The sequence below is a fragment of the Monodon monoceros genome, unplaced genomic scaffold, assembly GCF_005190385.1.
Source record: "Monodon monoceros isolate NGI ecotype Baffin Bay Population unplaced genomic scaffold, NGI_Narwhal_1 Super_Scaffold_21, whole genome shotgun sequence".
Lineage (NCBI taxonomy): Eukaryota > Metazoa > Chordata > Mammalia > Artiodactyla > Monodontidae > Monodon > Monodon monoceros.
Window position 1 is genome coordinate 128,668,297 of NW_021703778.1, and position 72,089 is coordinate 128,740,385.

General features: G+C 40.6%; 1 protein-coding gene across 3 annotated transcripts; it reads right to left on the reverse strand.

Moving 5' to 3' along the window:
- Positions 1 to 5,840: 5,840 nt before the first annotated feature.
- On the reverse strand, positions 5,841 to 57,737 carry GCH1 (GTP cyclohydrolase 1). Of its 3 annotated transcripts, none has more exons than XM_029238305.1 (6): positions 57,296 to 57,737; positions 31,726 to 31,835; positions 21,098 to 21,153; positions 9,917 to 9,948; positions 8,775 to 8,859; positions 5,841 to 7,737 (listed from the first exon to the last, which is right to left on the reverse strand). In XM_029238305.1, exons 1-6 carry the CDS (start codon positions 57,633 to 57,635, stop codon positions 7,716 to 7,718), a joined length of 645 nt encoding a protein of 214 aa, XP_029094138.1. In that variant the 5' UTR covers positions 57,636 to 57,737; the 3' UTR covers positions 5,841 to 7,715. The 3 variants fall into 3 exon arrangements, with proteins under 3 accessions (XP_029094138.1, XP_029094136.1, XP_029094137.1); XM_029238303.1 differs by having other exon boundaries at positions 5,841 to 7,994; XM_029238304.1 differs by lacking the exon at positions 8,775 to 8,859 and having other exon boundaries at positions 5,841 to 6,904; positions 57,296 to 57,635.
- Between the last annotated feature and the right edge of the window lie 14,352 nt (positions 57,738 to 72,089).

The window sequence follows — 72,089 nt, forward strand, 5'->3', positions numbered from 1 at the left end:
CTGCAACAAAGATCCCACATGCCACAACTAAGACCCAACACAGCCAAATAAACAAATTAATTAATTAATTATTTTTTAAAGGCTTTGAAAACACATCAACCAATGAACAATCTACAGAGGAAATTAACCTCTCACAGTATACACAACAAAAAGTGGCATTTTTGACATCTATATGAATGGCAACTGCAAATGAATGTCCTTGAATTTGCTATGAATAAATAGCAAATTAATAGCAGTTAACTCATAAAAAAATAAAAAATAAAGAGGAAATTAAGAAAATACTTTCATTTACAATAGCATCAGCAAGAATAAAATAGGTGATGATTGCGGAACATGAATGATTTTTAGGGCAGTGAAACTACTTTGTATGACACTATAATGGTGGATACATATCCACCATGATATGTATCCAAATGGTGGATACATATCATTATACATTTGTCTGAATCCACAGAATGGATTCACCAAGAGAATTCACCAAGAGTGAAACCTAATGTAAACTGTGGACTTTGATTATGATATGTCAGTGTAGGTTCATCAGTTGTAACAAATGTATCACTGTGGTGTGGAATGTTGATACCGGGAGGCTGGGCATGTGGGGGGGGGGGGCAGGAGGTATATGGGAAATCTCTGTACCTTCCACTCAATTCTACTGTGAATCTAAAACTGCTTCAGAAAATAAAGTCTGCTAATAAAAAAGAATAGAATACTTAGGAATAAATTAACTAAGGAGGTAAAAGACTTGTACACTGAAAAACTATAAAACATTGATAAAAGAAATTAAAGAAGACATTAATAAATTGAAAGATACCCCATGTTCATGAATCGAAAGACTTAATATTGCTAAAATGTCCAGCAAGCTACAGATTTACCGCAATCCGTATCAAAACTCCAATAGCATTTTTTTTTTGCAGAAATAGAAAAAAAATCCTAAAATTCATATGAAATCTCTGAGACCCCAAACAGCCAAAACAATCTTGAGAAAGAAAAACAAAGCTGGAGGTCTCAATTGGTTTCCAAACATATTATAAAGCTACAGTAATCAGGGCTTCCCTGGTGGCGCAGTGGTCGAGAGTCCGCCTGCCGATGCAGGGGACACAGGTTTGTGCCCTGGTCCGGGAGGATCCTGCATGCCGTGGAACGGCTGGGCCCATGAGCCATGGCCGCTGGGCCTGTGCTCCGCGGCGGGAGAGGCCACAGCAGTGAGAGGCCCGCGTACCGCAAAAAAAAAAAAAAAAAAAACTATATAAACCAATGGAACAGAATCAAACAGTCCAGAACAAATCCTCAAGTGTATGATCAAATGACCTTTGACAAAGGTACAAGTGCTACACAATGGGGGAAAGACAGTCTGTTCAACAAATGTGCTGGGAAAACTGGACAGCTACATACAAAAGAATGAAGTTGGACCCTTACCTTACATCATATGCAAAAATTAACTAAAAATGGATTAAAAACCTAAACCTAAGAACTGAAACTATAAAATTCCCAGGAGAAAACAGAGGCGGAAACTTCATGACATTGGAATGGGCAATGATTTCTTGGATATGACACCAAAAGTATAGGCAAAAAGACAAATGGGACTACACCAAACCTAAAAACTTCTGTGCAGCAAAGGAAACAATCAACATAGTAAAAAGGAAACCTACAAAATTGGAGAAAATATTTGCAAACTATTTATCTGATAAGGGATTAATATATAAAGAACTCCTACAACTCAACAACAAAAACATCATATAACCTGATTTATAAAAAGTACTTGAATAGACATTTCTCCAAAGAAGATACACAAATAGTCATACGCACATGAAAAGATGCTGAACATCACTAATCATCAGGGAAATGCAAATCAAAACCACAATGAAATACTACTTCACACCCATTCCGATGGCCATCACAAAACTGGAAAATAACAAGTTTTGGCAAGAAGGTGGAGAAATTGGAACTCTCGTGCATTGTTGGTGGGAATGTAAAATGGTACAGCAGCTATGGAAAACAGTATGGCGTTACCTCAAAAAAATTTTAAAGAATTACTATATGATCTAGCAATTCCACTTCTGGGGTATATATCCAAAATAATTGAAAACAGGATATTGAGATATTTGCATAGTTATGTTCATTGCAGTATTATTCACAATAGCCAAGAGGTGGAGACAATCTAAATGTCCATCAGCAAATGAATGGATAAAGAAAATATAGTATATATGTATATAGTGGAATATTATTCAATTTTTAAAAAGAAGGAAATTCTTAAAAAAAAAAAAAAAAGGAAATCCTTATACTACAAAATGGATGACTCTTGAGGACATTATGCTAACTGAAATAAACCTGTCACAAAAAAGACAAATACTGCTAATTCTACTTATATGAGGAATCTGAAGCAAACTCTTAGAAAGTAGAATAACAGTTACCAGGGTCTGGAGGAGGGAAAAAATGGGGGAGTTGTTCAATGGGTAGAGGGTTTCAATTTTGCAACATGAAAAATTCTAGAGATCTATTGTACAATGTGCATATAGTTACTACTGTACCATACACTTAAAAATGGTTAAGATGGTAAATTTTATGTTTTTAACCACAGTTTAAAAAACCCAGATCAAGCAATTGCAGTGTATAGACCTCATTTGTACTTTGATTCAAATAACTATTTTTAAAAATTATGGGACAATAGAGAAAAATTGAATGTCAACTGAATATTTTATATTAAAGCATTGTTTTGTGTGATAATGAATGGTATTTGGGTTATGTGACTCCTCTTCTTTTAGTTAATTAATTAATTAATTAAAATATTTATTTATTTATTTAGGCTGCTCCGGGTCTTAGTTATGCCACACGGGATCTTCATTGCGGCACGTGGGACCTTTTAGTTGTGGTGTGCAGGCTTCTTAGTTGCAGCATGCAAACTCTTAGTTGTGGCATGCATGCGGGATCTAGTTCCCAACCAGGAATCAAACCCGGGCCCCCTGCATTGGGAGCACGGGGTCTTACCCACTGAAACACCAGGGAAGCCTCTCCTCTTTTTTTAGTTAATCTGAAATATTTATGCGTGAAAGGATGTCTGTGATTTGTTTTGAAATCCAGATGGAGGAATCATGATGACCATGAGTTGAGACTTACTGAAGCTGGATGATGGGTACGCGAGGCTCATGTACTCATGTACTGTCTACTGTTGTACGTTTTTTTCCATAATAAAGACTAAAACACAAAGCAAGTGCCCCTGGAAGGGTTGGGGCTGTCAGGCATTTACACTGTGCCCTTGAGCTCATCTACTGAGACTTTCCTCTTCACCATCAGCAGGACCAGGCCCATCATGGTGAATCTTGGTGTTCTGTGTTGATGGACCACCTTCTCTAAAACCTTTGGTGTCTGCAACTGCTTTTCCATTAAGTGATAAAACAAGGAACTCACCCAATTTAATCTTTAAAAAAATTTTTTTTATTGTAGTTGATTTACAATATTGTGTTAGTTTCAGGTGTACAGCAAAGTGATCCATATATATATATTTCAGATTCTTTTCCATTATAGTTTATTACAAGATATTGAATATAGTTCCCTGTGCTATACAGTAAATCCTTGTTATTTTATATATAGTAGTGTGTATATGTTAATCCTAAACTCCTAATTTATCTCTCCCTCCTCCTTTCCCATTTGGTAACCATAAGTTGGTTTTCTATGTCTGTGAGTCTATTTCTGTTTTGTAAATAAGTTCATCTGTATCATTTTTTTTAGATTCCACATATAAGTGATATATATTTGTCTTTGTCTGACTTACTTCACTTTGTATAATAATCTCTACGTCCATTCATGTTGTTGCAAATGGCATCATCTCATTCTTTTTTATGGCTTAGTAATATTCATATATATATATACCACATCTTCTTTATCCATTCATCTGTCCATGGACATTTAGGTTGTTTCCATGTCTTGGCTATTGTAAATAGTGCTGCTATGAACATAGGAGTGCATGTATCTTTTTGAATTAGAGTTTTCATATTTTCTGGATATATATGCCCAGAAGTGTGATTGCTGGATTACATGGTAACTCTATTTTTATTTTTTGAGGAACTTCCATATTGTTCTCCATAGTGGTTACACCAATTTACATTGCCACCAACAGTGTAAGAGGGTTCCCTTTTCCCCACACCCTCTCCAGAATTTATCATTTGCAGAGTTTTTGATGATGGCCATTCTGACTGGTGTGAGGTGATACCTCATTGCGGTTTTGATTTGCATTTTTCTAATAATTATCGATATTGAGCATCTTTTCATATGTCTGTTGGCCATCTGTATGTCTTTTGGAAAAATGTCTATTTAGGTCTTCTGCCCAGTTTTTTATTTTTTTGATATTGAGCTGTATGAGCTGCTTGTATATTTTAGAAATTAATCCCTTTTCAGTTGCATGGTTTGCAAGTATTTTCTCCCATTCCATAGGTTGTCTTTTCATGTTGTTTATAGTTTCCTTTGCCGTGCAAAAGCTTTTAAGTTAATTAGGTCCCATTTGTTCATTTTTGCTTTTACTTCTATTACTCTAGGAGACAGATCCAAAAAAAATATGCTGCGATTTATGTCAAAGAGTGTTCTGCCTATGTTTTCCTCTAGGAGTTTTATAGTATCCAGTCTTACATTTAGGTCTTTAATCCATTTTGAGTTTATTTTTGTGTATGGTGTTACAGAATGGTCTAATTTCATTCTTTTACATGTAGCTGTCCAGTTTTCCCAGCACCACTTATTGAACAGATTGTCTTTTCTCTACTGTATATTCTTGCCTCCTTTGTCATAAATTAATTGAACATGAGTGCATGGGTTTATTTCTGGGCTCTCTATTCTGTTCCACTGATCTATTTCTGTTTTTGTGCCAGTAACATACTGTTTTGATTACTGTAGCTTAGTCCAAAGTCAGGGAGTGTGATTTCTCCAGCTCTGTTCTTCTTTCAGCCAATTCAATCTTTAGTGAAAAAACTCAGGAGCAGCAACTTGGGCTTATTGAGCAGCTCATTGTTTTATTGACACGTGTGAGTTGTGGTTTCAGGAATGTTTTAGGAATTCCCTGGTGGTCCAGTGGCTAGGACTCTGCACTTTCACTGCTGAAAGCATGGGTTCGATCCCTGGTTGAGGAACTAAGATCCCACAAGCTGTGTGGTGGGGCAAAAAAAAAAAAAAAAAAAAAAAAGGAATGTTTCTTGCATTCCTAGTTTAGGTGATTAGGTTCACTACCTACAGGCTACGGGGTCCTTCAAAGAGCAGCAGGCCACTCCACTGGCCCCAGCACCCGGACAGGCTGACAATCAGTGACGGCTGGGGCCTCTGCCTAGGTGGAGCAGGGAATGGGAAGTCCACCCAATAGAGGGAATGATGTGGTCACCAGGTATGGACAGAAAAGAGGCAGCAAAACCTTTGCTCCTACTTGGAAGTTTTGCCCAGGCAGGCTCTTCCCTATAAAAGGGAGGGAAACTCTTCCACTCCCTGCATTGCCCAGCTCCCTGCCCCAGCCAGCTCTTCCCTCCTCAGCTGCTCCCACACAGAAAGCAGTGGAGTTCTCAGGAGCTGCAGTTATGCAAAGTTAGGCTTAGAACAAGGACATGTGGGCCATTCAGATTCCTTACTCTTAACCCAGATCTGTTCTTCCCATTACTGCAATAGGATGAGGACAGTAATACCCAAACTGAATACCAAAGGGAAACAGAGAGCCTGGGGTAAATTTATGTCTGGGATTTATATTCTAATAGCTTGATGGCTGAGAGAAGCCCTTACGAAGGGTATCTTTGCTGAAACAGAATGCAGTAAAAATAATTGAATTTATTGATTTATCTATAGCAGTGGTTCAAAAAGAAACTACTTTCACAAGAACAGTCATAACACTTTAATAATTTGAATAAAACCAACTTCAGGAACAATATACATACAATTTGAACAATTAAACTGAACAGTGTATTTAAAAGCATCGAATTCTTAAAAATCCCCCAAATGAGTTCAAGCCCACGGATATGAAAAAGTAATTTTGAAGTACTACAGACCAGAGTAAAACAGACAAGGTAATTACTTTGCATTTATCAATACTCTAGACCAATACTGTGGATACTGTAGACCTTTATGAGAACACTTCTAAGGAATGTTAGAATAAACAGTCATTAAAAAGGAATACAATTGATCTCAGAAAGATGAATTAACAGCTAACAATTTCTTTGGTCCTCCAAGTCACAGGTGTAAAAACTTTAAAATACCAAACGTGAGCTGAATGTTTAATTCTATCTCTAAATGTTAAGCAGGATAATGTTTATATCAGGTTAGATTTTAAAAGGAACTCAGAATCAACCACCACTCTACTTTAGAAACTCCAAGTGAAAAATATATATATATAGGAACTAGAAGTAGGGAAGATTTAAAATTAAAAGAACAAACAAAAAAAGTGCCATCTGGCCCTAGCATAAGCCAAATGGCATCAGAGTGGCAGAGACAGGACTACCAGAGTTACAGCAAGCATTGTAGTTAATCCTTGTTGGTAACAGGATAAATTTGAAGAGCACAGTGTCAACCAAATAAGAGACTTCTCCATGGAATAACTGTGTTTGTTTTTGCAGAGAGTTGGGGTTTTTTTCGTTTGTTTGTTTTAATTTGGCCCACACTGCCCCAGTGGAGGAAATTTTAAGATAATCATTAATAAGGCAGCAGCTTCCTGGACTAAAAGACCTATCCCACTTGAACAGTTACACAGAAGACAAGATCCACGTGAATCACAAGGGAAACCAGAACACTGGCTTCCAGTAGCTTCCAATCACTCCAGATAATGACGGTGCATTTTTACAGACACCAACAATACAGCTTCCATTAGACATGGGACATAGTTCAAAGCAGTCCACAGTGCAATTCTGCATTCTCTCATATTCACGGAAGCTATGGTTCTGCAGACCTGAAAATGATGGACACTTTCAAAAGTTTCTGTAAATACTTAGAAAAATATTTGATAAGTTAAAAAAAAAAAGTTTTGAGGCATCTACAAGGAACTCACAAAGTAAGCTCCCAAGAAACGTATAAAGGTAGAACTGTGAGAGCTAGTTATTTGCAAGGTCAGTACTAAGTCTTATAAAATAATGGCTTTTAAAAAAAAGGCAAAGGTATCTACACTCTAAATGGTGTGATATTCTCATCAAGGCACAGAGAGTTAAATGTCTAAATCCCTGTATATTGACATGAGAATACACTCGTAAACAACTCCAGGAACTAATTCCCTGTACTTGAATTTTAAAAAGAATAGAAGGTAGAAATTGCTTTTTTAACTCACAGTGAAATTAAAAAACATAGATATTCCACCACCTTCCCTTGGTGACATATGTTACAACTGGATAGTTAAAAAATAAATATATAAAAAATAAAGTATCACTGGCAGTTAAATAAACATGATTAAAATGGAGCTGTTGGACTTTGAATTTGCAGAGCAATGCCGCACAGTGTACATAAATTATTTTAAGCACTACGCCATTTTTGTTTGGGGAGGATAAAATAAATATATTGGTCATAGTTTTCTCCCATTCCCAACACACCTGTGCTTCTGAATCAAATTACCATACTCTGAACAAAACACATGAATTCTTCTCCCTTCCCAGCACCCTCAGGTTACCTGAAAGGCAGTGGTTTTATGCAAGTAACTTACACTATTGGCAGTTGGCTTGAATGTTGCCACTAAAAGGTGGCAAGAAGAAAGTAGATTAATTACCCCTTTGTTAATTATCTTTATTTGACTTGCTTTAAATAATTATTAAATACAATTAGTGACAAGGGATAAGCAACAACTGGAAATGGAATGTACAAACAATTAAGACCAAATGATGCTACTAGCTGCACAAGCTATAAACCATGTGACACGTGCTGAGGCTCAGCTCTTAATGAGAGTCAGAAACTCTTCCCGGGTCTTCGGGTCCTCGCGGAACACCCCCAACATCGTGCTGGTCACGGTTCTGCTGTTCATTTTCTGTACCCCTCGCATTACCATACACATGTGTCTACAAAACAAGGCAACAAATGTGGCTTCAAGGAGTAGACAGTTGCTGGTTTGGTTTTTAAAATAAAAGCAGCCCGAAAGATTAAATCTGATTCAACTGAGTTCACAGTTACCAAGTATATCAAAATGTCGCTTCTTAGACAAATTTGGTCTAAAACTTTTTTTTTTTTTTTTTTTAAGTTCCTAAGCCTTACAGCTCTTATTCTTATCAGTGGTTGAGTCCTTAAGGCATCCAGTCGGAGGGGGAAAAATAGGATTTTCTTCCTGGGTGAAACTAATACAAAGTGTCTACAGAGATACACAACTTCTAGATAAAAAGAAATTCAGGATTCTCACCTGATCCATCTTCAGGACCGAGACAGCACTAAGCTAGCTTAGGTGTTCCGAGAAATACTGAGGCACGGTGGTCTCACCAGGCAGAATCCAGAGAACAGTGACCACAGTGGGTGAAGCTGGATGGCACCCACAGTGCACAGTTCACGCCATGACAAAAGGATGGGTGAAAACTGCCCACAAGATGTTCGCAATTCTCATAATTCATTCTAACTTAAAGAAGTGTCTTCAGTTGCCCTTTGTACCTATTCTTAAGTACAACTCTATTTTTCAATTGTGTCGCAAAATACTGGGAAAACTCTGCTCTTAGCAACAAAGAGCTAAAGAAGAAATCAAGAGAAGACTGATTTGCACTGTTGTGCAAATTCACTACACCTAAGTCTATGACTCTCTACACCTCCAGCCCAAAACACCACTGGGACATTATTAAAAGCAAACATGGACTTACGTCGCTTCAACCACTACCCCCACTCCAGCAGGTCGCAAGGCCTCTGTGATTGCTACAGCAATTTGTTTCGTAAGGCGCTCTTGAACTGTGGATGTGACAAGGAGCTCAGTTTAAGAGTCTGACACGAACAGAGACCTGGAAGCTTTTGTTGTCTCTAGAATACTTGAAATCTTAAAAAGCAAGACTTTGGTGAGGTTTAAGAGCCAAGACACACCACCTTTTACCAGTTTGCTTGCTCTGCTGTCCGGGCCACAGGATGCCCCTGTTCAGTCCCCTCACCTGCAGTACAGGTGCCAAGGGGAACTAAGGAACCCCCAGTGCCCACCAGCACCACTGGAGGGAACAGATCAGAATGACGACTGTCTCTTTAGGTGTGCAGAAAGACTGACCAGATATTGATAACAAGCACCCCCGTGGAGGCAGAGTAAAGTAAATGAATAAATAGCTTGAAGCAGGGTTAACAAAGGACCTACAGTCCAATTATTGAATTGTACTTAGAGCAATGTTGAAAATCAACGATTTAACCTAAATAACGTAGTTCCTGTGCTGAATAAACAACATCTTTGAAAACATTAAGTGTTCAGCACTGCCTCTATTTGAAAACCGACAAAATCTCCAAATACCAGAGCAGGAACTGGTTAAATCAAGCCACAGCGTAGCTGTACAATGGAATGCTGAACAGCCAGCAAAATGAATGAGATGGTTACATGTATGTGAAAAAATGTTTAAGATTTGGTAAGTGAAAAAGTAGGGGAAAAAGAAGGTGGCACCAATTTTCAAATACTATAATAAAAGTAGATTGATTTTTTAAATGTTGGTATATGCAATAAAATGTGAAGGAATGTGCAAATACAATGATTTGTTCTGGAGACTTGAAACACGGCAGACTTTCTGTTTTATATTCCTATAAAGTTTTCTTTTTTTTTTTTGGTCACACCACATGGCTTGGGGGAATCTTAGTTCCCTGAACAGGTATTGAACCCTGGCCACCGCAGCGAATGCACCGAGTCCTAACCACTGGACCGCCAGGGAATTCCCTTGATTTTTATAGGCCATATGTATTACACTTGTAACAAGAACAAAAAATACTTTTTCCTTAATAAAAAATGTTTTTCTGTAAATAAAGTAGTTTCAAAGTTTACCTTGTAATCTTCTACTATAGATTTCTACAATCCTAGAAAAGAAAGAATTGTTTTAGTTAATTATAAATTGTTTGAAGTGAAATTGGCAAGGCTTCCCCATAAGTCTAAAGAATAATTGCTTTATTGAAGTAATTGTAGGGTCTGGGCAGGAGATAAATGCTTATAGGAGGAGGATAGAAAGATACAAAAACTACAAGGAAATGAGAAGAGGGAGGGTCTAAAGGAGACCACCAACCATGACACAGTGGTACTTCCGTAAGTCCCCAAAGACAGAGAGAATTAAGTGTAACATTCACTTAGGAAAAACAACAATTAGAGGTGAGTAATTTTCAAGCTCCCATGTCATCAATTTTAGGTCACATCTCACATGTTCTAATTAGGTCACATCTCACATGTTTAATAAGAGCTTAAAGCTCAAGTTAAAAATAAAGACTATTTGTCAATTAATAGCAGACAAATATCAACTATGTACCAACTAAACCTATTAGGATAATCAGATGAGAGCTAAACAGACCTCTTCAGACATCTCTTTATAATATAGGTCTACATAAGCACTCAGTAGGATTAACCACCCCCTCCAAATAAAAGCCCCTGATCTTAGCTCATAACACAATCTGTCAAGTGATGAATTTCCCCTTTCAACATCTTTTACTCTGGCTGTAAAATGGCTACAGAATTACACATTTGAGGATTGCAATTCACGTGAAGGGTCTTTTCTTTAAAATTTAGCATTTTAGTCATGAATTTGGACTCAATTTAAGGATCAGCTTACCTATGAGGTATGTTATGGCCCTTTCCCCCACTGTGCCACTCAGACAGAACTGATGACTTGCTTCTTTATACCTCCAACAGCCAATGAAGTCAGCCACAGGTGGGCTGCCTACCCTAACAGGAATGCCTCTAACATTTCACTGCCAGCCCGGGTGCCTGCCTGTTGCTGGCGACTGTGCCAGACGAGGGTCATTCGTTATTGAGTGCCTACTGTGTATATGATTATGTGGTAAACAGGGCCCCTATGCTCAGAGTTTATCATTTCTTATTCCTAGTTTGTTTTTCTTTTTCAAGTAAAGAATAGGTGTCGGATTTCTGTCTTCTCAGCATTAAAGATAATCACATAGTGTATGAAGGCCATTCAAGATGGCTGCTGTCTTGCTCTCTCTACATCCCCTGCTTGATGAGTCCCTGCTTCGCTCACATGACTATCCAATCCTCTTCATTATAGGGCTTAATCAGTAACTGCCTCCATGCTTGCCCCCTGCCCCAGCCGCTGGTTTCCCTGGTAACTGATGAACCAACCTGATGTCAATTCCCCCTATAAATGGTAGCTTCCTTCTCCCCCGGGTAGTGAAGGTTGTTGCCGCGCACGGTGAGGTGTTGCTCCAGGACCTGGCTTTGGACTAGTAAGATCCTTTTCTCCACTAAACCGCTGATGTCTCTGTCACTGTTTCGGGGCTCGTTCTTCAGTCTTGAGGCTGGGCTATCGATCATAAGGCTTGCAGGCCTTCGAGGCGCAGCCCAATAATTGCTGAGCCAGCCAGGAGGCCGAGGAAACTCCCGTGAATGCAGAGATGTCGGGAAATACGGGTGAGGAAGGGAAGGGGGGGGGGGGGGGGGGGGAATCGCGAGGTGGCTGTCCACTAGCCACGTGGGGCCCTGTGGCAGCTGACTGCCATGAGAGATGCCTTCTTCTTCCATTACACTGATGATAGCCTGTTATCCTCAGAGTCTCTTTCCAATTTAAAAGTAGCAGCCCCGGGCTTCCGTGGTGGCACAGTGGTTGAGAGTCCGCCTGCCGATGCAGGGGACACGGGTTCGTGCCCCGGTCTGGTCAGATCCCACGTGCCGCAGAGCGGCTGGGCCCGTGAGCCATGGCCGCTGAGCCAGCGCGTCCGGAGCCTGTGCTCCACAACGGGAGAGGCCACAACAGTGAGAGGCCCGCATACCACAAAAAAAAAAAAAAAAAAAGTACCAGCCCCACACTCATAGCTCATCTGACTGCACTGGGCTGGCTGGTGAACACAGACAAAACTCAAGGACCTGGAATATCTAGAATATATAAGCATACCCCAACTCACCATCCCTAAACAATTACAGACACAGGCTTTAGGGATACTAACTCAGGGGCAGGCTTGTGAGTTGGACGTGGCCAGTTACCTGGGAGGATTTGGTTGGGGTCTGTGGCAACGGCAAACTAATACGAGTACCCATGGGCTTCTGGTCCCAGCTGTGGAAGGGGGCGGAGCAACCATATAGTGTCATGGAACAACAGCCATACGCAGTCTACAGTGCATTACAGTAGGTGGAAGACGCTACAAAAGGCCTACCCGAGTCATCGAGCAATGCACAAAACCGTGATTTGGGGTCTAGAACAGCTGCTTGTGACATACAGGACCCTCGTGGACATCGACAGTGACCAAGGAATCCACTTTGCCAGCTACGAAGTTCAGGAATGGGCTGATAGAAATGACACACTGGCATTTTCACCTGCCCTACAATCTCACTGCTGCCGGCTAATTGAAAGGCTGAATGGACTACTTAACAACTGAGATGGGAAACCAGCTCTCTCAATGCATGGGCCAGGAGGCTAACTCAAGCCCTACAAACTATAACTGAACATCCCAGGATCAGCGGTCCCAGTGTCTACGTCATGTTCACCCAGAGGTAACTAGTCAACACCATCTGAGTTCAGCTGTTGACCACAGAAGGACAATAACTTGCTTTTGCCCTTATCATAGGATCTAACCCCAAGGGGAACACATTATAAAATGGCCCTGGAACTGACAGTAAGTCCCAAGTGGTTTGGGTTTGCCGCCCCATTGGGGAATAGGATTAGAAAGGGACTTAGCGATTTCACCTGTCTCCTACCCAGCCCCACCGAAGACTGCTGAGGTAATCAATCTGGGCCCCTACTGGAGAAAGGCGGCGTTATATTAACCCTGTGGTCGGTTGTTACAGCACCCCTCCAATACTAGGCATGGCTGTGGGGACTGAGGGTGGACACGTGATGTGGTCCTGCAGGCCAGGACAAAACCCGCGTTATCCCAGGATGCTATTATTGCTTATGTTTTGCTTAATGGTCATGACCTCCCCTGTATTGTGCCTGTTAAACATCTTATATATTTCGTCCCTTGCCTGAGGGGAGGGAATCTGTTCCAGGGCTGGGTGGCAACAGTGGGCTCGCCGCAAAATGAGTCTGATTGCTGGGTCTATGGTGAGATGCCGTTGTCCTCCTCCTCTGGACTTCCATGGTAAATGGACCTGCTAAGCGCCTTGCTTTCTCTTGCTACTCTTTAGCTGCTGCTGTCTGTACTGCATTTGTGGTATCTGGTTGCAGTGCCCCTCGACATACCTGACCCCAGGGACACTGCGTAAGAGGGGTGGACCAAGATTGTAAGGGTCGTGCAGGGTATGTAAGGGTAGAGGGTATGGTCAGGCCATTCAAGATGGCTGTCCTCTTGCTTGATCAGTCCCTGCTTCACTCACATGACTATCCAATCCTCCTAGTTATAGGGCTTCATCAGTTACTGCCTTTGTGCTTGCCCCCTGCCCTAGCCGCTAGTTCCCCTGGTAACTCATGAGCCAAGCTGACATCAATTTCCCCTATAAGTGGTAGCCTTCTACCCTGAGTAGAGAAGGTTGTTGCCGAGCACGGTGAGGTGTCGCTCCAGGACCTTTCTTCGGACTAGGAAGATCCCTCTGTCCACTAAACTGTTGATGTTTCTAGGTTCTTTCTTCAGTTTTGAGGCTGGGCAACTACAGGGCTTGCAGGCCTGTAAGGTGCAGCCCAACATACAGCTTCACTGAATTTAAAAAAAAAAAAAACACTTTATTTTGCCCTCATCTGTCAACTTGCTGAGAGGTAATTATTGGGAAAAGAATTCTAGTTTGACACCGACATTTATCTGCCTTTCAGTACTGCCATAGGCAAATCAACGGTCAGTCTAGTTGCTGTTACCTTGTAGGTAACACTTTTCTGTGTGGCTGCTTTTATGGTATTTGAGTATGTGCACTCTTGCCTATGTTGTGTCTAGATGGGGGTTTAATTTCATTTTTCCTATTTGGCATCCATTAGGCTTCCTGAATCTGAAGACTGATAGGCTGCATATGCTCTAGAAGCGTCTCAGCTGTTATCTTCTCTAATACTACACCTACCCCATTGCCTCTTACCCCCAGGAATTTCAATGAACGGCATATTATACCTTCTTATTCTTCCATGTCTTACACCCTCATTCATACTTCCCACCTGTCTGTGTTGTATTCCATGTAGTTTCTTCAGACCTTTCTTTGGGTTAACTCATTTTCAGCTGTGCCAAATCTGTTTGATGTGAGTGTACTGGACTTCGGATTCCATTACCACATCTCTTTTTCCTACAAGTTATATTTGGTTCCTTTTCCAATCTGTCTAGTTAATCCTGAAAGTTTCTTGCCCCTTTGTCAAACTTTCAGTACTCTTTTTTTAAAATTTTTTTTAGGAGTTTATTAACTTATTGATTTTTGCTGTGCTGGGTCTTCGTTTCTGTGCCAGGGCTATCTCTAGTTGTGGCAAGTGGGGGCCACTCTTCATCACGGTGCGCAGGCCTCTCACTATCGCGGCCTCTCTTGTTGTGGAGCACAGGCTCCAGATGCGCAGGCTCAGTAGTTGTGGCTCACAGGCCTAGCTGCTCCGTGACATGTGGGATCCTCCCAGACCAGGGCTCGAACCCGTGTCCCCTGCATTAGCAGGCAGATTCTCAACCACTGCGCCACCAGGGAAGCCCCCCCTCAGTACTCTTATTTTTCTAGCACACTTGTATATTCTGTATCTGATAACTCTGGTATCTGCCCTATTTGACCAATTGTTTTAAGCTGAATCTGGTTCATGGTGACTTTCCTTTACTTTCAGTGAATACATGCTCTTAGGAACATTTGTCGGAATTCTTTGAAGCCTGGATAAAAGTATCCAAACATGCACTTGTTTCTGCTAGGTGCTAGAAGGCTACCTCCTTAGTGACATCTTAAATAATTGCCTTGGGTTTTTTGAGGACCACACAGGTAATCTGAATTCTGACCCACACCTAAGTGACTATGTGCCTAGGGGTGGTTCTTCCTGCTCTCCCCAGAATATTTAGGGGAAAATAGGGAGGACAAAACCCTGATTTTGGCCCCAGTGCTGGGTAATTCCTGTGGATTCTTACAATAACTGCTTCATATTTCCCCCAATGTGTGAAATGTTAATACACATTATATCTTAGTATGCTACACCAAGATATCATTACAATCTAGTTTACCATACTCTTGGAATCAGTAGTTCTCAAATTTTAATGTAACCTACTTTTGTATTCTTGAAGTAAAGCTCCTTGGATGATGAAGACAGTACTTGTAGCCTACTGAAGTAGGTTTTTTGATATTTAGGATTTTTATGACTACTCATAATTGAGGGTAGTCTATAATTAACAGCTTTATCAGGCTTTGTTATCAGGGACAGACAGCTTCATCTAATTAATTGTATAGCTTTTCAGGTTTTTCCAGGCTCTTGAATTACTTACACAACATGAAAACTAGTGGTTACTTAGAAGTTTGAAAGAATGCCTAGTAAATTGACTGGGTCCAGCCCCTTCCCCTCCACTGCTCTCCCAACATTAATTTTACTTTTTCTAATGGTTACTAGCTGATCCAGGTTTTCTAATGCTTGCTTCATTCCTGTCCACCTTTTTCCTTAACCTGTTTTTTAAAGTTTTTAAACCATATTCTTAGTTACATAACCCCTCATTTCTAAACAGAATTATTCTCTCAGACTTATAAGCAACTTATAGATTTTCATACTTTAAGCTTGTCACCACTGAGTAAGATGTTAGCTGTGGGCTTGTCATATATAGCCTTTATTACACAGGCAATGAGGTAGGTTGTCTTTCTGAGTTTTTATCATGAATGGATATTGAATTTTGTCAAATGCTTTTCTACATCTAATGAGAGATGATTTTATCATTCATTTTGTTCGTATGGTGTATCACATTGATTGGTTTGCAAATGTTGAACCATCCTTGCACCCCTGGAATAAATCCCACTTGATCATAGTGTGTGATCCTCTTAATGAATTACTGATTTCAGTTTGCTAATATATTGTGGATTTTTGCATCTATATTAATCAGGGGTATTGGCTTGTAATTTTCTTCTTGTAGTGGCCTTGTCTGGTTTGGTATCAGGATAATGTCTTGAACAGAGTTTGGAAGGGTTCCTCTTAAATCTTTTGGAAGAGTTTGGGGAGGGTTGGTGTTAGTTCCAAAGAATGGCTTTGCAGTAAAGACTGTATATAATTTATATAGTGTTAGCATCATGATTTTTTATCATGTCTAAGGAATTTTAAAAATTTTTGACCTCTAAATAGTTGGGTTTTTAATCTTGAATTTCTAGTTTTCTTGTTACGCAACAGCCTTTTCAATTTTTTTAAGTTTAAGCTTACCTTTTGGCCAAAATTCTATTACTCTGCTGTGTATATCTTTTTTGTCCACTTCATAGACTGAGAGGTAATTAGTGTTCCTACTCCTTTCAGGTTTGTCAGTTTCTCTATGCATTTTAGCCAGTTCATGTTTTGTTTTGAACCCATTTGATGAAGATTCATGACCACTTTTATTATACAACCTTCTCAAAATAAGAGAACTCACTTTACCCCCTTTGATAAATTTTGCCTTGATTTTTATTAACATTTTATTATTTTAAAAGGGGGACATGGTTGGATACTAGATTTAACCCAGTGGACAGCTTATTTAAATAGCCTACTTACTGGTCTTATAACATCTGTGCTCGATCCTCTGTTTTCTCTTGCATTATTATGCTTTCTCTCCTCTTCCTCCTCTGGCAACTGGGAAAGTAATCTGGTGATACTTTTGCAGGAAGAACCCATGGATGGTATAATTTAACCCTTGCAAACCTTCGAAGTGTTTCTGATGCCTTCACATAACTTGACAAGCTAGACTTGACACTGGGCTGCAAATTCTCAAGTGTGGCTAGAGCAAAAAGTGAAAGAAGAGCAAGAATACAGCAAGATCACAGTGGGACTTGTCAGCTAAGGTAAGAAGCCTGAACTTTATTAATGCTGCCCCTTCGCAGCTCCATAGCTTTTGTCAAATCCACACTTGCGAAAGAACATCCTAGCAGCATATGAGAGCAGATTTAGGGATCCTAAGAGATGAGAGGACAGGAGTTAGGAGTTTAACACATGACCCAGGAGGAACATGAAGGCCCAGAGAGTGGCAGCGAGGATAGCAAGAAGGCAGCGTGGTGATGATGTGAGGGAAGTGGAGGTGTTACAGGGGTTCAGTGAGCATACAACAGCAATGGATGGATTCCCCCTTACTCCTTGCCCCAAAATACATTTCCAGATGAAGCAAAGATCTAAATATAAAAATAAAGCCATAAAAATAACCCCAAAATACATGAGTTTATGGTTACATAGGTTTTAAACTTCATGAAAAATACTACTAGAAAACAGACAAATGACAAGCCTGGACAAATTATTTGCAGCTTTAATATTCAGAAAGCTCATACAGATCAGTAATAAAAAGACAACCCAATGGAAAAATTAGCAAAGACTAAGAGCAGGAAGTTCCTGAAAAAAATCAGCCTCACCCGATTAAATGCAAATTAAAACAACAGGTACCATTTTTTACTTACCTGTTTGGGTTTCACACTCTTCAATGTTTGCCAGTGTTGGCAAAAGGGTAGAGAAACACACACCTTTAATCTATTATTAGAGTATAGTTCAGTATGATCTTTTCTGGAGAGCAATTTGGTAATATCAAAAAGTTAGCTACCCTTAACCCAGCAAATCCGACTCCAATCTTACAGACTCAGAGTAAGGAAACAGATAAGGACGTGTTCACCAAAGTTCTTCTTTTTCCCATTTTTGACAGTAGTCTCAAACTGTAGGCTATACTTATATCAAGGACTGGTTAAATGAGTTATATTAAAGAAATACTATGTAGCCATTAAAAGGAACTTTTTTAGACTAAAAGACGTCCAAGGAATTTCAAGGTACTTTAAGTTTTTAAAAAAAAGTAGTATAGAATATAGGATATGATCCCCTTTCGCCTTGTTTAGCTAGTAGTTTTAAGGCTACATGTTTGTGTTTGCACTGAAATCTTCCAGAAGGATAGTGAAAGATCTCTAGTGGGGAATGGAAATAGGAAAGAAAAGTTTTCCCTCTACTCACTCACTTGTATTTAAGTTTAACTGGTATGTTACTTTTATAGCATAGAGAAACAAGAAAATGTTCCCTTTGTAATCTAATGTTCCCATTGTGATCTAATCTACCCTTGTTCACTATCTCCCAGTCACCTCTGCCTAAATCTCTTGTATCAATCAACCTGCTCCCCATCCACTGGGAGATGCCTTGCTCCTACCCTCTGATTTGCCTTTGTTTATGCATTAACTATACCTACAGGAATTTCTCTTCTGTTCAGAATTCTGTTCAGCCCTCTACCTCTGGGTCTCCTCAGTCCTGCCTGGCCACAGCCATCTTGGCTTCTCTGAACTCAGACCTCCTAACCAGGCACGTCTGTGGCACCTGCTGCCAAGTACTGTCCACTCTCCTTGAGGGCAGTGGCTCTGTCCTACTTCTCTCTAGCAGCCATGATAACTGGCACATTGTCCTTTCACAGTAGGTGCCCAACAGTTGAACCATGGCTACCTGAGGCACTACAATTCTATGTTCAAGATTTAATTGTGTTCACTCAATTTTCTAATTCAAGAAAATGAATACATGTTCAATGGATTTTCAGCAACAGAAGGAATTTCTATTCAAACTAAATTTACTCTAGAATTCTACTAGAGTTAAACCAGATCAACTCACTTTTGGCATTTTCTTGTTACTTAAAGCTTTACTGTTTGATATTTGACTTCCCTGGCACTGAAAGGTCATTCGTTTAAAGGCAAGCATATAACAAACTTCACATACAAGATTAAAATCAGCAATGAAGTTTTGCTAAGACATTTAGCCTTATTTATTCCTCCTCATTCCCTAAATATTCCAACTTCTTATAAGGAATAAGCAGTTGGATAATATCTTAGTCTCCTGTTTCATTTAATAGACCCTTTATTCAAAATTTTTACAAAATATCTGAGTTCAGTTCTTTGGTTTACTGCTCCATTTTTTTTTCTTACATTTTAATCCTATTAGTGTAAGGACAAATCCCCATGCTAATAATTAACTCCTTTGTATTGTTCATAAAAGCTTAATTATTGGAGAGCTTTTCCTTTCACTAGGAAAGGAAATAACCAAAGGCTATTCCCTTCTACCCCCAAGTCACCACTTTTTCCAAGATCTCACTAGATTACTCTCGAATCCATTTCTCTAAAGTGTTACCCATGGCCTACACAGTGTGGTCTTCTAGAGAAGACTGCTTACATTAAGACCATGGCCGAGTGTGGTCTGCCAAGCTTTTTATAATATGAAGACTGTCTATGCTACACCTTTCACACGTGGGCAGTCTGATACAGGCAGGAGCAGTGCCAGGATTTCTATATAAGGTGGAGGATTAGCCATCTTGCTGGAAGAGGGGGAACCAGGGGAGTGAGCCTACAGCTGTGTTTGCACAGCAAGCCTGCAGATCTTAGACTATGTATTATAAAACAGTAAGAATAACCAATTATAATAAAGACACTTGTATTCAGCTGATATAACTTTATCGCTTGGGAGTAAGTTATTGGAGAGGAGGTTGCTAATAGAAATTATAATAAGGTTGATTACCCCCATCACCACCAATACTATTTTTCAGCCACTGCTGGGCACTGCCATTGGGTACAGATCACTGAAAGGCACCAACATGTTTGCGTTTGTATTAAGAGCCTGACTGCAGTGAAGCAATTATATTTATGATGTAAGAACATCCTTTCATGCTACCAAGTAGTCCTGTCTGGTAGTGAGATTGCCAAGTAGGAATGAAACTAGGGAAACTAGTCAGAAACTAGGGAAGTTAAACTTCTCTCTTCTACCTACTTTCTCCTTAATCCCTAGAAGAAATGAGTAAGAAAGTGGAAGTGAAAACAACGTAAAACAAACAGCTGTGGAGAGCAGGCATCAGATTGCAGGGGCGGTGTTTACAGAGTCCAACACAGAATTGAAAAAGATCTGGACCACCATTTCAGGATTGTCTAAGTGGAGAAGAAGCAGGAACATATCAGAGCCACAGATGTCAGTTGGTCACAAAGGTATGTTTATTCCAATTTTGATATGGTCACTTTCACCTCAGTCAAGTTATCCAAACTTAGCTTGGTTTATTTTTAGAAGGAGGGGGACTCTTGATGGCATTTCATTACCTACTCCTTCATTTTAACTCTCCTTTAACACATACACCTCCCAATATTTCCCCATCACCCACAACTCGCTAACTCTATACAAGGAAACTACACAAAAGGGTATTTAGGTCTAGTCCCCAATATTTTATTGTCCCTATCAGAGATATATGAACACTGACCCTCAATTTGACTTCTAGTTAAACACAGGAGACCATGCTTGTATATATCACCACTCTTTCCTAAAACTCAAAAATGGTAGCAAAGGCCAGAACCCACAGGATAAAGAATGAAAAAAGACTGTAGCAGAAAGAGAAATAGAGAGTTAGTATTGTCTCAGAATAGAGCTGAGGGGGGGGAAAAAAGCTGAAAAAGCCAAGGAAGGCATGGTCTTGGGTCTGTGGGAGCAACGGAGCCAGACGTGAACCAACTGGCCCTACAGGATGCAGAGATGTGTGGAGGTACCCAAGTGGAAGGCAGGGTTGAGGCCCCCACTTCAAAGAGCAGTGCAGTTAGACCTCTGTGCCGGTTTCCTCTCCCCCACAGTTAGCTAAACCACCCTTAAAGAATGGGGGCTGAACTGAATGCACCCTCAGGTCCTCTCCAGTCAGAGAAGGCTCTACTGAGAGAAGTGTGAGGTAAGGCTTCAAGGATTGTGCAGGAGGGAGGTGGAGAAGGCAGGCAGGCAATAGGGGAGCGAGAAGGAAAGGGCATTTGTGTTTTCAGGTCCTCTTAGTCTGTCTTAGACTATACATATTGTCTATATATTGTCTCTGCAACTATAAAGTAAGTTGGAATGTACCTTCCAAGTTAGATCCACATTGATCAAGAGACAAAGCCTGATAAGATTCTCACCATGTAGGGGCAGGTCCTATAAACCTGTCATCTTATTCACTACACAGTCATACTTACCTAGCAAGTTTGCTGAGGCCAAGAACTTGCTTGTTAGGAAGATAACCGATATGGACCTTCAGAGAAGAGACAGAAATCATGAGCTAAGCGAAAACACAGTACTTCTTTGTGACGAAAGGAAACATAATACAGTATACTTACAGTGTGGTTCAACACAATGAAAACATTTTTAAAACATCTAGAAGCTTTAAGACATAGAAAATGAAGCACTTACATAAGCAGTTAAAAATCACATAAATTAAGTAAAAGGAAAATAAGAATGACTTAATAAAATGACAAATTTGAAGTATAGCTGTGGTATTTCCTGGTGAAGTTAAGCTCTTTATACAATTCTTAGAATCTTTCCTCTGTTGAGGGGAAACTTTCTCAGGAAAATGCTAATTATCCCACAGCAACATTAAAATGTAGCTAAGAAAACCTCCTTTAAATGGCTGAAACTGTAAGTATAAATATTGCCATTCTACACATCATGGTGGCCTTAAAAACCTTGCCCTGTTGCACAGAAAGAGGGTCTCCGTGCTCTTTGTCATCCTGGGCAGTCCCATTTCTAAGCTGCTAGAGAACACCATCCTCCTGACAGGAAGAAAAGGACATGGCTACAAGTTGTGACTCAGAAAAAATCTGGATCCTAAGGCTTAAGTTCTTGTAGGACTTACTATAAGGCAAAGCCATTTCTATAATCTTAAAAAGCACTGATTAATATCTAATATGAAAAAGTTACATGTCTTTCAGCCAAGTGTTAAGTGTGAGAGAATATTAGTTCTCCAAAAAGATTAATAAATGGTCACTTATAGGCAATCAATTTACCTAATATAAAATGATCAACTCATTTGCATCATGGTTTGCCAGCATTTGTTGCATTTGTTCACCTAATATTTACTGTACACTTGAATAATCCAGGAGTAATTAGTGGTTTTTTTTTTTTTCATCTATTAGGCACTATGCTTTGGGAGTCTGAGAATACCAATTCATTGCCTTCCTGCTCAGCAGAAGGAGAAAGTTATATAGCACCTGAACATTGGGTATGTCAAAGAAAAATTAGAGTTGAAACTTTCCCATAGAACCAAGGTACAGAAGTACCACTTGAAATTTATACACTTATATACAGAGCTATAATTTATTTGTTTATACTATTTTTAGTCTTCCCAAAGATCCTGTCATTTAAATGGTCACTTTTTATTTTTTTTGGCCATGCCACGTGGCTTGTGTGATCTCTGCTCCTTGACCAGGGATCGAACCTGGGCCCTTCGCAGTGAAAGCGTGGAGTCCTAACCACTGGACCACCAGGGAATTCCTGTAAATGGCCACTCTAGGCAACCATCACTGAACAGTATGTTTAAAAACCGAGTTAGTAGGAACACAGACACAGAAGTAATCAGAGCAAAAGGTAGGAGGATATAGTGGAGAGAGGCTGAGTACAGGCTCAAGTTCCTGGGTCTGACCCCAGCCAAGTCACTAACTCCCTATGTCCTCTTGGACAATTCACAGCTTCCTGGGCCTGGTATTCTCACTTAAAATAAAAGGTAGCCATGAGCTCAAAGGTTCCCTCATTTCTGAAAATACATAGCCCTGCTGTCACGGCCCAGCATCATTAGTTGTGTGACTACCAGACCATATATGCCTCCTCATGTGATGGACTACGGAATCGTCAGCACCCCGATGAACTACTCTTGTCAAATATGTTTAATCTTAAACTTAGGAAGTTTTAGATCTAATCCAGTTTATAGAAAAATGCAGAGACTGAATGGAGCAAATCCAGAAACTGAGACACTCTACAGAGCAACTGGCCTAGTTTCTCTGGTAAAGAACGTCATTGGGGTGGGGACGGAGGTGGGGCTGGCAGAGGAGACTATTGTAGATTAAGAGACTTAAGATGCATAACCACCAAATGCAATGCGAGTGCAAATGTGTAACCCTTATTTGGATTCTGGTTTAAACCAACAAGACAGCTGGGACACCTGGAAACATGTAAATATCCGTTATTAGATGCTAGTTAGGAATTACTGTTACTTTCGTCTATGGTAGTGCTACTGAGGATAAGTAAAACTATTTTAGAGATAGGTATTAACGATTAGTAATGAAGAGTCGCGTTGTCTATATCATACTTCAATATATTGAAGGATCTACTGCCAACTTTTTAGGTTGATAATCAAATCAGTTATGTTTCTTAAAAAAAATCCTTATCTTTTAGAGAAATATGCTGGAAGAAATTATAGAAAAAAAAATGTTATCTAGGATTTGCTTCAAAATAGTCCAGTGGGGACATATACAGGACAAGATTAGTCCTTTACTGATAGCTGTTGAAACTGGTTGATGGGAACATGGAACGTTATATACTAATATACCTATTCTTAGATATGTTTGAAATTTTCTGTAATAAAAGGTTTTAAAAAGAGATACCACTACATACACATCAGAATACTAAAAAAAAGACTGAAAGTGCCAAGTGTTGATGAGGATGTGACGTGACTAGGACTCATGAGAGTATATGAAATGTAAACTGGTACAACCAACTTGGAAAACTAAAAGTCTGTATTTAATAAGTTGAACACAGGTATACCCTGTATCCCTGTACATCCACTCCTAGGTATATTCCAATGGAAATGCATGCAAGAGGAGGATCAAGGTGGCGGAGCAGAAGGACGTACAGCTCATCTCCCCCAACAGGCACATCAAAAATCCATCTACACCTGGAACAATTCATGCAGAAAACCAACTGGAAACTGGCAGATTTCTTGTAACTTTGGTTATATAAGAAAGTTCTCTGTGTAACCAGGTAGGATGAGAAAAAAAAAAAAAAGGCATCAGGACAGGACCAGTGCCCCTGGGAGGGATCTGTGAAGGAGGGAAGGTCCACAGGGGCAGGCCCAAGCCCTGAGGGGCCCCCTTGCCTGCTGGGAGGTTTGCTGGAATAGACAGAAGGGCTAGAGGGGCCTGGACTCTGCTTGCAAGGAGTGAGCAAGCCGGCTGGCCAGCAATCGAGAGAGAGGGCACTGCTGGCTTCCACCTGGCCACACTTCCAGTCCAAAACGCTTGCCAGGGCTGGGAGGGGTTGCTGCTAGTACACACAGGGCTTAGGCACTGAATCCCGGATGGACAAGTCCTGAGAGAGGACCCAGCCTAGCTGCAAAGAGATAGCCCAGAGGGCCTGGGGTGTGGTCTGGGCCAAAACTCAAAAGTCCACTGTCAGCATTCACACGGTAGGGGCAGTCCAGCCATGGCAGACTTGGTCAGCACACACACTGGGTGGCACCACAGAAACGTCTTGGGTGGACAGCCTCTGGGGAGGAGTAAACAGTGGCTCACTACCTGCCAGAAGCACTCCAGGTCCGCCCACCCCACACTACAGCTCGGTGCCAGATCTGGGGCAGATAGGTCCTGGAAGAGGTCCACCACAGAGGCAGCCCAGGTCCCAGGCAGCAGCACAAGCACCTGGATTCCTGCAGTCATCACACCCTGGCCCCCTGCACCAGCCCACTCCACATCACAGCCTAGAGCTAGGCCTGGGATGAACACAACGGAGAAAGGGTCATGGCCTCGGGCTACTGCTGAGCAGAGGTGTGGACGCCTGTGTGGGCGGTGCCTGGGTTCACTGTGACCATGTGGACTTCACCTGCTTCAGCAGCCACATGCTTTGAGACAGGGCATGCATTCAAGGAACATGGAGCCTTACTGAACCTGACCCTCTGGGCTTCTGCTCCAACAACTGGGGAGCACACCCCACCCCGTGTGTGACAGCCACAGAGCAAAGAGGAGGCCCCCACCCGACATCCAGCTCAGGCTCTGGACATGCCACCAATCACATCCGCTATCAGGAGGATGACGGCCAATACACTTTGAGGAAAGACGTGGCTGGCATGCATACCAAAAACAGCCCTTGCATCAAAAATACTGGACTCACACAGTCTACGCAGGGACACTCCCACATTAAAACACCCCTTCAGGACCACAGTAGATTAACTTTATGAATTTAGGAGAAACAGTTAAGTAAAATGAAAAGGCAGAGGAACTATTCCCAATTAAAAGGACAAGAGAAATCCCCTGAAAGAACTAATAATGAAACAGGCCAACTAGACCCCAAGTTTAAAATATAGGTAATAAAAATGCTAAAGGATTATAGATAGAAATGCAGATCACTATAATGGAACTAGAAACTATAGAGGAACCAATCAAAATTAGGTAACTCAATTCCCAAGATAAAAAACAATCTAGAAGCAATAAAACAGAACAAATAAGTGATCTGAGAGATAGAATAATGGAAATCATCCAATCAGAACAGCAGATGGAAAGACAAACAAAAAAAAAGAAAGCACCATATGAGAACTATGGGATAATAAAAAGGGTGCCAACCAACTCGTAACGGGTTTCAGATGGAGAAAAGAGAGAAGATCAAAAATGTATCAGAAATTATGGCTTAAAACTTTCCATACCTAAAGAATGAAATACATTCAGGTACAGGAAGGATAGAGGGTTCCAAACAAGATGAACACAAACAGACCCAGACCAAGATATATCATAATTAAAGTGGCAAAAGTTAATGTAAGGATTCTAAAGGCAGCAAGAGAAAAACGGTCAGTTACAAGGGAACCCCCATAAGGCTAGCAGCAGATTTCTCTGCAGAAACTTTGCACGCCAGAAGGGAGTGGCATGATATATTCAAAGTCCTGAAAGGGAAAACCCTGCAACTCTACCCAGCAAGAATATAATTTAGAATAGGAGAGAGAAAGAATTTCTCGGACAAGCAAAAACTAAAAGAATTCAGCAATACTAAACCTACCCTTAAAGAAATATTGAAAGGTTTTCTCTCTCTAAATAGCAGAGAAGCAAGAATCTATAGGGGGACTTCCCTGGTTAAGAATCCACCTGCCAGTGCAGGGGACACGGATTCGAGCCCTGGTCTGGGAAAAATCCCACATGCTGCGGAGCAGCTAAGCCCGTGCGTCACAACTACTGAGCCTGTGCTCTAGAGCCCATGAACCACAACTACTGAAGCCTGTGCGCCTAGAGCCCGTGCTCTGCAACAAAGAGAAGCCACCGCAATGAGAACCCCGTGCACTGCAACAAGGAGTAGCCCCCGCTCACCGCAACTAGAGAAAGCCTGTGTGCAGCAATGAAGACCCAATGCAGCCAAAATTAAATTAATTTTAAAAAATGTTCTCAATTAAAAAAAAAAAGAATCTATAGGATAGGGAAAAATCACAATAGGAAAAGCAAACTATATGGAACTTCCCTGGTGGTCCAGTGGTTAAGAATCCGCCTTCCAATGCAAGGGATGTGGGTTCGATCCCTGGTCAGGGAACTAAGATCCCACATGCCACAGGGCAACTGAGCCCATGCACCACAACTAATGAGCCTGTGTGCTGCAGCTACAGAGCCTATGCGCTCTGGAGACTGTGTGCCACAACTACAGAGAAGCCCAAGCACCACAATGAAAGATCCCACATGCTACAACTAACACCTGATGCAGCCAAAAATAAAATATATTTACTCATTAACATATATGCACCCATTTTGGAATACCTAAATATATAAAAATACTAACAAAGGGAGAAAGTGACAGGAAAACAATAATAGTAGGAGACTTTTAACACCTCACTGACATCAATGTATAGATCCTCCAGACAGAAAATCAATAAGGCAACAGAGGTCCTAAAATGACACTAGACCAGTTGGCCTTAACTGATATCTATTAGAAAAAAAATTCTTTTCAAGCACACATGGAACATTCCCTAGAATAGACCATATACTAGGTCATAAAACAAACCTCAACAAATTTAAGAGGACAGAAATTATTTCAAGCATCTTTTTTGACCACAATGATATGACATGAGAAATCAACCACAAAGAAAAACAGGAAAAAACAACAACAAAAAAACACATGGAGACTAAATAATATGCTACTAAAAACCCAATAGGTCAATGATGAAATCAAAGAAGAAATCAGAAAATACCTTGTGACAAACAACAATAAAAACACGACCTTACAAAAATCTATGGAATGCAGCAAAAGCAGTTCTAAGAGAGAAGTTCATAGCAATACAGGATTTCCTCAAATAAGAAAAATCTCAAACAACCTAACCTATCACCTAAAGAATTAGAAAAAGAAGAACAAACAAAACCCAAAGTAGGCAGAAGGAAGGAAATCATAAAGATCAGAAAATAAATAAATAAAATAGAGATTTTTTTTAAAATAGAAAAGATCAATAAAACCAAGAGCTGGTTTTTTGAAAAGATAAAAGAGACAAACTTCTAGCCAGGCTCACCAAGAAGAAAAGAGAGAGGACCCAAATATACAAGAAGTGAAAGAGGAGAAATAACAACCAATACTGCAGAAATACCAAAAATAAAAAATAAAAAAAACATAAGACGATACTATAAACAGTTGTATACCAACAAATTGGACAACTGGAAGAAAAGAACAAGTTTCTAGAAACCAATGGCCTGCCAAAACTGAGTCAAGAAGAAAGACAATTTGAACAGACCAATTACTAGAAGTGAAACAGAATCTGTAATAAAAAAATTTAAAAACAAAACCTCCCTGCAAACAAAAGTCCAGGACTTGATGGCTTCACTGGGGAAATTCTACCAAACATACAAAGAACTTACACCTATCCTTCCCAAACTATTCCAAAAGACTGAAGAGGACGAAACACTCTCAAATTCATTCTAGGAAGCCACCATCACCCTAATACCAAAACCAAAGACACTACAAATAAAAGAAAATTACAGGCTAATATCTTTGATGAATATAGATGCAAAAATCCTCAACAAAATGTTGGCAAACTGAATCCAATAATACATAAAAAGGATCATACACCATGATCAAGTTGGATTCATTCCAGAGTTGCAAGGATGGTTCAACATACAAATCAATGTGATACACCACGTTAAGAAAAGGAAAGACAAAAACCACATGATTATCTCAATAGATGCAGAAAAATTATTTGATAAAATTCAACATCCACTCATGACAAAAACTCTCACCAAAGTGGATATAGAGGGAACATATCTCAACATAATAAAAGCCATTTACGACAAACCCACAGCCAATATAATACTCAACAGTGTAAAGCTTAAAGCCTTCCTATTAAATTCAGGAACAAGACAATGATGCCCACTCTCACCACTCCTATTCAACATAGTATTGGAAGTCCGAGCCACAGCAATCAGATAGGAAAAAAAGAAGGTACCCAAATTGGAAGTAAAGAGGTAAACTGTCACTATTTTCAGATGACACAGTTCTCTATATAGAGAACCCTAATGACTCCACACAAAAACTATCAGAATAAAAGAAATCAGCAAGGTAGCAGGATACAAGACTAATATACAGAAACCTGTTGCATTTATTTACACTAACAATGAAATATCAGAAAGAGAAAGTTTAAAAATTCTGTTTAAAATCACATCCAATTAAAAAAAAAAACCTAGGAATAAATTTAACCAAGGAGGTGAAAGACCTATAGGCTAAAAACTATAAAACATTGATAAACTAAGTAAATTGAAGATGATTCAAAGAAATGGAAAGATATCTCATCCTCTTGGATTAGAAGAATTTATATTGTTAAAATGGCCATACTACTCCACAAGCAATCTACAGATTTAATGCAATCCCTATCAAAATACCCATGACATTTTCCACAGAACTGGAACAAGTAATACTAAAATTTATATGGAGCCACAAAAGACATAGAATTGCCAAAGCAATCCTGAGGGAAAAGAGCAAAGCTGGAGGCATAACTCTCCCAGACTTCAGACAATACTACAAAGCTACAGTAATCAAAACAGCATAGTATTGGCACAAAAACAGACACAAAGGTCAATGGAACAGGATAGAAAGCCCAGAAATAAACCCATGTACTTATGGTCAATTAATCTATGACAAAGGAGGCAAGAATATACAATGGAGAAAAGACAATCTCTTCAAAAAGTGGTGTTGGGAAAGCTGGACAGCTACATGTATATCAACGAAATTAGAACACTCCCTCACACTGTACACAAAAATAAACTCAAAATAGTTTAAAGACCTAAATATAAGACACAACACCATAAAACTCCTAGAAGAGAACATAGGCAAAACATTCCCTGACATAAGTCATAGCAATATTTTCTTAGATCAGTCTCCCAATGCAAAAGAAATGAAAGCAAAAATAAACAAATGGGACTTAATCAAACTTACAAGCATTTGCACAGCAAAGAATACCATCGACAAAACAAAAAGACAACCTACCTAATGGGAGAAAATGTTTGCAAACGATGTGACCGACAAGGGGTTAATATCCAAAATATACAAGCAAGTCATACAACTCAATACTGAGAAAAGAAACCCAATCAAAAAATGGGCAGAAGGTCTAAACAGACGTTTCTCCAAAGAAGACACACAGATGGCTAACGGGCACATGAACAATGTTCAACATATTATTAGAGAAATGCAAATCAAAACCACAATGAGGTATCACTTCACATTGATCAGAATGACCATCATCAAAAAGTCTACAAATAATAAACGCTGGAGAGGGTGTGGGGAAAAGGGAACCCTCTTACATTGTTGGTGGGAATGTAAATTGGTGCAACCACTATGGAGGTTCCTTCAAAAACTAGAGTTACCATATGATCCAGCAGTCCCACTCCTGGACATATATCCAGAAAAGATTAAAACTCTAACTCAAAAAAATACATGCACCACAATGTTCAGAGCAGCACTATTTACAATAGCCAAGACACAGAAACAACCCAAGTGTCTATCAACAGACAATTGGTTTAAGAAGATATGGTATATGTATACAATGGACTATGACTCAGCCATAAAAAAGAATAAAGTATTGCCATTTGCAGCAACGTGGGGTGACCTAGAGAATACAATACTAAGTGAAGTAAGTCAGACAGAGAGAGACAAGTATCATATGATATCACTTATATGTGGAACCTTAAAAATAATACACATGAATGTATAGACAAAACAGAAACAGACTAATAGACATAGAAGACAAACTTATGGTTACCAAAGGGGAAAGGGATAAATTAGGATACAAGCTACTATACATAAAATACATAGGTAATAAGGATTTATTGTATAGCACAGGGAACTATATTCTATATCTTATAATAATCTAGAATGGAAAATAACCTGAAAAAAAAATACACACACACACACACACACACACACACACACACACATACAGCTGAATCACTTTACTGTACACCTGAGGCTAATACAATATTGTAAATCAACTAAAATTTAAAAATAAATTAGTGAGTTCCCTGGTGGCCTAGTGATTAGGATTCTGGGCTTTCACTGCCGTGGCCCAGGTTCAATCCCTGGTCAGGGAACTGAGATCCCACATGCTGTGTGGCTCGGTAAATAAATAAATAATAAATAAATAAATTCTTTCAGAAAATTAAAAAATAAATAAAAATTTAAAAAAGAAATATATGCATCTGTGCACCAAAAGAATGCTGATAGCAGTATTGTTTGCAATAGCCAAAAACAAAAAAAACACCACCAACAACAACCAAAAAACCCAAACAGAGAGAGAGAGAGAGGAAACAATACAAATGTCCTCCAAGAACAGAATAAATTGTGGTATGTTTGTACAATGGAATTATATATAGCAATGAAAATATAATGACAGGCAATAACATAACATCAATGACTCTTTCAATATGGAACAAAAGAAGCTAAACACAAAAGAGTATATTCTGTAGACCCCACCTATTTATATATAGTAATTGAAAAACCAGCAAAACTAATCAATCTATAATGTTACAAATCCATATACTGGTTACCTGTGGGGACAAGATGGGTTAGGGATTAACAAGGGGCACAAGGTGAGCTTCTAGGACACTGATAATGTTCTAGTTCTTGATCTGTGAGGTAGTAGGAAGTACCCTAATGATTTGTGCATTTTTCTACGTTTCACTTCTATAAAAAATGAAAAAATACTTTAACAAAAAAATATGAAGCAAATGTTAACACATTAAATTTAGGTGATGGGTGTTCAGATATTCATACCACTATTTCCTGTAAGTCTTCCATTTGAAAATTATTAATAAAAAGTCAAAATAAAATAAAATTATATGGGGGGAGGGAAGAGAAAAGGACAACTCTAGGTAACCCACATGTTCTCAAAAGTATGTTTAACTACAGCAAACTAGATAACATTATCTAGCTCACAGATTCATTTTTCCTAAAATAGAAAGGGTTGGAAACAAATTAAACCCACTAATACTATAACCTCTGCCACAAGACATTCTGCAATCATTACTGCTCATGTCATATTATACAAAAGTATATCTTGGATCAAGTCAAAATAAAGGGCAAAGGTTTTCAGAGCCTGCAGCAGCTACCTAAAAAAAAAAAAAAGATGGTCTTTAATCTCATTATTTTAACCTATTAACATGGTATTTACTGTGAAATGCTTGCCCAGAGGGCCTTCTGCTACTTTGTTTTTATTTTGTTAATTTCCAGCTATTAGATTAGTAGGGTTGATAAAGAGTAAATGTTTATGTGTAATTCTAAATATCTGGGATATTAGGAATTAGCAGGTGACAATTTAAAATATAATTATCCTAACTTTAAAACTGTCATTGTGCTTTTAAACACTGTTAGGAGACAACATAGAAAAACTTACCTTTCCAACAAACGGAACTAGATGATGTTCACACATGGAAAACATGTCTATGTCCTTCACAATCACCATCTCATCGTGATCTTCATCAAATATAGCATCATTTAGGACATCTGAAATCAGAGGCTTGCTTTAGTAACGTTTCCAATTTTATAGTAAGATAAAGAATAGAAAAGCTAACACCCTGTAGGTACATGTAAATTGACAGTCAACATAAGAATGTTAATCCTAACTAAAATATTAATGGCATGCAAATTAAAACTAGTTATTTTTCTCCCACCACATTAGCAAAGTCTTTTTCTTTAAATGGTGGGGAAAATCCTTATGATGTCGTATTACATAAAAAATGCAGGATTACCAATGTATTTGTAGCATAGGAGAGGAAGGGAAAAAGAGGGAGGGAAGAAAGGAGATAGATTATGCAAAACAAAAGAGTGGGTATTTCTGGTGATAGGAATGGTCTACTTTCACTTCCTTCCTTACATTTTCCTGTACCTAACACTTTCTCTATAACAAATGTGTAGAAAACTATATCTGAGAAAAAACCAATTCTTACCTCTCTGATTGCTGAAGCTAGATCCAGATACCCATAAACTTGACCTCTGTTATTACCACCCCAAATAATTTTCTATTCTTATAAAATTTTCTAGTTATTGTATGCAAGCATCAGACTCGTTCTAAACAGTTGCCTTCCTCCTCCCTTCCTAAGGAAATCAATTCTATAGTTTTTATGTGTGTGCCTGTCCAGGTTGGCTTTGGGTGATGAACAGTGTCTTGTTTAACCTGTGGACTCTGTCATATAAGGCCAGGCTTACAACAGACATTTAGAAACAAAAACTTTATTTTTAAAAACTGCACTCATATCTGAACAGCTTGGCAGACTAGATACATTCAAGTCATCTAGGTATGTGATTTCAAGGATTTGGGGATACCCAATCTACACAGTATGAGACAGAAGGGAGGAGATGAACAGAGCTTTGTAGCCACATACTGCTATTTCCCCTTGGAAAGGCAGGCTGCTGAGTGAGTCACAGGGAAGATGTGCAAATGTCCACCCACACAGCCTGACCTTCAGTGGCTCCGTTGCTACCAGAAGAGAGGCTCACAGATATTGAGTTATCATTTAACCACAGTTGTCATCCCCCGATTTAGGCTATTCAGAGACATATTTGACTGTGTAATACAGCAGTTATTAGTGTGGTAAACAAAAGTGAACATGTGGGGTTTGGACACAGAGATAAACATGACACCCTGGTTAAGAGAGGCTAAAAAAATCCAGGGAGGAAAAGGCTCAGGGCCATTCTTTAAGTAAATACTCCTCCAAAAGCAGTTTTCTCTTCTGAATACTCTGTCCTAACCTTCAGTCCTATTTTTATAAGAAGTCCAAAAATAGATCCTCAGTGCTCCCCAAAGTACCTTGGAGTTCTCCATGATTTTAATGTAATGTTACTGCCATGCATAGCTGACTAAATAAAATCTTTAGTCACACAAGGAATCTTCCTGAAAGTAAAAACAAAAAAATTTTTCTTAAAGAACAAAAGAGAATTGTCAAATATAGGAAGTGTTCATTTGTTTTCTCTGGCAAAAAATGAGAGCATCCCCATTCTAAGCTCCGACAACAACCATATGGCACATGTTAAATGCTGGCCCTCAAGTTAGGCTTATGTTAGCATCTGGCTCCATTGCTAACTGCAGAACCTTGGGCAAGGCACTCTGTGCCTCAACCTTCTCAGCTATAAAATGGGCATGAAAAAAGTATCTACTTCAGAGAGGTATCCTGAGGATTAAATGAGATAATCCACTTGTGTTTAGAAATATGCAGGTGGGGTATGCGATAGATAATATTATTACTATTACTATAATTAAGATTAAGAGAGTTGCTAAGCTATGTTCCCATGCACATTGATGTACACCAGAATTTAAAAAGCAATAATTTGCTTCTAAGGAACAGACTGCAGAAAAGGAAAAGTAATAAATTTACTATGGAGAAACCTGGCAGACACTACTTTAATCAAATAATTAAGGTTAACTTTACCAGTAATAAGACATACTGATATCATGTAGCTCCTGACATAAGACCATGAGAAGGGCACATCACCTCTGTGGAATTCTTCCCCAAAATCTGTAACTGCAGTCTAATCACCACACAAACTGAGGGACATTCTACAAAATATCTAAAGAAGAACTCTTTTTAAAAAGACATGGAGGGAATTTCCTGGTGGTCCAGCGACTAGGACTCCGCATTCTCACGGCTGTGGGCCTGGGTTCAATCCCCGGTCGGGGAGCTCAGATCCCACAGGCCACGCGGCGTGGCCAAAAAAATAAATAAATAATTTAAAAATAGACATGGAAAGACTAAGGAACTGTCCACGCTAGAGGAGACTAAAGACACATGACAAGTAAAAGCAACAGAAAAACTAAAATCCAAATAAAGCCTGTAGTTTCGTTCATAGTGTTGATGATTGCACCATGGCCATGGGAGATGTTAGCATTAGAGGAAGCTTGGGAAAGGGTATATAGAGAATCTCTCTTACTATTTTTATCATTATTCTGTAAGTCTAAAATTATTTCAGAATAAAAACTTCTAAAAAACACAACAGAGGGACTTCCCTGGTGGCGCAGTGGTTAAGAATCCGCCTGCCATGGGCTTCCCTGGTGGCGCAGTGGTTGAGAGTCCGCCTGCCGATATAGGGGACACGGGTTCATGCCCCGGTCCGGGAAGATCCCACATGCCGCAGAGCGGTTGGGCCCGTGAGCCATGGCCGCTGAGCCTGCGCGTCCGGAGCCTGTGCTCCGCAACGGGAGAGGCCACAACAGTGAGAGGCCCGCGTACCACACACACAAAAAAGAATCCGCCTGTCAATGTGGGGGACACGGGTTCAAGCCCTGGTCCAGGAGGATCCCACGTGCCACGGAGCAACTAAGCCCGTGCGCCACAACTACTGAGCCTGCGCTCTAGAGCCCACGAGCCACAACTACTGAAGCCCGTGCACCTAGAGCCCATGCTCCACAACAAGAGAAGCCACCACAATGAGAAGCCCGCACAGCGCAACAAAGAGTAGCCCCCGCTCGCCGCAACTAGAGAAAGCCTGTGCACAGCAACAAAGACCCAATGCAGCCAATAAATAAATAAATTTTTTAAAAATTAATTAATTAAAAAAAAACACACAACAGAACAATGCCCATCAACTGGAATATATAAGCAATGGAGCACTACTCAGCAATAAGATGGGATAAAATAATGATTCATGTACTAAGATGGTTGAACCTCCAAAGAATTATACTAAGTAAAAGAAGTCAAAGACCGGCACACACAAAAAACTATGTGAGATTCTAGGAAAAGCAAATATAGTGATAGAAAGCAGACAGAAAGTTTACCAGAGACCACAGAGGACTGGCTGCAAAAAGATATGAAGACATTTTTTTTTTGGTTGATGGAAACCATATAAACCTTCGTTGTACTGGTGGCTATGAGTTTGTCAAAATTAAAATTGTGCACATAAAGTTGGTAAATTTTATTGAATATAACTTACACCTTAATAGAGCTAACTTTTAAAAAAAACTGTGGCATAAGGGACTTCCCTGGCAGTCCAGTGGTTAAGACTCCACACTTCCACTGCCAGGGCCACTGGTTCTATCCCTGGTTGGAGAAGTAAGATCCTGTGTGCCGTGCAGTGTGGCCAAAAAATAAAAAAAAAACAAGAAAAGTTTAAAAGCTGTGGTATATTATGAAATCTTTTGTGTAAAAGTCGAAAGGAGATACGAACATATACACACATATATATGCTTATCTTCAAAAGGAAACACTAGAAGAATAAATCTAAAAGCAAATAAAAATGATTACCCATAAAAGACTAAAAGAACAGGCAAAAAGCGATATGATAAAATGAGACATCTTTGAATAAAATTTGTTACATAATTTTGACTTTGAAATCATGTAAATGTTTTACATACTCAAAACTAAACTAAAAAGAAAACAACTAGCGACCCCATACGTTGTGATGCTTTGTGCGATAATGGAGCATTGATGCTTTGCCTCTATCCTATTTCATTAAAATGGATCCAGACTATAAACTTGACCCAGCCTAATCATTTTTCTTCAGTAATGAAGTCTCGCTGCTATATTTATTTATGTTTTGCTCCAACGTATCTGAAAGCTACCATCTGTGGCTAATAAGAACAAAACACTATCATGGATTGTTTTAATTTCCTGTCTGTTATCAGCAGCAAGGAGGTAACCCTGGAAACAAGGATTTATGGTATTCTATTTCCCACTGTTGGTCATAACCAACAAAAGAAACCAAAGCCACCTCCAAAAGTTGAAGGCCTATCTATAACAACACCACACACAAAAAGTATAAAAGTATACCTTTCTCATGTCATTAATGACTAAGCAATGACAACAAACAACCCTGCTGAGCAGCCACCCATCAAGCATTTTGTCCCTTCCTGAAAGTGCATTAAGGCAGGCCCACGAATGACCCAAAGTATTTAAGCACCCTCTGAAGCAGAAGTTCTGACTCCCCCAGTGAGCTTGTTAAAACACAAATCCCTGGACCCCACCCCCAGAGCATCCGATTTAGGAGGTTTGGGTGAGCCTGATAATTTGCATTTTTAACAAGTTTCCAGAAGATGCTAATGCTCCTGGGTCTGGGAACCACACTTTGAGAGCCGCTGTTTTGAGGTATTCCATGTTCTGTGCTGCCACATAGAATCTTTACATCTTGAAAATGCTCCTACTGATACATCATATATATTAAGGAACACAGACCTGTTTCTGCTGGGGTAAAAGGAAACTCCTAGGGGAAATTCCACACAAAAGGAAAATTATATCTAAGGAACTTTCTTTTGCATGAGTGTTAACAGTAATTAGCACTACCCTGGATGTTTTGTGATCAGCACCAAAAATTAGAGATCTCTGAGGAAGTCAGAATTGCACAGATGATCCATCTTCCTGGAGGACCGCATTTAGACAATGGAAGAAGACCTGGAATGCTGAACATGTGTCCATCCTAAGGGACAGGAAAGGGAGAATGGGGTCTGCTTACTGGTCTTCGAATTAAGAGAGAACAAGACGCAGAGAGTGAGACCTAACAAGGCATCAGGCCCCTTCGCTCTTGGCTGGAATTAAATCAACTCAAGGGGCTAACAAAGATAAGCCCACCTGATTTAGTGGAGAAAGATCTGAATCACTGGCCCAAACCCTCTAACATTAGAGCTGCCTCAACCAGCATAGAGTACTTACTTCATTGTACTTCCTGGTACCACTTATCTGTGTTGATTTCTCCCAACCTTGGAGATAAGTGTTGTAGCTGAAGGCTTTGGAGTTTCCACACAATACCCTACGCACCATGCACAGAGCCAGAGCTAAACAGAGATCTTCCATTTTATCTAATTAATATCTCAGTCTTTACCCTGTGATTTACTTCCTTGAACTAGAAGACTCCAAAGAAACTCATGTGGCCAAGGGAACATAGGAATTCTCATTGCAACATTACTGGTAATAACAAATATTAGGAATTTAAATGTGCATCAGAAGAACAATTATACATCTTACTTAGAAAAGCACTAAAACCATTAACTAAGGTATCTCTTCCTTGTGAGTAGCAGTAACCTTCGACCAAGATGTGTGCTTGATTATCCTTTGTCAAAATCACATATGTACTGCCCTCCCCGCTTACCGCTTCAGAACAGTTCTCAAAGTTCTCTGAGAGACTGTCTCTCAGGTTATAATCCTCAGGTTGGCTCAAATAAAATTTTCCATTTCTTACTTAGATTGACTATTGATTAATTTTTTTCATTGACAAGAGTATGTCCATTTAAATGAAGTAGAAACAATACTACCTGTTGTTTGTGGACACACACATAAAATGAAAGTAAAAACAAAGGCATGAGAGTAAGAGATCAAATTCAGAATAGTGGTTAACTCTGCACAGGGAGGCTAGCAGGATCAGAAAGAGATAACTATGAGCTTTATCTGTATTTTTTAAAGCAATTATAGCAAAATATTAAGGTTTGCTAAAATTGGATGAATGTTGGCTAAATTAGTTCTTTATACCTTTTCTTGTATATTTGGGATATTTCATTAATAAAAAAAAAAAGATTTTTTAAACTGAGGAGTTCATACACATGCTGGTGTTTTGTTTTTTTCCTGAAAGAAAAGCAAGCAACTGAGGTTACCCTTGCACAAGACTGGGGCTAGAGAAGGATTCCACAGGAAAGACACAGCCTGCTTCACGCAATGCTGCAAACGCCTTCAGAAACCTCCCTAAATCACACTCTGCAATTAAAACAAAGGCTTCTGCCCTGAGTGTGGCACTGAAACTTTTTGCTTTCTACCTCCTGTTTGAAAAGTTTGTCCTATGAGTACGAGCAACATTAAAACAAATTAAAAGAGAAAAGAAAATCACTATCTCTGCTTTCATTTCCATCATGGTAATACACCTCTTGTTAGTACTCCAACAGGCACAGCTTTTTGCACTTAACAAGACAGAGCTAACATTTGTAAACTGGCCAAAATAAGCATGAACCCGAATATTCCACAGACTGACATAATGACAGAAACTAAGATGACTTTAGACAACCATTCGCACCATCTGCTGAAGTAGGCAGAGCTGCTGCACAGCTCTGATATGCTCCATGAACGTACTTCATAAACTGCAAGTTTGTCAGCAGGAAAGATCCAGTGCATTGCAAAGAAAGTCAAAGTTCGGTTATCTGGGAAATTTTCCTTCCTGCCATCCTTGGCAGAGATAAATTCCCATGTTGCATCTAAGCAACTAAAATACGGCTAAGACAACATGAATGGACCTTGAGGGCATCATGCTAAGTGAAATAAGTCAGACGGAGAAAGACAAACAGTGTACGATCTCACATGTGGAATCTAAAAAAGCTGAACCTGTAGAAACAGAGTATAATGGTTACAAGAAGCTGGGAGGGTGGAGGAAATGGGAAGAGGTTAGTCAAAGAGTACAAACTTCAAGTTAGAAGATGAATAAATTCTAGGGATTTAACACATAGCTTTTTAATTATAATTAACAATACTGTATTAAATATTTGAAAGTTGCTAAGACAGTAGATCTTAAAAGGGTGGTAATCATATTGCAACATATAAGTGTATCAAATCAATACATTGCACATCTTAAATTTATACAATGTTACATATCAATTATATCTTAATAAAGCTGGGGAAAAAATACATAGCCAAGGCTATGGAAATAAATGTGCTAGCTGCCCTCAAAAGAGTATTGATATGCATGTTTCAGCAAATACAGTAGCAGTATGCTCTTCCCATCCTCTCAGCAGCCATTTTTATGAACACAACATCTCTCCCTGAGAGACAAGTTTCATATATGAAGTTAATTAAGACCTTTTCCTTGATCACAACAGTAATGTTTGTTACAGTTTATCTATAAGACATTAAAACACTGAAATGAGAAAATGGAAGCACATAAAATCTCTCTACCCACAATTACTTAACTGGCTCTTAGGGAACCACAGGCACAGTAGTTCAAGAAGTAGTATGGTAAAGTAGAAGGAATGAGTTAAAAGAGTCCAGAGACCCGAGTTCTCTTTCAAGCTCTGTGCAGACTGTGCCCTGGGTGGCAGGGTCCTCACAAGTAAGAGGATGGTTTTGAAAAAGGAATTCAACATGACTCCCAGGTTCCTGGTTTGCACAACTCTGCGAGTGTTGGAAATCAATGCCAAATTACAACAGAAATTACCCTCCCACTCTACTGGTCAGCTTCTGAGATGTGCACAGCAACGGCTAGTGGCTTTCTGTACTGAGGAAGAGAAAAGCACCTGTTTTAAACTATTCAGATTTATTCATGGATAAAACCGAAGGTTCCCAATCATATACACTATTAACTCTCAAAGTTACCTAAGCCAAAGAACTCTCATTCTGGTCACAGTTTAACTACTCTGAAAATCTGTGGTAAAAGTTTCTTATTTGTGGAAAATAAGATCCTTAAAAAGCTGTTTAAAGAAAGAAACACAGTGTATTCAAGGAATCATTAAAAAAAATACACACCTGTCAAATTTAGTTTTTTAATTGGATAATTCTGTATACCTTTCACAATCCAGCTGTTTAACTGAAAATGGAATTTACAAAACAGATGGTGGTAACAAGGTCTGGTGTGCAGCAGTTCTAGAGAAAGAGCACACCAATCTGATAAACTATCCATTTGCTTCAAAGCCTTTAATAGGCTCATCCCTTATCATCCTACTTTCACTTATGCCATGAGATTTCACACTGACGGATGTTATGGAACCATTTGTAATGCTATCCGACAAATAAGTACCAGCAGGGTGTGCAAGTCTCTATCATTCATGACAAATGATTAAGGGACAAGGGATCATCTTTTAGAACAGTGGCTCCCAAATACAGCCAATCATAGGGAGCCTTGGAAAATACAGCTTCCCAAGCCACCCTGATAAAGTCTGGTTCACTGGGTGTCGGGGTGATCCCAGGATTACGTCTTTTAAAAACCCAAATGATTCCGATAACCAGTCAAGCTGGGAGCGTAGGATTTTAAGGGGTGAAAGAGGATGAAGGTTGAAAATGGACCCACTACTGGCTCTAACTTGCTGTTCAGCAAGGCCAAACAGTGGGCAATATAATTCTTCACCATAAGCCCTCACTACAGTCACCAAGTCACAGGGTGACAACTTGCACGGAACACTGTGAGCTCTGCACAGGAGGCCTGGAAGAGAGACTGAGGTTGGAGGTGGTGGGGTGAGTGACCAGGAGAGACAAAGGGAAGAAGCTGGAGCCACCTTCAGAGCAGGTGGCAGAGAGGGCCACATGGCCCAGCAAAAAATGAGGAAGGAGGACCTCACACAAGAAGGTTGTACCCATCTCCCAGGAAAAATATCAGCCATTTAAGAAACCAATGGGCCCCCACAGCCAATGCACTAGAAACCAGTTTCAAAGGTAACATGATCATGTTTTCATAGAAATCCTGTACTAATTTCCAAGCTGGACACAAATATATCAGACTGTGACCTCAAGAACCTTAAGATATGAGGAAATAAGAAGTCTATGTGTAAAAATATTTAGATAATGACTATAGCTAAACTACAAAAGCAACAGTTTACAAAAAGGGAAAATTATGGGCCAGGAGAAGAAATACAGCTAAATTGAAGATAAAGATTTGAGCCAGGCCTTAAGGATGGATACGAGGAAAGGAAGAGAGGGTTTTCTAGAGGGCGTGAGGAAAGGAGGTACTATATGAGATGAAATACAGAGGTGAGAAACAATAAAAGGAGAGGTACACTGCCTGAATGGGTCATGCACTGGGCAGAAACCAAATTCCCTTCTGTTTTAGAGCATTTTTCAAGTTAAAATTTACATTGAGTTCATAACCTCTTTCAAGTCCTGCCACACTCTGCATTGGTCAAAAGTTATTATCCTCATTTGACAGATGAGGAAACTAATGCTGTGCCTGCTGAAGAAGAGCCAACTGCTGGTTTGAGGGCTGGATTTTGACCCCTGTCCTCTGACTTCCAGATGAGAGCCTGATCACCAGCCACCGGAAGTCTGAACCTGGTGAGCCCAGTGGCTGGAAAGCCAAGTCAGGAGTTGCTGCAGCCATGAGGTGACAAGGCCTAGAACAGCAAAGGAAATGAAGAGAGCTAATCCGATTCTTTAAAAGAAAAATAAAATATCAATAGTTACGTATACGGAGGCTGAAGGAGAAGAGAGGGTCAAGCTAACCGCCAGCCCAGGAGAGCAGCTAGAAAGAGTGGCCTGATAACAACCATCTGCTAGAGCCCAGAGCTGGTGCACCTCAGTCACAAAATACTGTTTAGCCAACTGTTTATTTGGTTTATATGCAGGAAAATTCAGTAATTTAATGCTACTTTGACCTTTACTTTCCGAAATCAAACTGGAACAGTTTCAGGGGAAAGGAGAATCACATTAAATCTTCAAACTAATAAAAAGGCTTTTTTTTAAAAAAAGGAACTTCTCTATGGAAGTTTATCCTAGGAAACCAGTAAAAGATAGCTTTTCAAACCAGCTAGAGTCTTACAATCTTCAAGATCTAAATATTGTGTCTCTCCTCATTGTGATATTGCATGAAGAAAACAGCATTCCCAATAAAAAGGTTTTCCCTGAATTTAATCAAGTCTTTAGACCTAACTTCCAGTTTCCAGGAATATGAGGGATAGAGAAACAAATTAAATGAAAACAAGAAGAAAAGAATCACACAAATCTCAAAGGTGGAGTATCTTACAGGATAGCTGACAATCTCTGATAAATCGGGGGGAGGAGGGTAGTAGGAACTTTTCTAGATTTAAACCTAACAATCAAATGCAAACGTATGGATACTGAGTGGGTCCTAGTTTGAACAAATCATGAGTGAAAGACATTTGGGACAACTGGGGAAATCTGAATGTAGATCAGGTACTAAATGATAAGAAGGAATTACTGGTTAGTATAGGATAGTATAAACGGTTAAGAAGAAAAACACCTTCAAGGGTGACATTTCACCTCTAAATACACATCTCTGATTTGCTCTCAGTACAAGAACAGACCATACCAATATGACAAAATGTTAATTTTGAATCTAGGTAGTAGGTATACAGCTGTCCCTCATACAATTTTGTCTACTTTTGTGTTTGGAAATTTTACATAATAAAAATTAAAAGTAAAATAAAATGTCATGATTCTAACAGAATCTATCAGTTTTATTGGCATTACTGTTTAACCAACGAATCCAACAATTCCTCTTCTAATTGATAAAAAGCTTTATTAACAGACTGAAACCTCAAGTGCTAGTATGACTAGCAACTACTTGGAGAAGTGTCTACAATACTCCTGAGGGGAAAGTCTTTAAATAAATGTTTTGTCCAAGCAAAGGGGCTATAGGTTAGAAGATCACCAACCCTAAAGAGCATATCGATGAAGAACCTTTTAAAAAATCTGCGTCACAAGAAAAATAAGAGAGACCTGTTACCGTAGAAACCATCTGTGTGGCTTGAATGTTTCAAAGGAAAACAGCACCTCTAGCAACAAAAGAAGCCTAAGGTCCTTGCTAGGACCTCACCTGTCAACTGCTGGAAGTCAACAGAGTGAGCAAAGAGAGAATGCCAACAAGCGTGCCCATACTACAGAGACCTTGGCGAGACAATCCACCTCTAGTCTAACTGCCTTTCCCCGCAGACCAGATCCACAACAGTCTTGAAAGTGACTTGTGCAGGGTCATAAACTCGTTAGTGCAGATACTGTGACTAGTCCAGAGTAGTTGTTCTTCCCATTATACCAGGATGAGTCTTTGTTAACACTAAAATGGTTTGAGAAACACCCAATGGACCCTTAGCATCAATATTATATCAGTGAACATTTCTAACATGCTAAATATGTAGCTAAAAGACTTGTCGCCCTCTTATAAACTACTTCACTTGTAAAGGGCCACCCTTGAAAAGGCTCAGTTTATTGTGCTGAAGGGGTATAGAAAGAAAGAGTTAGATATTAAAATGAGAGAAAAAAAACAGCATGGGCTAAGCTTGGCCTCCACTGAGGCAAATCCTGAAGGCGCTGGAGGCTGTCAGCTAACTGCACCTTACCCTTGTGGCTGAAAGGCAAATTGTTTCTGATGGGCAGCCAGAGTGGCACTCCTCCACAGTTGCCTGTGCATTAACAGAAGCACTTATATCTTGAAGGGGTGGTCAGCTAGAGAGGTGTGATCTACAGCAGCTCTACCTTAAAGCGGTCTGGATTCTGCAGAGTCCTTGCCGAGTTAGCAGCCTCTCAGCTGAGCTCCAGCACCCAGTGCCTTCATCACTGCTCATGAACATTTTACTGCGAGTGCGTAAACTATACCACGGTGTAATTGTATTTTAAGCTATTTTAGTGACAAATTCCTTGTTTGGGACATTTGTCAATGGCCTCTGTTGAACTGGGCTCCGATTCCTATTTAGAATAAAAACTAATACATGTATGATCATGCCTCACATCAGTAGCCATGAACTTCACTGAAACAGCATCTGGACCAACCAGATCTCAAAAAATGTCAACGCAGAACTCAGCAACTGACAATTTCCTCACCTAAACCTGGATGTTTGTTCACAGAACTCTAGAGAGGCAAAAGGTGTTGACTGGTGGAGGTGGCAGGGGGGAGGATTCTCATGGTTAGCAGCCAAAAACAAAAACAAGAGGAACAATTAGAGGAAGAGAGCAGGCATAAGGGCCAAATATTGCAGAACAAGCCTCATGTAGGACTTCTGCCTCAGTCTCTAGCTCCAGTGTGAGAAGGAGACAGAGTGGATTTTCAAAACAGCCTATGCACTAAGCTATGCACTAAACTAAAATGCTCGCTTGCCCTCGTGAGGAGGTGTTGATGGAAGAGAATTTAAAAATGCAGGCAAGAGGCTGGAACACAACGAAACATTACAGCCGTGGTGAGGAAAGACAGGAGGAAATCAGTCAAGTGTTTCTGGAAGGAAGAGATCTATCTACTCGATGTCTGTAAAATCACTCTGGCACTGATGGATGGGAGCAGGACAAGCTAGGAGGCAAGACAGCCAGTAAAGAAGTGAGAGATGACTAAGAGTCAGAGCAAGAGAAGGTAAGAGAGTCTAGAGATATTCAGGAAGTATAAGAGTCAGGACCTGGGGCACGAGTAACCAAGGGGATTAATGAGAAGGAAGAATCGCAAGAGGAAATGAACGACCAGATTATAAAGCCTGGACAAGCAACATGTGTTCAGGTAAAGTTGTTCATTAGAAGGGCTGACTGGTCAAAATGGACTTTAGAAACATCAGAGAAAGAAGCCAACCCTAATGCCTTCCCATGCTGATCTTTAAAAAGTTTAAAATAAACCTGCTTTGAAAGATTCATTTAATTTTAACTCTATGGTACAGAAAACTATGAATATTAGTGTATTCCTTTTATTCCAGAACACCTAAGAGAGTAATCTTCTCTTAACTATCATGGACTATTTGTTTAAAAAAAAAATTCAAAATGAATTTCCTTCTAGGTTCAGCTCAAAATCTACCTCCTCCATAGTCATCTGTGGTTTAAAGTCTCTGCCATAAGAACCCACCTTCCTTCTGACCACACAGGACCCCACTTGCTCCTCTCTACAGGAACTTAGTGCTGGTCCCGGCTAGCACAGACCAGAGGCTCCCTGAGGGCCAAGCCAATGCCAACCAGTTTTGCTTCCCTTTTAACAGTTAGCTCAGGGTCATTCACAGGCCTGATGTTTGATAAATAAATATGCACACAGTTAATATATCTTCAATTCTAAAGATTTCTTAAAATAAGAAAATAAAATACTTACAAATTTAAGAACATACAACATTCTACAGATGAGTTACTGGCTCAAACAAGGACCAAACGGTACTTTTCTAACTTTAAAACGATGCTCTTAACACGGACGAACCTTGAAGACATTATGCTAAGTGAAATAAGCCAGACACAAAGGACAAAATGATATGATTCCACTCATATGAGGTCCCTAGAATACTCAAATGCAGAAAGTAAAACAGAGGTTACCAAGGGCTGAGAGAAAAGGGGACCAGGGAATTATTGGTTGATGAATATGGTTTCAGTTTGGGATAACGAAAATGTTCTGGAAATAGACTGTGGTGATGGTCGCACAGCAATGCGAATGTACTTAATGCCACTGAACTATATACTTAAAAATGGTAAACTTTATGTCGCGTATGCTTTAAAGCAAACAAATAAAAAAAAGAATATACAACATTCAAGCGTATACACTTCAACACAGTTGCAAACATGCTGTAGGAAACACAACTGGGTAAGTTGGTAGAGATACAACATAATTATGTTGTATTATTTTGCCTAATTATTCAAAGAGAAGATAAAATAAATTGTATCTCAAACTTACATACCATTGTAGTTACAGAAAAAATTACTTTAAATAAAAGGAAAGATTAAGAATTTATAACTGCATTTAAGAAAAAGTACAAACTCTAAAATCGAAGATTTAAAACAGAACTGAAGTTTCCAAATAGTAAAACCATTAAAACAGACGCACATTTGTAAAGTATAAATGATCAAAATATAATTAAATGTGCTTTAGACAAAATGTATAAAATTTTGGTTTTCAAATATCTCCCTCAAAAGATTAAGTGGGGAGGGCTTCCCTGGTGGCGCAGTGGTTGAGAGTCCGCCTGCTGATGCAGGGGACACGGGTTCGTGCCCCGGTCTGGGAAGATCCCACTTGCCGCAAAGCGGCTGGGCCCGTGAGCCATGGCCGCTGAGCCTGCGCGTCCGGAGCCTGTGCTCCGCAGCGGGAGAGGCCACAGCAGTGAGAGGCCCGCGTACCGCAACAACAACAACAAAAGATTAAGTGGGGAAAAGTTTGTTAGTTATTAATCCACCTTTGAACTGAATGTAATTTAGCTAAATTTTTTTGCAATTATTCACAAATTCCCCTGATTAAAAATTTCATGAACTATCTTAAAGTCAGGATGTTAAGAAATGCCTCAAACTAAAACTACTTGGCTTTCTGTTTGCTAGAATTCAAGAAGAAAAACAGAATGCCTATGGATTACACTGCTCACATCTTAAATGGATCTTCATATGAAAATGTAACATAGGCACTTAAAACCTGAGGGGGCACGGTGTCCACTGGAACATGAGCACTGTCATCACACACACCTGGGTTTTGCTCTGTGCCCTCTGGCAAGTGACTTGACCAGAGGCCTCTCAGTTTCCAACTCTATAATGAGTACAGCCTCCAAGTTGACAGGAGGATCATATGAGATCACACGCATACAACCTGGCCCACTTCCCAGGGTTTGGGTGCCCATACTCTTCTCTTCAACACCTAACACTTTCATTCACCAACAACCAGCACATTGCTGCCTTGATACACACCAAGGGGAAGCTCACATGATCCTACCAGTCAGGAAAAAATACCTCAAAAAATTTCTTATTTTCTGTAATTTGTTATATTACTCCCTAAAGTCCTACAATCTGGCTTCTGAGCACATTAAGCTATTGAAACTACTAACACCTTCAAATAAAATCTCAGTACTCACTGCTAACACAGACAAAATGTCTATAGCACTTCATACATGCTGGGCATTTCTCTCAGTTATATGTACTAACTCACTTAATCCTCACAATAACCCTATAAGATGGATGATTACTATTAACTGCCCCATTTTACAGATGAAGCAATTAAGGCACAGCTGGTCAGTAACAGGATTTGAAGCCAGGCAATCTGACTCAAGTCTACTATGTCTCGGAACCTTTTCCTTCTGTTCCACGTTCCTTTTAAAACCATTTTCTGCCAACACTTACACTCCTGGATCTCCTGCCTCTCACATCTCCCTTTCGGGCAGTCTCTGCTGGTTCTTCTCTCACTCTCCTTAGTGTCGGAATGCTGACATCTCCTCTTCTCACTCCTTTGAGGAGCTCAGGCACTCTCCAAGCTTAACTCTCAGATTTATACCGATAATTCACAAATTTGAATTTCTAGCCTTAAACCACCATGCCATCTCTTGGCCTGTTTAAGTCACTCCCTTTTCCTCTGCACAAATGCAAATTCTAACCACCCTCATCTCAAAATCTGGTCCAGTTGCTTCTGGTGCATAACAAAACATCCCAGAATTTAGTGGTGTACAACTATTTTATGATGTCCTGGGATTCCGTGGGTCAGGAATTCAGACAAGGCACAGGAGAGATGACTGGCCTCTGGCCCACAATGTCTGGGGCTCAGTGGGGATGACTAGTTGGCTGGGGACTGGAATCACCTGGAGGAGTCTTTACTCACATGTCTAGTGTTTGGTGCTAGCTGTTGGGTGGGACCCCAGCTAAAGCCATCAGCCGGAACACCCAGTTGTGGCCTCGCCATGTGGCAGAGCTTCCTCACAGCATGGCAGCCTCAGAGTAACTGGACTTTTTACATGGTGGCTCAGGGCTCCAGAGTATCCCACATTCTTAGAACACTTTCCAATTAATCCAACCCCATAGTTCTTCCTCATCACAAAAGAAGGAATATATTAAGCATCAGGTGCTTTTCGCATACCTTCTGAATTCTTGTAAGAGCCCAGGCAAAGCAGGTGTTACCATTTTTTATAAAAAGAGAAAGGTGAAAATTAAGTTTGGAGACATGCCAGTAATTATACAGATAGTTAAGGGACAAGGTCACATTCAAACTCAGTCTCTTTCTTTACACTATATGGATCACAATGAAGATCAGGCTTGCCAATATATACATCTAACTATTTTTCTCTAATTCCAGGGTAAAGGTTTTCAGTAACCAGATTTTTCTTATTAGCTAGCCCTTAAAAAGTTGTATTTCCTTTGCTCCTAGATTTGAAACAACTTTGTCACAATGTTTTTAATTTGTCTATCTGAAAATACATGTACATACTTCAAAAATAACAAACTGAAAATATAGTGAAAAGTCTTGCTTCTACTCTGGTCTGCCATCTGCCCAGTTCATACCCCTGATTAACACATAACCACTTGTGTATCCTCCAATTCTTAATGTCAATATAAACATTTTATTGTCCCCCCCAACATAACTCCTCTGCATCATTTAGCCATTCTAAGGGACTAGACATATAGGATGGTTCTTTTCATGGCTGCAGTGACTAACCTTGAGCATATGTCATTTCGTGTATGCAATTCCCAGAGGCAGGATTTTCAAATAGGATATGTGTATTTGTATTTAATAGATGTTGCCAAAGTATCCTCCATAAAGATAGCTTACACTCTCAACAGTAATATTTGTTTCCCTATAACTTCCATAATGTAATGCAGTATCAAGTTTCTAGACTTTGGCCAATCAAACAAGGAAAAAGTATATCTTTGGGTGGTCTGTGTGCATTTCTCTTATTGAAGGTGAGGTCAAGCATCTTTCCATGTATTTAAAAGTCATTTGTATTTCCTTTCCTGTGAATTGTCTGCTTACATGTCTTGCCAATTTTTCAATTGTGTGTTTGGCCTTTCTCTCACATTAATTTCTAGCATCTCTTTTATATTAGTATGATTATCCTGTTGTCTACAAAATGAATGGTAAATATTTCTTCCCAGTTTGTCATTTCTGTTGGTATTTGACCTGTAAAAGTTCTTAGTTTTTATATAAAGTAACAATTATTTTCTTTTATGGCTTCTAGATTGAGGCATAATTAGGTCAATCTCCAGTGCAGAATTAAAGAAATATATTAGAGAAATTAACAACCTTATATATCTTTAAGCTTTATTTAAAATACTTTTAAACTTACTGAATAGTTGCAAAGATGGCCTAAAGAGTTCCCATATATCTTCTTTATAGAAGAACTCCAGTTAATAAATTCAGAAGGAATTAAAGAACCAAACATCATTATTTTTCAACTTCTAAAAAATACTGGATCTAGGCAATCACCAATGGCTTCTAAAGTCAAATGAAATGCTGGTGAAAAGCTCTGTAATGGACAACTTTGGCTGATAACACTTAAAGCTAATCGATTATAACATCACAAAAAGACAACTAGATATTTAACTGCTTACCGATGGAAGCACATGCCACCACCTATGAAGTATTCTTGACTAAATTTAAGAGTTATTTGGTGGGGGTGGGAGTGGGGAGAAGCAGGAAGGCAAGCGTCTAAATCTAACTGCTAGTATATAAGCAACACAGGAGCTAAAGGAACATGTTAAATTAAATCGTGAGAAAAATAACGAGCAGAACCCAGAATGTGGGAAATTCTATAGGACAAATGACCCTGTTTCTTCAACAAATTGTTAGGGGATAAAAAAGAATACCAAACTAACAAATTTTTTAAAAACTTGAAGACATTTATCAAATATAATACGTGAATCTTGTCTGAATCCTTATTCAAACAAACCAATTTGTAAAGAGATACCTGTGAGAAAAATCAAAGAAATGTAAATATTGGTTAGATATTTTCTATTAAGGAATTACTGTTGATTTCAAGTATGATAATATTTTTAAGTCTCTATTTTCAAGATATATTAAAGTATTTATCAATGAAGTGACATATCTAGGATTTGCTTTAAAATAATTCAGTGGGGGAAGGTGTGTGACAAGAGGAACGAAGCAAAACTTATGTTTATGTTAAAGGTTGGGTGATGGGCACATAGAAACTCATTATACTATTCTAATTTTGTGTACATTTGAACACTTCTACAATAATTTAAAAACTGCAATCCTGACAGATTTTCTAGAGATTCTTCCCCATGAGAATTTTGATGTGCCAGGGAAACACCCCAGTTGCTTCAATTGATACCTTGGAATAATATGTTGACTGGATATAGAAGAAGCCATCTAGCCAAACAGGTGAGTTTCTACAGGCACAGGACTCTATGAAGGACACAAAGATGTCTAAAGGATGACCTCTGGCCTAGAATAGAAGTGTTCAGGAGATCCAGTAGAAATAACTTCCATGGCTTTTCCATAAAGCTAATCCCCTACGTTTTTTTTTAGTGTATAAAAAAGCCAGCATTTATTGAGCACCTATGCACAGAGCACTGTGGTAGAAGAAAGACAAGTGTTAAGAAAGGGTCCTTGTCTTTTTTTCTTTTCAATATTTATTTATTTGTCTGTGCCAGGTCTTAGTTGCTGCACACGGAATCTTAGTTGCGGCCTGCGGGATCTTTAGCTGCAGCATGCAGGCTCTTAGCTGTGGCATGCAGGATCTAGTGCCCTGACCAGGGATCGAACCCAGGCCCCCTGCATTGGAAGCACGGAGTCTTAACCACTGGACCACCAGGGAAGTCCCAAGAAGGTGTCCTTGTCTTTAAGAAATTAATTCAAACATTCATCAAGTCATCTACATGTGCTGGGCAATTTGCTGGGCATTCAAAGGTGAGTACAGACAGTCCCTCTTCTAAAAAACTGTGACTGAGGCTATAACAGAACCAAATTCTAGTGAGTAAATGTCCTCTCAATCTTGAGTATAACAAATTTACCTTGATTCAGACAATCTTTGATTAACCCCAATCTAAATTATCCCTCCATCTAATTGCCCTAAACTCAGTAGAGAATGTATAACCATAGGGAACATATTCATTACATAAGCTGGACTTATGAATTGTTCATATAATCTAGGATTCATAACCTAGGATTCATCAAAGATTAGATAGTTGCCCTCTCCTGGCAAATTTTATTACTGCAGCCTGACTCAACCAAATACTGGACTCAAATAGAGGTATACTGCAAATGAGTCAGTGGGGGAATGCCCAGGCATAGAAGAGTTTCTAGAGCTGGACAAAGAAAACAGCAGAGGGCTTCCCTGCTGGCGCAGTGGTTAAGAATCCGCCTGCCAATGCAGGGCACACGGGTTCAAGCCCTGGTCTGGGAAGATCCCACATGCCGCGGAGCAACTAAGCCCGTGCGCCACAACTACTGAGCCTGCTCTCTAGAGCCCACGAGCCACAACTACTGAGCCCACGTGCCACAACTACCGAAGCCCATGTGCCTAGAGCCTGTGCTCCACAACAAGGGAAGCCGTCACAATGAGAAGCCCACGCACTGCAATGAAGAGTAGCCCCCGCTCCCCGCAACGAGAGAAAGCCTGCACGCAGCAACGAAGACCCAACGCAGCCAAAAATACATAAAATAAAATAAAAAAGAAAACAGCAGAGAAGATACAAAAAGGGAAGGGGAGGGGAGTTGATTCAAATAAATCAGTAAAATATTATGATTAAAATTAAATAGACTATGAGAGATTATGATGATTCTCATTCTCTATCATTCTCCCAGTGCTGCTACTTTTCAGATATGATCTTGTGCAAGTTCTCTCTGTGCCCCAGTTTCCTTATCCCTAAAAACACGGCTAATATTACCTACCCCGTAGGGTTATTGTGAGGATCAGTGAGGCAATACATGTAAAGAACTCACAACTGTGCTCAGCACATAGTAATCAGGAGTGTTCGTTGTTATTCAGATATCAGCTCAAGCGTCCACACTTCCCATCCCCTAGCATAGATCAAGTTCCTTTGGTAAACGCTCTCACTGAGCTGTGTTCTTTTTATCACTAGATTTCTCCATCTATAATCACACTCATTCATGTGATTCTGATGAATATCTGTTTTAGTCTAATAGACTGTCTGTTCCATGAGGGAAGGAACCATATCTGGTTTTGCTGAGCCTGTTTCCCAGCATTCAGCGCAGTGGCTGGCACTCAGTGAATAAATTAAATGAAATTATAAAGTTCCCAGTCAGTCTTATGAATAATAGCATTTAACACTGGTATAGGTTAAACTGTGTTGAAGGTTAAGTTGAAGTCCTAAAGCTCAGTACCTCGGAAAGTGACCTTGGAAATAGAGTAACTGCAAACGTAATTAGCTAAATTAAGATAAGGCATACAGGTGTAAAGTGGATTCACTCCTATGTGACTGATGTCCTTAAAAGAGGGAAATTTGGACACCGACAGAAGCAGAGATGGGAGTAATGCAGTTGCAAGCTAATGGGCTCCAGACACGCAGGCTCAGTGGCCATGGCTCACGGGCCCAGACACTCCGCGGCACGTGGAATCTTCCCCGTCCGGGGCAGGAACCCGTGTCCCCTGCATCGGCAGGCGGACTCTCAACCACTGCGCCACCAGGGAAGCCCCATGTGGTACCTTCTTCTAGTAGTCCAGTGAAACTAAAACAAGTACCAATTTGTTTAGTATTTCAAAGATATGTGTAGGACTTTTCCTCCCAGGCCAGAAAAAAATGTTAACAGATAATACTTTTTTTTTTTTTTTTTTTGCGGTACGCGGGCCTCTCACTGTTGTGGCCTCTCCCGTTGCGGAGCACAGGCTCCAGACGCGCAGGCTCAGCGGCCATGGCTCACGGGCCCAGCCGCTCCGCAGCACGTGGGATCTTCCCGGACCGGGGCACGAACCCGTGTCCCCTGCATCGGCAGGCGGACTCTCAACCACTGCGCCACCAGGGAAGCCCCTGATAATACATTTTTAAAAGAAACTAGTAAGACTAGATTTTCTCCTCCATTCTCAATGACTCTTAACAGCTTTAATCAACTTTGACTACTCCCAAGTTCCAGTCATAAACTTCAATGGTCTTGTTATTTTTTCTTCTTTATTCATAGTACCTTTTCTGGCAATACACAGAACTAAGTCCTATGTAAGAAGTATTCATTAACAAAATGAAAATGAAGCTTATTAGTGAATCAAGATTTAAATGAACTATACACATCTAAAATAGCACCTCTCAATAATGAGATTAACTTTTCTACAACCTACTTTAAAACATGGGACATAAACTTACCTTCTGCCCACAATATGGGAGGCTATGATAAATAAGTATTATCACATCTTAGAAGTTGTTACAATTCTTAGTTCATCATGGCAGTCTGATTTGGTAAATCACAGATGTTCATGATTCAAAAAGAAAAACCTTTTGTGAGTGCTGGCACGTTTCAGTATGAAGTGGCTAAGACTCATTTTTGTGTAAATAAACTATCTAATTGCCTCGCTTTAGCTTTAGAGAATAGTTGTCATCTTGTAGTGAACATGGTTGAGGCAGGGTGGGGAAACAGTCATGAAGTCCATCACTGGGACTTCCCATGTGGCGCAGTGGTTAAGAATCCCCCACCAATGCAGGGGACATGGGTTCGATCCCTGGTTTAGGAAGATCCCACATGCCGCAGAGCAACTAAGCCCGTGCGCCACAACTACTGAGCCCGTGTGACACAACTACCGAAGCCCACGTGCCTAGAGCCCGTGCTCCGCAACAAGAGAAGCCACCGCAATGAAGCCTGCACACTGCAATGAAGAGTAGCCCCCGCTCGCCGCAACTAAAGCCCGCACACGGCAACGAAGACCCAACACAGCGAAAAATAAATTTAAAAAATAAAATAAATAAATTTATAAGAAGTCCATCACCTGTGATACCATCTCCTCTTCCTGCATTATATACAGGCTCACAGGCTTCCCAAATTTGGGACACTGTCAACTTGATTTATGAAAACTGCCTTGGCATCCTGGATAAGACAAGCTGAAACCTACTTCAACTAGAAATGTGACAGAAGACTCAAGACTCTTGTGTACTCCCATAAACTTATAAAAAGGACAACTGATGAGACAAGTTACATTCACTTAACCTTTGATGGATAATACTATCTAAGAGGTTGTTCCTATTTATACCCAGGAGAGGACAGGGAAAGAGAAGGGTCAGACACAAGAACATGAAGATCAAAGACCTCAGGCAACAGCAGACCCTCCAATTTAATTAGGATTCTGAATTTAAAAAATAGTGGAAATACAGGAAATATATAGAAAAGAAGATCTCATCAAAGGTTCTCTGAATATGTAAGAGAACTAGGATACGGTTAAATTGAAATGGGATAGCAACAGATAAAGATGAGCTGGTCCAAGGATCACCCTGTGATGCTATTCAAAGGACAGCCATTCCTGGGAGAGGTGATCGTGTCTTCTTCCAGCCCTCCCTCCACTACAAGCTACAGCCCAGTGGTGAACAGTAACCAGTAGACTTGCACAACCTTGACAGAGCCCCATTACAGGTGACCACAGATACACCCATAATGAGGTACATACTGGAAAGTAAAGAAAGTTGTACCATGCAAGGGTCATGAAAATACGCTGCAGTGCAGGGAGAACTGACAAATTCCCCAAACATCAGAAATTAGCATCAATTCACTCAAGAGGAGCTAAAAAAAATAATTTGGGGAATGTAAAGTACCAACTTATTTTATTTATTTTATGTTTTAAAAAACTTAAGTCAACACTAGTAACAAGTAATTAATATACAGAGATATAAAAGATGTTAAGTATCTTATCTACAAGCATAGAAAAGTGACAGTTTCAAAGAAGTTTGCTTCTATCCAAAATAATCTATAGTGGTCATTGACTTATACTCTCTAAAGAAATAAAAATTAGGGATTGGGTAGGAGTGTTTTCTCTATTACTTACTTCTGTATTTTCTATAGATTTAAAGTATCCTTCCTTCTCCCACCCAGGTTGGTCCAAGGCCTGGACCACCACCATTTCAGGTTCATTCCTTTAAGTTCAGCATCATCCTTGTCACCCTCTCCTCTCTGTCTTCTATTTATGTACCTCTAAGAAATCAATATTAAGCCTTTAAGTGTGATCCTCTAGACAGAGGCTTTCAAACTTTTGACCACAACAAATACAAGAAATACTACATTCTACAACCGGAGCCAGTACATACCAGAAAAAATCATACCTATAAAACCTACTTGTAAGCTTCTCAAAACATTTACCCTTATACATATGATAGACTGATTTTCTCCATTCTACTCCACCTTATTTTAATGCTGGTGACCCAAGTATTAGGTCCAAACTCAGTGTGAAATGCTTAGTAGAGAAGATACACTGACATATCTCACCAAGTAGCAACATAAGGAAGCAGGTAAGAGTTCTGCATTCAGGCTGCCTAGATTCCAACACCAGCTCTACCACCTGAAGCTGTCAACCTCTCTGCCTCCGGTTCCTTATCATGGGGTAAAAGAACAGTGTTTACCTCAAAAATGAGGATTAACCAAAGACCATCCACAAAAAGCACTTAGAGCATAAAAAGTATTCAATTAACGGCTATTAATAATTCTTAAACGGTCTGTGACATTTTCACTGTCGTAAAATACATATAACACTCATCATCTTAACCATTTTAAAATGTGCGATTCAGTGGCATTTAGCACATTCACCATGTGTGCAACCATCACCACTCTCTAGTCCTAGAACATTTTCATCATGCCAAAAGGAAACCTGGAACCCATTAAGCAGTCACTCCCCATTCCACCCTCTCCCCCAGGTCCTCTTGGGTAGGGAGATGATTAGAGTCCCCCTAATCTGATTTCTGTTCCTAGGTCCATGGACTTTTTAAATAATAAATTAACACTTGACTAGAACTGTCTTCTAAGGTAGAATGAAGTGTTCTTTGCAGTCATTAGTCCTATGGCTCATGAGACAAACTTCTGCTAATCATTTCTTAAGTAAACCTTTTGAGACACTTTAGGTCTCAAAAGTCAGGAGGACCTCCCCTACTCTCGAGGTCAGAAATCCCTCTCTCCTGTGAATTCTATTAGGGCGATTCCCAAAGCCTGACCAAGTGCGGTGGACATTTTCAGTGTCCACAAGAGGCAGACTGAGCAAGGCCCTAAGAAGATGTTTGTTCATTACATTCGTGGAATATCACCAAATGGTAGAATATTCACCAAATGAAGAATGTTTATTCTTCAGTCTTTGCGTTTTAAAATTCTGTATTTGAGGCTCCAGACTTTTACCAACAAAGGTTTAAAAAGTAAACTTGGACACAGAACTAGATATCCATTTCTTGGCTTTAAGATGTAGTGTCATTTCCTTTATGTGCCTCACCCCTCTCACACTGATTTCTCACCCTTCCTTTGGGGTGGGGGAGACTGGGCAAAAATAACTGTTTTTCCCAGAATCTATTCAGGAAGTCTCCAGAAACTTGATTGGGGAAATAATCTGAGCAGGGAGGTTACCTTGCAAAGCAGCACTGTTAATTCTTTGAGAAATGGTGAAGGCAGAAGGCTTCTTAGGCCAAAGGAATAAATGTCACCAAGAGGTACAGAAGATGTGGACTGGAAAACAACGCCCTTGGTCCGAGCTGTGCAAGTCAGATCTTTTTTAACTTTTTTTTTTTTTTATTAGTGACCAACATCGCTCACCCAGCAATTAGGCGGCGAAGTTCTCAATCATTTTCCACCGCCACCCCGCGCCCCGTACTTCCCGGCCTCCTGGGCAAAAGCCTGACCCTCCTCAGGCGCCGAAAGCACTGGGCCAACCCGGCTCCTTTGGGATGCGTGGGTGGGAAGTGGGTGATAGAGAGACTCCGGGTCCCACAGCCCAGCGAAACTCCCAGGAAGTCGCTTTCCTGCTTTGGGGTTTGGGGAGTGGGGGAGAAAAGGCGGAGAACGCTTTAAGCAGCAAACTAACCCCCCAAAAACCTCACACTTCAAACTCCAGGAAAGCCCATGCCCAGAACTATGCCAAATTCTGGCAAAGTCCTGAGCTGGAGTGAACTGGATGTGAACAAAAGAGAATTACGACTTTCGGAACACCCGGGTACCCTGGCAAGTCAGCGAGAGTGAGGGTCCCCGAGTTTGCAGCAAAGAATCACCCCCGGCTTCAGACACAGAAAGCCAAGGCTTCACCCCAGACCTACCAAAAATGAGACCTCCAGAGCAGAGATGACCTAGGAAGCCGTCACTTCCACGAGCCCAGGTGCACGTTCCTCGGGCATCCGGCCCTGGGCGCTCAGGCGACAAGGGCTCCAGGCTCCCACCCGGGGGCGGGGGTAAGGGACGTGGGGAGGCTCTGTGACTGCGGTCCCGCCAACCCGAGGCTGGAGGAGAGGGCCGCGTGCAGCGAGCGGGGAGGACCCCGCGAGGGCCGCTTCAACTAGTCCCCGGGTGGAGAGGCCGCTGACTCCCACCGCGGCCGAAATGCGTCCCACGCAGGGCCCTCTCCTTGGCCGGACGGCTGGGCCAGGGCCGAGGGCGGGATTCGGAAAGTGACAGCACTCGGCTTCCTCCGCCAAGAGTGAGCAACTCCGGGAACTAACTGGAGCCGGCGCGCGCTTCCTGCAGCCACCTCCCCAGTGACCGGCACGCCGGCCGGCGGGCCCACTGACCTGAGATGGTCTCCTGGTAGCCCTTGGTGAAGAACTGCATGGCCGTGGCCGCCCTCCAGGGCGTCTTGCGCAGCCCCTGCCGCTGGGGGTCCTCGCCCAGCGAGCGCAGGATGGACGAGTAGGCGGCCGCCAGGTTGGGGAGGTTCAGCTCGTTGTCCTCCTCGTTGCGGGGCCGCTCGCCCTTCCAGCCGTCCGCCGGCTGGACGCTCTTGCTCTCCGGCCGCGGCTGCTTCTCGGTGGGCGTACTGGGCCTGGGCCGCGGCGGCTCCCCCTCGGGTAACCCATTGCTGCACCGGGCGTCCCGCGGCTTCGCCTGCACCCGCCCCAGGCCCTTCTCCATAGACCTGCCGCTGCCGCCCCGGAGGGACCCTCGGACGCGCCACGGGCTGCAACTGAACTTCGCCGGCGGGCAATGGACTGTGACCGCAATCGCCTGAATAACGTAGGCCTCGGGCCAGGGGTAGGCTCCGAGGCCGGAACAGAAGAGACTGAGAAGTGCCGGAGCGCCTCCTTTTTATGGGCTGGCGGCTCGGCCGGCGCCGCGGGGCGTTTCCATTGGCCGAGGCTCCTGGCGTCATGGCGCTCACTCCGCCCCTTCGCCCTGCCCTCCGCCGGGTGCTCTGGAAGCCGGCCCCTGTGGCGCGGACCTTGTCCGAGTCCGTGGCGCGGACCTTGTCCGAGTCCGTGGCGCGGACCTTGTCCGAGTCCGTGGCGCGGACCTTGTCCGAGTCCCTCCCGCGCCAGGCGGGAGGATTGGGTTGGACCCCTCTGGCTATTGCCGGATGAACTGAATCCTAAAGGGGGCAGGTGTTCGGAGCTGGAACCTCGGCGAGGGGAGGCAAGGTCTGGGTGCCCCGTCAGCCCTCTCCTCTTAGGGCAAAGAGTACGCTGCATCAGAAGTGTTCTGGTCGCCTCGCCCTGTGAAAGATGAGCAAACAGGTGGCCTCGCCGGGGAAGAGACTGGGTTAAAATGTAGGTATGGAAACCAACTCATACTTTTAGGGCAAGAGAATAATATGAATTGAAACGATTGCGTTCGTTAGTTAAAAACATGTCCAGCTCACCTGCCTCCAGCCGCTGTCAGGAGGAATGTTACACCAAGTGGTCCTTAAGTGAGTTCCTATATCTAGGAGGAAGGTATCTGTGGTGGCCAGAACTTTGACCCTGCAGAAATTGGTTTGCAAGCGAAGAAAAATTAGGGGTCTCATTAAAAACCCATTTGCGTTTTGTGGAAACGCAACTGTGGAAATTTGGTGCTGATCGTTTTAAGAGTGACATGCTAAGTGCCTTTCTCCTGATGCTGAAAGAGATTGTGAAACGTTACTGATCAACTGGACTCTTAACCAGTGACATCTGCTTTGACTGTTTAAGATTTTTTAAATGGACTTTTTTTTTCTCACTAGAGGGATTATTTCATAACACCAAAGGTGAGTTTTAAAACATGTATCAAATTAATATTTTATGATTTGCCCCAGAGAGTTTCTAATGCTGATTTTCTGACATATAAACACGTATTTAAAGGCTTAGGATCAGACAAACCAGGAGGGAAGCCCCTGGAATTATTCTATGCTAATAAAGTAGTTCAGTCATTATTAGTAGTAATTTGTATTTATTGGATGTCTGCTCCAGGCATATTCCTGTTCTAAACATTAAGGAAAGAAATATGGGAAATACCTAGCCTCCTAGGTACTTTTAATCTAAAGTAGAAGAATTATTGGTGTAAGTGGGGTTTTTCAAAATAATTATTGGATTTCTATATACAATAAATACCAAATTACATAGATCAAGAAATATGAACATCCCTTGGAAAGCCTCTTTGTCACTGTCCTACTATTTATTGTCAGTGTTCCAACCCGTCCCCATCGTCAAGGTCCTATAATATTTTTTCCCTCTAACTGCTCTGCCCACTGTCCAATGATACTTCCTGGTCAGAATTATCCACTGGGTCTCAAACTATTTCAAGCTGGAGACAACATTAAAGGATGGCCTTGTATTTAACAAATGAAAATAAAGATACCAAGTGAAGTATTTTTAAAACAGAGGGATTCAATGGAGATGCTTTCCATGAGATTTTTTTTTTTTAGAGGCAATCATTTGCCTTCCTTTAAAAACACTTGTAAACATTAACTAATATATTTCCCAAAGCAATTTCTAATGAAATTTTACCCTAAAAATTAACATTTTCTTATAAACAGTGCCACTAAGTCATTAGCATTTTTATTGCCAGTTACCAGTACAAGGTCTCTGGATTTGTTCTGTATTTACTTGTAAATTGGAGGCAGTGTATTTCAGCCAAATGCCCAAAGGCAATACAAGGAAGCTTTAAAATCATGAACACTAGGCAAACAGTTTAACGGTGAAATGTAGGTAGTTGGCAGGGATGGTTATAAGTAGAAATGGGAGAAGAAGAGGGAATAAATTAAAAGAGGAGGGATATATCCCACAGAATTAATTAGCATAAAATGGTTCAGCAGTGAAACTATGAGCATTCACAACCAGGAATTACAACAGCATTCATGTTTTTAACCCAGTAAGGGGACTCATTTTCATCTTGGACCCAACCTGCGAGTTGCTTTCTATCAAAAAGCCAAGGAATTTTTTTTTAAAGTTCTCCCATTTCTAGGGCAGTAGCAAAACAGAGAAGCAGATAAGTGAGATACACAGCACCAAAGACTGAAAATACTGCAGGGCTACAGACATATGTAGTCACTTGCCAAGGGTAACAGGTAAACTAACATTAAGCATTTGGCAATGGTAACTGGAAAAAAGCAAATTTCTCTAAGTGTGCTTGATGAAGGTTCTTTATTTGAAATCCAAACTTTGGAGGAGATTCTGGATCAAGATTGGACATAGGGCTTCCCTGGTGGCGCAGTGGTTAAGAATCTGCCTGCCAATGCAGGGGACATGGGTTTGAGCCCTGGTCTGGGAAGATCCCACATGATGCAGAGCAACTAAGCCCGTGCACCACAACTACTGAGCCTGCGCTCCAGAGCCCGCGAGCCACAACTACTGAAGCCCGCGTGCCTAGAGCCTGTGCCCCGCAAGAAGAGAAGCCACCGCAATGAGAAGCCCACGCACTGCAACAAAGGGTAGCCCCCGCTCGCCACAACTACAGAAAACCAGCGTGCAGCAGCAAACACCCAATGCAGCCAAAAATTAAATAAATAAATTTATAAAAATAAAATAAAAATAAAAAATTTAAATATTGGACATAGATAATAACAAGGTGGACACAGGAAAAGTGTCCTTGTTCCACTCCTAATTTCCAGAAGCTAGCCTGTGGAGTCAATGCAGTCCTGAGATGTCTCACTAAATCCCCCAAATGTAGGGAGAAGCAAAGTGAATGGAAGCCCTCACGTTTCTTCTCTTCTGAATGAGGAGGAATGGAACAAGAGAGAAAATGGGAGAATGTGAACACTGAGCAGACTTTCTGAGATGGAAGGGAAGGCTCGAGGGCACCTCACTGAGTTGAGAAAACTATCCACAGCCCAAAGGTACCTCACAAGGGAAGAACAGACATACCCCAGGTAGTCACCTGTCCCTGGTAGAGGATCTTTAATACCATCTCGGAAGAAAGGGCAGATGCTAAAAAGGGGATGTTAATGGACAGTCCAGCCACCACAGCTGAATTCTGTCCTAATCGTCACGATCCCTCAGGGAAAACGAGATACAACACAACCTCCTCCAGCCCCAGACTGTAGCAGAGTGAGGGAAACAAACAGGCTTCCACTGTAATAGGAAACACAAAGAAGTCACCCTCAATAATATGAGGCAGGGACAGGAGGCAGAGAAGCAGCATGGCAACCGTGCAAACATACTGTACAATGGCCAGATGGAACAAAACTAAACAAAGAAAGATAATAATGTAGCATATAAAAAGCACAACATCAAAAAATGCAACTGAAAACAAACTCACAGAATAGAAGAAAATTCTTCACAAATGTTTTGTTTGTTTGCTTGGTGTTGGACACCCGTTTAATGTGGACACTCAAGGCCTGGGCAGACTAGGGAGCATGCAGGAGTTGGGCAGGTGGGCAAGGTGGGTGGGTCACTGGCCCACACCTGGCCCCAAGAGGGGGTGCTGGAGGTGGGGGCTGACACAGGCACGCCAAGGGAAGTACCAGAGGGTGGCCTAGGCAGGCAGACCCCCAGGAGACCCATAGGCCAGCCCTGGAGAAGGTGTCTAAGCCAGAGGATGAGTGCTCAGGCCAGAGCCTGGCCCAGGGAGGCAGGGCTGGGGCATGGCTGGGGGCTCCCGAGCTTAGGGGCTGGCATCACTGGGGGCCTCCCCAGTTGGATTCAAGCAGCTCCTGGAGGCGGGCATGGAGGTTGTCATTCTTCTCCTCCAGGTGGTCCAGACAGGAGTTGATCTGGTCCAACATGGAGTTAATGGCAGCGTATTCTGCTTCCCTGAAGTCATTGTCCCCACCTTCCACGCTTGCCTCCACCGGCATGCCCGGGTCCCCACTGGGGCCCAACATTGCAGGCTGGGGTGCTGCAAGGGCAGAACGATGATGGAATGTGGCTATGATCGCACTGACAGCTGGCGCAGGGTGGACGATGGAGGCTCATAAATGTTTTCTGCTACAGAAAAACTTAATAAAAACATTGAGTTCAATAAGACAAAAACCAAGGGCTTCCCTAGTGGCGCAGTGGTTGAGAGTCCGCCTGCCGATGCAGGGGACACGGGTTCGTGCCCCGGTCCGGGAAGATCCCACATGCCGTGGAGCGGCTGGGCCCGTGAGCCATGGCCGCTGAGCCTGCAGGTCTGGAGGCTGTGCTCCGCAACGGGAGAGGCCACAGCAGTGAGAGGCCCACGTACCGCCAAAAAAAAAAAAAATTACACAAAAACCAAGATAATAAAATGATAGAATTGAAAAAGGAGTTACAGATCTAAGGAAATAGAGGACCATCATTACTATGGGATTAATTAGAACCATGTACAAAATAGACACTGTTGAAAATGTAATTATTGACATGAAGAAAGGCATGGGAATGAATGCAGAATAAAAGACAAAGATGAAAGTTGTTAGAGAAGACAAGGATGATCTAGCATAAGAAAAATCAGTGTTTCTGAGGTAGAGAACCCAACAAATGAGAGAATGTAGTCAAAGATATAATATAAGCATATTTCTCTACCAGAAATAAACGTTTATATTTATGTTCAGCTGATGTTTTCTTTTTTTTGAATTTTATTTTATTTATCTTTTTATACAGCAGGTCCTTATTAGTCATCCATTTTATACACATCAGTGTATACATGTCAATCCCAATCGCCCAATTCATCACACCACCACCCCCGTGCCCCCACAGCTTTCCCCCTTGGTGTCCATACATTTGTTCTCTACATCTGTGTCTCAATTTCCGCCCTGCAAACCGGTTCATCTGTACCATTTTTCTAGGCTCCACATACATACGTTAATATACAATATTTGTTTTTCTCATTCTGACTTACTTCACTCTGTATGACAGGCTCTAGATCCATCCACATCTTTACAAATGACCCAATTTAGTTCCTTTTTATGGCTGAGTAATATTCCATTATATATATGTACCACATCTTCTTTATGCATTCATCTGTCGATGGGCATTTAGGTTGCTTCCATGACCTGGCTGTTGTAAATAGTGCTGCAATGAACATTGGGGTGCATGTGTCTTTTTGAATTATGGCTTTCTCTGGGTATATGCCCAGTAGTGGGATTGCTGGATCATATGGTAATTCTATTTTTAGATTTTTAAGGAACCTGCATACTGTTCTCCATAGTGGCTGTATCAATTTACATTCCCACCAACAGTGCAAGAGGGTTCCCTTTTCTACCACCCTCTCCAACATTTGTTGTTTGTAGATTTTCTGATGATGCCCATTCTAACCTGTCTGAGGTGATACATCATTGTAGTTTTGATTTGCATTTACCTAATAATTAGTGATGTTGAGCAGCTTTTCATGTGCTTCTTGGCCATCTGTATGTCTTCTTTGGAGAAATGTCTATTTAGGTCTTCTGCCCATTTTTGGATTGGGTTGTTTGTTGTTTTAATATTGAGCTGCATAAGCTGTTTATATATTTTGGAGATTAATCCTTTGTCCGTTGATTCATTTGCAAATATTTTCTCCCATTCTGAGGGTTGTCTTTTTGTCTTGTTTATGTTATCCTTTGCTGTGCAAAAGCTTTTAAGTTTCATTAGGTCCCATTTGTTTATTTTTGTTTTTATTTCCATTACTCTAGGAGGTGGATCAAAAAAGATCTTGCTGTGATTTATGTCAAAGAGTGCTCTTCCTATGTTTCCTCTAAGAGTTTTATAGTGTCCGGTCTTACATTTGGGTCTCGAATCCATTTTGAGTTTATTTTTGTGTATGGTGTTAGGGAGTGTTCTAATTTCATTCTTTTACATGTAGCTGTCCAGTTTTCCCAGCACCACTAATTGCAGAGGCTGTCTTTTCTCCATTGTATATCCTTGCCTCCTTTGTCATAGATTAGTTGACCATAGGTGCCTGGGTTTATCTCTGGGCTTTCTATCTTCTTCCATTGATCTATGTTCCTGTTTTTGTGCCAGTACCATATTCTCTTGATTACTGTACCTTTGTCGTATAGTCTGAAGTCAGGGAGCCTGATTCCTCCAGCTCTGTTTTTCGTTCTCAAGATTGCTTTGGCTATTAGGGGTCTTTTGTGTCTCCATACAAATTTTAAGATTTTTTATTCTAGTTCTGTAAAAAATACCATTGGTAATTTGCTAGGGATTGCATTGAATCTGTAGATTGCTTTGGGTAGTATAGTCATTTTCACAATATTGATTCTTCCAACCCAAGAACATGGTATACCTCTCCATCTGTAGCTATCATCTTTAATTTCTTTCATCAGTGTATTATACTTTTCTGCATACAGGTCTTTTGTCTCCCTAGGTAGGTTTATTCCTAGGTATTTTATTCTTTTTGTTGCAAAGGTAAATGTGAGTGTTTCCTTAATTTCTCTCTCAGATTTTTCATCGTTAGTGTATAGGAATGCAAGAGATTTCTGTGCATTAATTTTGTATCCTGCAACTTCACCAAATTCATTGATTACCTCTAGTAGTTTTCTGGTGGCATCTTTAGGATTCTTCATGTATAGTATCATGTCATCTGCAAACAGTGACACTTTTACTTCTTCTTTTCCAATTTGTATTCCTTTTATTTCTTTTTCTTCTCTGATTGCTATGGCTAGGACTTCCAAAACTATGTTGAATGATAGAGGTGAGAGTGGACATCCTTGTCTTGCTCCTGATCTTAGAGGAAATGCTTTCAGTTTTTCACCATTGAGAATGATGTTTGCTGTGGGTTTCTCATATATGGCCCTTATTATGTTGAGGTAGTTTCCCTCTATGCCCATTTTCTGGAGAGGTTTTATATAAATGAGTGTTGAATTTTGTCAAAAGCTTTTTCTGCATCTATTGAGATGATCATATGGTTTTTATTCTTCAATTTGTTAATATGATTTATCACATTGATTGATTTACATATATTGAAGAATCCTTGCATCCCTGGGATAAATCCCACTTGATTATGGTGTGTGATCCTTTTAATGTGTTGTTGAATTCTGTTTGCTAGTATTTTGTTGAGGATTTTTGCATCTATATTCATCAGTGATATTGGTCTGTAATTTTCTTTTTTTGTAGTATCTTTGTCTGGTTTTGGTATCAGGGTGATGGTGGCCTAATAGAATGAATTTGGAAGTGTTCCTTCCTCTGCAATTTTTAGGAAGAATTTGAGAAGGATGGGTGTTAGCTCTTCTCTAAATATTTGATAGAATTCACCTGTGAAGCCATCTGGTCCTGGACATTTGTTTGTTGGAAGATTTTTAATCACAGTTTCAATTTCATTACTTGTGATTGGTCTGTTCATATTTTCTATTTCTTCCTGGTTCAGTCTTGGAAACCTATACCTTTCTAAGAATTTGTCCATTTCTTCCAGGTTGTCCATTTTATTGGCATAGAGTTGCTTGTAGTAGTCTCTTAGGATGCTTTGTATTTCTGCGGTGTCTATTGTAACTTCTCCTTTTTCATTTCTAATTTTATTGATTTGAGTCCTCTCCCTCTTTTTCTTTTTTTTTTTTTTTTTTTTTGTGGTACGTGGGCCTCTCGCTGTTGTGGCCTCTCCCGTTGCGGAGCACAGCCTCCGGACGTGCAGGCTGAGCGGCCATGGCTCACGGGCCCAGCCGCTCCGCGGCATGTGGGATCTTCCCAGACCAGGGCACAAACCTGTGTCCCCTGCATTGGCAGGCGGACTCTCAACCACTGCACCACAAGGGAAGCCCTTCCTCTTTTTCTTGATGAGTCGGGCTAATGGTTTATCCATTTTGTTTATCTTCTCAAAGAACCAGCTTTTAGTTTTATTGATCTTTGCTATTGTTTTCTTTGTTTCTGTTTCATTTATTTCTGCTCTGATCTTTATGAATTCTTTCCTTCTGCTAACTTTCGGTTTTATTTTTTCTTCTTTCTCTTGTTCCTTTAGGTGTAAGGTCAGATTGTTTATTTGAGATTTTTCTTGTTTCTTGAGGTAGGCTTGTATAGCTATAAGCTTCCCTCTTAGAACTGCTTTTGCTGCATCCCATAGGTTTTGGATCATCATGTTTTCATTGTCATTTGTCTCTAGGTATTTTTTGATTTCCTCTGTGATTTCTTCAGTGATCTCTTGGTTATTTAGTAATGTATTGTTTAGCCTCCATGTGTTTGTGTTTTTTACGTTTTTTTCCCTGTAATTCATTTCTAATCTCATAGTGTTGTGGTCAGAAAAGATGTTTGATATGATTTCAATTTTCTTAAATTTACTGTGGCTTGATTTGTGACCCAAGATATGATCTATCCTGGAGAATGTTTCATGCGCACTTGAGAAGAAAGTGTAATCTGCTGTTTCTGGATGGAATGTCCTATAAATATCAATTAAATCTATCTGGTCTATTGTGTCATTTAAAGCTTGTGTTTCCTTATTTATTTTCATTTGGATGATCTGTCCATTGGTGTAAGTGAGGTGTTAAAGTCCCCCACTATTACTGTGTTACTGTTGATTTCCTCTTTTATAGCTCTTAGCTGTTGCCTTATGTATTGAGGTGCTCCTATGTTGGGTGCATATATATTTATAATTGTTATATCTTCTTCTTTGATTGATCCCTTGATCATTATGTAGTGTCCTTCCTTGTCTCTTGTAACATTCTTTATTTTAAAGCCTATTTTATCTGAAACGAGTATTGCTACTCCAGCTTTCTTTTGATTTCCATTTGCATGGAATATCTTTTTCCATCCCCTCACTTTCAGTCTGTATGTGTCCCTAGGTCTGAAGTGGGTCTCTTGTAGACAGCGTATAGATAGGTCTTGTTTTTGTATCCATTCAGCAAGCCTGTGTCTTTTGGTTGGAGCATTTAATCCATTCACGTTTAAGGTAATTATCGATATGTGTGTTCCTATGACCATTTTCTTAATTGTTTTGGGTTTGTTTTTGTAGGTCCTTTTCTTCTCTTGTGTTTCCCACTTTGAGAATTTCCTTTAGTATTTGTTGTAGAGCTGCTTTGGTGGTGCTGAATTCTCTTAGCTTTTGCTTGTCTGTAAAGCTTTTGATTTCTCCATCAAATCTGAATGAGATCCTTGCCGGTAGAGTAATCTTGGTTGTAGGTTCCTCCCTTTCATCACTTTAAGTATATCATGCCACTCCCTTCTGGCTTGTAGAGTTTCTGCTGAGAAATCAGCTGTTAACCTTATGGGAGTTCCCTTGTATGTTATTTGTCGTTTTTCCCTTGCTGCTTTCCATAATTTTTCTTTGTCTTTAATTTTTGCCAGTTTGATTACTATGTGTCTCGGCGTGTTTCTCCTTGGGTTTATCCTGTATGGGATGTGCTTCCTGGACTTGGGTGGCTATTTCCTTTCCCATGTTAGGGAAGTTTTCGACTGTAATCTCTTCAGATATTTGCTTGGGTCCTTTCTCTCTCTCTTCTCCTTCTGGGACCCCTGTAATGCGAATGTTGTTGCGTTTAATGTTGTCCCAGAGGTCTCTTAGGCTGTCTTCATTTCTTTTCATTCTTTTTTCTTTATTCTGTTCCGCATCAGTGAATTCCACCATTCTGTCTTCCAGGGCACTTATCCGTTTTTCTGCCTCAGTTATTCTGCTATTGATTCCTTCTAGTGTAGTTTTCATTTCAGTTATTGTATTGGTCATCTCCGTTTGTTTGTCCTTTAATTCTTGTAGGTCTTTGTTAAACATTTCTTGCATCTTCTCGATCTTTGCCTCCATTCTTTATCCGAGGTCCTGGATCATCTTCACAATCATTATTCTGAATTCTTTTTCTGGAAGGTTGCCCATCTCCACTTCATTTAGTTGTTTTTCTGGGGTTTTATCTTGTTCCTTCATCTGGTACATAGCCCTCTACCTTTTCATCTTGTCTATCTTTCTGTGAATGTGGTTTTTGTTCCACAGACTGCAGGATTGTAGTTCTTCTTGCTTCTGCCGTCTGCCCTCTAGTGGATGAGGCTACCTAAGAGGCTTGTGCAAGTTTCCTGATGGGAGGGACTGGTGGTGGGTAGAGCTGACTGTTGCTCTGGTGGGCAGAGCTCAGTAAAACTTTAATCTGTTTGACTGCTGATGGGTGGGGCTGGGTTCCCTCCCTGTTGGTTGTTTGGCCTGAGGCAACCCAACACTGGAGCCTACCTGGGCTCTTTGATGGGGCTAATGGCGGACTCTGGGAGGGCTCACGCCAAGGAGTACTTCCCAGAACTTCTGCTGCCAGTGTCCTAGTCCCCACTGTGAGCCACAGCCACAGCCTGCCTCTGCAGGAGACCCTCCAACACTAGCAGGTTGGTCTGGTTCAATCTCCCCTCGGGTCACTGCTCCTTCCCCTGGGTCCCGATGCACACACCACTTTCTGTGTGCCCTCCAAGAGTGAAGTCTCTGTTTCCCCCAGTCCTGCTGAAGTCCTGCAGTCAAATCCCACTAGCCTTCAAAGTCTGATTCTCTAGGAATTCCTCCTCCCATTGCCAGACCCGCAGGTTGGGCAAAGTCTGATTCTCTAGGAATTCCTCCTCCCATTGCCAGACCCCCAGGTTGGGAACCTGACGTGGGGCTCAGAACCTTCACTCCAGTGAGTGGACTTCTGTGGTATAAGTGTTCTCCAGTCTGTGAGTCACCCACCCAGCAGTTACGGGATTTGATTTTACTGTGTTTGCGCCCCTCCTGCCATCTCATTATGGCTTTTCCTTTGTCTTTGGCTGTGGGATATCTTTTTTGGTGAGTTCCAGTGTCTTCCGGTCGATGACTGTCCAGCTAGTTGTGATTCTCGTGTTCTCACAAGAGGGAATGGAGCACATCCTTCTACTCCACCATCTTGGTTCCTAATCTCAACTGATTTTCAAGAAGGGTGCCAAGACAATTCAATGGGGTAAAGAAGAGCCTTTGCAACAAATGGTACTGGGACAATTGTATATCCTTTTGCATGTAGCAAAAGAAATAAGTTGGGACTTCCATGGTGGCACAGTGGTTAGGAATCCACCTGCCAATGCAGGGGACATGGGTTCGGGCCCTGGTCCAGGAAGATCCCACATGCTGCGGAGCAACTAAGCCTGTGCACCACAACTACTGAACCTGTTCTCTAGAGCCCGCGAGCCACAATTACTGAAGCCCACATGCCACAACTACTGAAGCCCATGGGCCTAGATTCTGCACAACACAAGGAAGAGTAGCCCCTACTCACCACAACTAGAGAAAGCCCACACGCAGCAACAAAGACCCAACACAGCCTAAAATAAGTTAATTAATTAATTAAATAAAAAAGGGAAAGAACTAAGTTGGATCTCTGTCTCATGCTACATAGAAAAACCAGCTCAAAATAGATCAAAGACTAAATCTAAGAACAAAAATTACAAACCTTTTAGAAGAAAACATAGGCATTAATCTTCATAACTTTGGATTAGGCAATTAGATTTACTAGAAATGACACCAAAAGTGGAAGCAACAAAAGAAAAAAAAAAAGATAAATTAGACTTCACCAAATTAAAAATTGTTGTGCTTCAAAGGACACTATCAAGAGAGGAAAAAAACAACCCACAGTTGGGAGAAAATATTTGCAAATCATATATCTGATATGGGACTAGTATCTAGAATATATAAGAACTCTTACTACTTAATAATAAAAGGACCAATAATCTAATTTTAAAATGGGCAAAGGATTTAGATAGAGTCTCTCCAGAGAAGATATACACATGGCCAATAAGCATGAGAAAAGATGCGCAACTTCATTAGCCATCAAGGAAACGTAAATTAGGGTATGACTGAATACTACCTCATACCCACTAGGATGGCTATATTCAAAAAGATAGGTAATAACAAGTGTTTCTGAGAACTAAAGAAATTAGTATCCTTATACACTTCTGGTAGAAATATAAAATAGTCCAGCTACTTTAAAAAACAGTCTGGCAGTTCCTTAAATGGTTAAACATAGAGTTCCCATATAACCCAGCAATTCTACAGCAGGTATAAACCCAAGAGTAATAAAAACATATATCTATACAAAAACTTATACATGAATGCTTATAGCACCAGTATTCATAATATCCAAAAAGTGGAAACAACCCAAATGTTCATCAACTGATGAATGGATAAACAAAGTGTGATATATACATGCACTGGCATACTATTCAGCCATAAAAATGAAGTACTGAATACTAACATAGCCTATAACATGGATAAATCTCTTTTTAATGTATTTATTTGCTTATTTGGCTGCGTTGCGTCTTTGTTGCTGCATGCTGGCAGCAACTCTTCATTGCAGTGTGCAGGCTTCTCATTGCAGTGGCTTCTCTTGTTGTGGAGCACAGACTCTAGGTGCACGGGCTCAGTAGTTGTGGCTCGCGGGCTCTAGAGAACAGGTTCAGTAGTTGTGGTGCACAGGCTTAGTTGCTCCACGGCATGTGGGATCTTCCTGGGCCAGGGATTGAACCCGTGTCCCCTGCACTGGCAGGTGGATTCTTAACCACTGTGCCACCAGGGAAGTCCCACATGAATGAATCTTGAAGACATTATCCCAAGTGAAAAAAGTCAGGTGCAAATCGTCACATACTGTGTGATACTATTACATGAAATGTTCAGAATAAGCAAATGCATAAAGATAGAAAGTAAATTAGTGGTTGCCATGGCCTGGGCAGAATGGGGAATAGGGAGTGACCACTAACAGGTATGGGGTTTCTTTTGGGGTAATAAACATTCTTTGGAATTAGATAGTGGTGACAGTTGTATAATTTTGTAAATATACTAAAAATCACTGAACTGTACACTTGAAAAGGATGAACTTTATGGTGTGTGAATTATATCTCAATAAAAAAAGTTAGTTCTCTTAAAAATACATTTGGCAAAAAATACATATATTTGATTGGCAAAAAGAAATTCGTTCGGGTTTTTCCATGTTTCCGAAAAACCCGAACGAACTTTTTGGCCAATCCAATAGCTTTCTAGAAAACATTGAGACAGAAGGCTTAACTTAACTCCAAGCTAGATAAAATTCAAGGATAAAGACAGCTTCAAGAATAGAGTGTTTTAAGCATCCAGGTGAAAACCAAGCCAAACCAAAACAACAAATTGCCTAAAAGAAAGGAGTTGGGAGTAAGGACATAGGCTACTCTCCAAATTTTCCACAGCAACGTCCATTGCCAAAAAACAAACAAACAAAAATTTGGAGGAGACAGCTTTATAGCTTTAAGGAAAGTAAGCTATACTCAATGAAGAAAGCATTCAAGTTATAAGTGTGCACCATCTCAAAGATGTATGAACTCAGAAAGCATAACTCCTATAAGTTCCTTATTGAGAAAACCACTTGACATGAGATCTCGCTAATTGAGATAATCAAAATAAAGACTCAAGAGTGAAGAAATTATGGTAAACATTTAAGTATAAAACCAATTTAAAATATTTAAATATGAAAACAGTGCTAAGTATAAAGCCAATACTAAATAACTTTGATAATCATCATTACAAACAGAAGAACATGAACAGTGTGAACCTGGACAACATAAGAATAAGAATACAACCAAACAAAACTAAGATTTGGAGAAAAGGAGATAGGCACAGTCTTCACCCTTCAGAAAAAGAAGTCAATAATATTCTTTAAACTGAAACATAGTAGTAAAAATATCTTCATGGAGTTTATAATTTCTTTTTTTTTTAACTTCAGAGATATTGTTAAAGAAATATTACTGGGGGAGTGAAGAAGTTTTGTGTCAACTTGACTGGGCTAAGGGATGCCCAAATATCTGGTCAAACATTTCTAGGCATGTCTGGGAGGGTGTTTCCAGAAGAGATTAGCCTTTGAATTAGTGAACTGAGTAAAGAAGATTGCCCTCCCCAATGCAAGTGGGCATCATTCAACTCCTTGAGAGCCCAAATAGAACAAAAAGGCAGGGGAAAAGCAAATTCACTCTCTCGGCTTGAGCTGAGAGATCCATCTTCTCCTGCCCTGGGCCTCAATCATCAGTGAGTGCTTCTGGTTCCCCGGCTTTCCAACTCAGATCATGGCTTACACCATCAGCGCCCCCTCACTCCACCCCTGTTCCCAGGCCTTTGGACTCAGGCTGAATTACAGCACTGGCTTTCCTGGCCTTCCAGCTTGTAGATGGCAGATCATGGGACTTCTCATCCACCATGACCATGTGAGCCAATTCCTATAATAAATCTCCTCTTATATATATATTTATATCCTATTGGCTTCGTTTCTCTGGAGAATCCTTACTAATACAGATTTTTCAAAATAGATTCCTTCAGATTTGCTTCAGATCCCTTTTCTTCTATTAA

Bases quoted from the DNA above. Each gene is read 5' to 3' on its own strand.
- GCH1 (XM_029238303.1), bottom strand. From the start codon at position 57,635: ATGGAGAAGGGCCTGGGGCGGGTGCAGGCGAAGCCGCGGGACGCCCGG. The intron at 31,836-57,295 runs GTCAGTGGGCCC...CTCTGATTTCAG, and splicing joins CTACCAGGAGACCATCTCAG to ATGTCCTAAATGATGCTATA. The intron at 9,949-21,097 runs GTAAGTATGACT...TTTCTTTTCTAG, and splicing joins GGCCTCAGCAAACTTGCTAG to GATTGTAGAAATCTATAGTA.